Genomic DNA, 61,579 nt, shown 5'->3' with positions numbered 1-61,579 from the left:
AATTTATTTTTCATTACAAAAACCAACAACAAAAATCCTAAATGGCCAGAGACATGCTTAACAGCTCAACCATTTTCTTTTTAAATAATACAAGAAAGAAATGGAAATCACACACTCTGACTTGCTGCTTCCATAATATTTAGAGGTTTAAAGACATTTACATAGGTATCCTTCAAACCTCTTGTATTTTACGTTTGATATTCATCTGCAGATTGTTCTGTGAGCTTTGACATTTTGGGGTCCAGCTTAATTAAAGGGTAAAGTAAAAAAAGTGTTTAAGTTCTGAAATTCAGGATTTGTTCTACTATTCAGAGACTATTCTTATGATTCTGTATTTTCATAGATTTCATGTATAATAACACTGTGGATGCGCACATGTGAAATTTCTTATTTTAAATCCACAACATAAGTATGTATGTAGTCTCCACATACAGGGTCATAATAACTACAGCTACACTGTAAAATCCATGAACTTAGATGAGACATAAAATGAAATATTCAGAAGTCAAATTGGCTTTTGGATGGTTTTGGGCTTTTACAAAGCCCAAACACTACAGAAGAGATAGAAATTGAATCAGTTCTATGACTAACAAAATGCAGTGTATTTCAAACCAAACAAAAAATCATGTATAACATTATTTTATATGATGTTATTCCTTTCACTGAGACACATTGGAAATGAATAAGAGTGCAATAATCATAGTATCTGTGTGGATAGAACCACTCACCCCAAGACAATCTCAAACTGTCTTCAACCTTTATATTCCCATACAAGCAATAACATAATCCCCATTCAGACAGAAGGCTCTGTCGTCCAATTAAGAGGAACTGCACATGTAAAAAATGTTATACCTCTAGAGGCTTTGCAATTCAATGGTTTAAGAAGACACACTCGTTGCATCAGGTTTTTGAATGAACCTCATTGGTTTTAGCACATTCAATTCTCTGTGTCAGGAACAGGCTGAGGGTGAAAAAGACTCGAATAAGCATTTGCAGGACTGACATTTTTCAAAATGCAACGTGTTTCTGGCCATTCCTATTCCCCAAATATCCTTGGTTTTCACCCCTCTAGTCTAGCCTCTAAACATACACACCATCATACTTACGTACAGAAACACTCACACACACATGCATGGTAAAAATATGATGTCCAGGACCCCCCCCCCCCAGTTCCAAGTTAGTCCATTGTCCATATAATACACATTAAATAGTACAGAGGTCACAGTTAATTTACAAAAGGTAGTGTGCCTGAAGCAACAAAAAAAGCACTGTCAGGCATTTCTGCTTATCAAAAAATCACCCCCGGTCTCCCTCCTTCCCTCCCCAACACACACCAACCCCAAAATTCACACATCTTTTTTCATTCCTTGTTTTCACAGATCAATACACAACACCAGCCTCATCCCCTCCCCCCCTCCCACTGATAAGAGAAGAAACAACAACAAAAATTCTGAAAGAAATCCACAATAATCCAGGAAGGGCTTTTGTTAATTCCATTAATTATCCGTTTTGGATTAAAGTTTTCTCTGTCCTTTGCACAAAATTGTACACTCCCGTGTTACAATTTGGCAAGTGTTTTTTCTCTAATACCATCCATGTTAAAGTTTTTGACTGGAGCTTTTACTCTTAGGTTGCGAGGGGGAGAGTTATGCGTTCCCACCGAAAGTCATTAATTACACAGTGTTGTGTTTCCCCATCAGTTGGAATAATCCCTTGATGTTTATTACTTCAACACATAGAGGTATACAGCTGTCAACTCTTTCTTGCATTGGTTATAAACAAACTTTTTTTTTTTTGTACAGAGTAAGGCCATAACCCAGATAATAGAAATAACAATTCAAATTTCTGTTGCTTTTTCATTGTTATTGTTAGATGGGTGTCATTGTTATCGTTTGCAGACAACAGTAGACAATTAGAAAACCCCCCCAAAAACGTACAGTTGTACCCACAAAGGGATAGTATCACGTTCCAAACCTCTCCTTGACATTCACTTAAGATATTACAATCTCTGTGTCCTGGTCTACACTTGGTTAGCATTCTGGTTCAATTCTAAATCATGTTAAGAAAAAACTATTGATTTATCATCCTCCAATGTGCAAAAACATAAATGGGCAAGTTTTTCCCCCCACCCCTCTTCCAAGACCGTCATGTGAAGTGATGATGTCATCAAAGATAAATAACTTTATCCTATCTGAAGATATAAACATTCTGATTTAGCTTTTATGAACATTCCTATCACTGTCTTTTTAAACAATTTGCGAGATTTAAAGAGATTTCCAAGGTGTTCAATCATCTGTAACAATACCACCTGCAGCAACAGGAATTTAGAAAGAGCACTGAGCATTTTCTGTCAATGCATCATTGGTTTTCTGTTATAAAATGGACTCAGATTCTCATAGTTTGTCCTTGATTGGGGCATTGTTTTGTTTAAGTTATCCTCGGGAATCATGGGATAACACAAATATCACCTAAACATGCACTTCATAATTCTGTCTGACTATTAACACTTCACAATTAGTATCTGCTCATTTCTGTTCAACGCTAATGAACACAAGATCAAACTTTTCTCGATGGCAGCTCTTGTTAACACGTGTTTTTCCCATCTCCCATAGTTCACTGATTTGAGGTGTTCGTTAGACCAAATGAGAATGTTACTTGCACATTTTTGTAACGTATGACCATGCCATAATAACTCTTGCTGACATTCCATGATAGCCTCTTGTCAGTTTCTACTTCCGTCGACTTCACTAAATCTTGCATGTTTTCTTTCAAGGGTATTAGTTGTTCAAATCATTAAAATTACGTCAGATCTCAAGATGGACAAATAAATAAACATAATAATTAATCTGAGAAACACTAAATAAACCCGTGAGAGTGCCTGAATATGCTATTTGTACAAAACTCATATTTTGTATGTTTGACTGTGTTGCTGATGCCTTTGATTCAAGCAGTTGAAGGAAGCAGTTTCATATTTGTTCCACATTAAAAGTAAGAATACATACATGCATTTGAGATGGACTCTTTTGTTGTTGGTTCAGTCTCCTATTCTTTCTGTGTGGAGAAGGCCATTTATATTTAAAAAAATAACATAAAAATGGCAGTTAGCAATTTAATGTAACTGATCTAAAAATGTATCCAAATCTATAAGCTTGAGTCAAAGGTGTTTTTGGTTTGATAATAAAATAAGGAAGTCATACATTCTTTCTATAATAATTTTAGACCAACAATTGGTTTCATGGTTTCTACACTGCAGCAACCACATGCCTGTTACTGTGTGTAATACTCCCCCAATAAGACTTTAGAAAAACAATTTAGAACATCCCAAATAAGCTTGAAATACCTATGCTCTCCTCTGACAAGCAGAAACCCAGATACATCACATGGAGGTGAATGGAATTCTGAAATTTTAACCTCTTCAACAGTTCCAGACTGACACCCACCCCTTTTAAATCATCTTGCACTGAATCAAAGGCCACAACAACTCAAATGGTCCCTCAGCCAACCAAACAACTCCCAGACATCCCTGCCACCCCCCCACCCCACCCTCCCCAGGTAACGACCGCCCACCGCCCCCCTCACATGACGCGATAAGGCTCTCGGGGCAGATGAGGTTTAGTCCTACAGCTGGCTGGCAGGTGTGCCAGGAGCCCCTTCTTCAGGTCCTTGTTGAGGAAGAAGCAGACAATGGGGTTTACCCCTGCCTGGGCAAAGCTCATCCATACGGTAGTGGAGAGGTACCGGTGCGGTATGGTGCAGGCCTTGACAAACACCCGCCAGTAGCAGGCCACTATGTAGGGTGACCACAGCACCAGGAACAACAGGGTGATCACGTAGAACATCCTGCCGAGCTGCTTCTCCGCCTTGAACTCCTCCATGCCCAACAGGCGCCGGTTCTGGTTGTGCAAGTTCTGCCGGATGCCCAGCAGGGTGGGCGGCATGGGGCCCCGACCAAAGCCTGCGATCCAGTTGGCTGCCGCCTGGCCGGTGGCGCCAGGCCCATGGAAGGTCCAGTTTTGGCTAATAGCTGGCACCATCTGGACGGGCTTCATCTTGCGGTGCTTGTACTCGAAGAGCAGCAGTTTCATGTAGACCACGTGCGTGGCCAGGATCAGCACGGCCAGCATCAGCATAAAGCCCAGTGTGTCGTTTGCCTTGAAGTAGCGGTGCTCGAAGATGCACTGGTCCTCCTCGCGGATGAACTTGTAGGTGCCCACATCAAAGACAGGTGGGAAGGCCATGGCCACCGACAGTGTCCACACCATGCACACCACCGCCACGCACGTCCAGAAGGTCATGCGCTTGGAGTAGAAGCGGTGGTGGGCGATGGCCATGTAGCGCGTCACGCTGATGCAAAATAACATGAAGGCGGCATGGAAGCAGAAGAGCACGGCCATGAAGGCCACCACCTTGCAGCTGAGCACGCTGTAGGTCCAGGCCGAGCCGTTCTTGATGGACACCAGCACGAAGGGGAAGCAGACGGCCGAGCGGATAGTGTCGGCCAGGCACAGGTCCAGCAGGAAGTAGTAGGGGGCCTTGTGCAGGGCCCGGTCCCTGAGGACCAGCAGAGACACCACCAGGTTCCCCACCAGGCTGATGCAGATGATTAGCCCCAGTAGGACCAGTTTGATGTAGGTGGACACAGCTGACGATGGGCCCCCGACTGCCATCCCTCCCGTCGTGGCCACCACCGCCGCCAGGGGACCGGCGAGCCCCTCACTGGTCTCGTTGCCATTGGCCATCCCTTTGTCTCCCAGGTTATGCCCACTTCTCTCCTGAAATCCACTCCTCCTTCTCCCTCTCCTCCTCCGCCTCCTCCTCCAGCTGCCCTTTCGTTCGTCCTCGTGGTTGCCTCTCCTTTTGATCTCACATGGAACCGGAGCGCTTCAGTCTGCATTGCCCCATTTTTCACTAAGCCCCTTGTTTCCTGTAGCTCTACCTCTCGTGCCTCTTCTTCTCACAGCTTCAGCTCCTGTAAACAGGAAGTAAGAACAGCAAGCATTAAATGTTTGGATGGACTTCCAGGTCTGACATCAGTGTGGAATAATACAGTGTAAGCGTTTGCAGGGAGTATACTGTATAAGGTTAATATGAGAGGTGTGTCTCTCTTGGGTTTTCTAATAGTAAAATACAATGCTTTTATGATTCCAGCATTGGCCTAGCTGGACTGCAGCAGTTGTTTTGTAAAATGTCATAATTTCCAGGAAGTGGTGGTTATGATATGCAATGATTACCTAACTGTCAATATCGTGCTAGGCCAATATGGAGTTAGGTAAGAGTATGAAGTGTTAGACACAGCCATTCTATCAACCGTGTAACTACCTATATGCAGATGATTAGCCCTAGTAGCCCCAGTTTATATACAGCGGGTTCCAGAATGATTGGATTCCTTGATAAGGATGAGCAAAAAATACAGTATCAAATAAATAATACAAATACTGAGCTAAACCTGAAAGATATGTCAAAATTATTATTTGTCAAAATTGTTTTCAATACTCCAGCAGCATTTTTTACATTTGCATTTATGTAATTTAGCACAGTGGTTCCCAAACTCTGGGGCCTGTGGGTCCCCCCTCCCCCCCAAAATAAATAAAACAAACTCACGCCGGCTTTCAACTTACTCTTAAAAGTTGTAATGGTAGAATGCACAAGGTGCAATTTGAAATTGGCTAGTGCATCATCAGTTCCTCTTGTCATGTCAGTCATTGTATACCTTAGAGAGCTGTTTATAATTTGTCAGAAATGTCCAGATCAACTAGCCCATGTCAGCTAACGTTTTTTTAGCCCATATATACTGTTGTCAATTGTTTGTCACTCAAATATCACATGACATGGCAAAATGTATAGAATTGCAAGAATATTTGCTTTAAAACTGACATTTTTTCTTTGCACCCTGACAAAATGTGTAGAATTGCAAGAAATAAGCTTTAAACTGTCACGTTCCTGACCTTATTTACTTTGTTTAGTCTTTGTTTAGTTGGTCAGGATGTGAGCTGGGTGGGCATTCTATGTTTTGTGTTTCTATGTTGGGTTTGTTGTTTGGCCTAATATGGTTCTCAATCAGAGCCAGGTGTTTGTCATTGTCTCTGATTGGTAACCATATTAAGGTATCCTGTTTTCACTGTTTGTTTGTGGGTGATTGTTCCTGTTCGTGTGTTCATCTGTTCTGTGTTCCCATGTTCAGGACTGTCGCGTTTTCGGTTCCTTCTGTCAGTTTGTTGTTTTTGTTCGTCGTTTAAATATCCTAATTAAAATATGGATTATCATCACGCTGCATTTTGGTCCTCCTCTCTTTCACCCGAAGACAGCCGTTACATAAACCTGCAAAATTCTCTGAACAGTGATGAACAGTGATGGTGCCCATAGAAATAGACGTTGCGCGGGATGTTCCCCAATGCTGGAAGGGGGGCCCCGAATGAAAAAGTATGGGAACCCCTGTCTTAAGAGAGCTATTTATAACTATTTTAGAAATCTCCAGATCAACTAGACCATGTCAGCTAACGATCCCTTATTAAAGATGATGTCACGATCGTCGTGGTAATCATACTCGGAACAAGGCGCAGCGTACGTAGATTTCCACGTGTTTATTAATTGAAACTCACAAAAACAATAAAGAGCAACGAAACGTAACGTACTGTAGAGCTCACAGGCATCAACACGAAAACAAGATCCCACAAAAACCAGTGGGGAAATGGCTGCCTAAATATGATCCCCAATCAGAGACAACAATAAACAGCTGCCTCTGATTGGGAACCATACCAGGCCAACATAGAAATCAAAACACCTAGATAGGAACACTCCCCCTAGTCACACCCCGACCTAACCAAAATAGAGAATCACAAGGCTCTCTATGGTCAGGGCGTGACAGTACCCCCACCCTCCCCCCAAAGGTGCGGACTCTGGCCGCAAAACCTGAAACCAACTGGGGATGGTAGGGGGGGGGGGGGGGGGGGGGGTGACTAGTGTCGGTGGCGGCTCCGGTGCGGGTCTTTGCCCCCGCCCAGACCATGGGTCCGGCCATGGAGCCGGGTAGAACGCCATGCCCGGACTGGGCATTGGCGTAGAGGAGGGCCCCGGTCATGGAGCTGGGTTGTACGCCGCATCCGGACTGGGCGGGGGTGACTAGTGTCGGTGGCGGCTCCGGTGCGGGTCTTTGCCCCCGCCCAGACCACGGGTCCGGCCATGGAGCTGGGTAGAACGCCGTGCCTGGACTGGACATCGGCGCAGAGGAAGGCTCCTGCCATGGAGCGGGACCGGACGCCGTGCCAGGACTGGGCACCGGCATAGAGGAAGGCTCCGGCCTTGGGGTGGGACTGGACACCGTGCCTGGACTGGACATCGGGGCAGAGGAAGGCTCCTGCCCTGGAGCTGAGCTGGACGCCGTGCTCGGACTGGGCATCGGCACAGAGGAAGGCTCCTGCCCTGGAGCTGGAGGTTCTGGACCATGGACCATCGCAAGAGGTTCCGGACCATGGACCGTCTCAGGAGGTTCCGGACTGTGAAACGTGGCCGGCAGCTCCGGACTGTGAACCGTCGCCAGAAGCTCTGGACTGGGACTCGTCGCCTGAAGCTCTGGACTGGGGACCGTCGCCTGAAGCTCTGGACTGGGGACCGTCGCCTGAAGCTCTGGACTGGGGACCGTCGCCTGAAGCTCTGGACTGGGGACCGTCGCCTGAAGCTCTGGACTGGGGACCGTTGCCTGAAGTTCTGGACTGGGGACCGTCGCCTGACGCTCTGGACTGGGGACCGTCGCCTGCCGCTCTGGACTGGGGAGGCGCACTGGAGGCCTGATGCGTGGGGCCGGCACAGGTGGCACCAGACTGGTGACATGCACTTCAGGGCGAGTGCGGGGAGCAGGCACAGGACGTACCTGACTGGGAAGGCGTACTTGAGGGAGAGTGCGAGGAGCAGGCACAGGATGTACCGGACTGGGGACACACACTTCAGCGAGAGTGCGAGGAGCAGGCACAGGACGTACCGGACTGGGGACACGCACTTCAGGGAGAGCGCGAGTAGCAGGCACAGGACGTACCGAACAAGGGACACGCACTTCAGGGAGAGTGCGAGGAGCAGGTACAGGACGTACTGGGCTGTGGAGGCGCACTGGAGACCTGGTGCATAGAACCGGCACAAATTGTACCGGAACAATGACACACTTCGCACGGCGAGTGCGGGGAGCTGGCACAGGACATACTGGGCTGTGTATGCGCACTGGAGACCTGGTGTGTAGAACTGGCACAAATCGTACCGGAACGGTGACCCACACTTCAGGGCGAGGGAGTGGAGGAGACACAGGACGTACCGGACTGGGGAGGCGCACTGGAGGCCAGATGCGTGAAACTGATGCAGATGACACCGGACTGGTGTCACGCTCCTCAGCACGCCCGCTCTGCAGCACTCTCATCGCCACCACCTCGCTCCGGAATCTTTCGTCGAGTTCCTCCTTCGACTCCCTGACGGTCCCTGGCTCATTCCTCGGCTCCGCCGACCACCAATTTTTGGGGGGGGCTGTCTTTTGGGCTTACTCTGTGGCCGCGAACCCCGGCGTCGTCGCTGTCCTCCCTTAAAATTAATAATACAAATACTGAGCTATATTGTATGCTACCAAAAAATAGAACAATTACAGTATATTATTTTATACTAATACTATTTCTCAGAGAAAGAGGTTTTGTTCAACAAGTAATAAAAAATATAAAAAAGATATTGATCAAAATGATTGGATCTGTTTTCAATACTCCAGCACCCTCCCCCTGCGAGGATAATGACACTGAGCCTTTTTCTAAAATGTTTTATGAAATTAAAGAACACATTGGGAAGGATCTTGACCATTCCTCCATTCAGAATCTTTCCAGTTCCTAGATTTCCTTCATCTGTGCTTATGGACTGCCTTCTTCAATTCAAACAACACATTTTCAATGGTGTTCAATTCTGGAGACTGAGATGGCCATTGCAAAATGTTGATTTTGTGGTAAATTAACAATTTCTTTGTGGATTTTGGTGTGCGCTTGTGGTTGTTGTCTTGCTAGAAGATCCAACTGCGGCCTCTGGGCAGAGGCAACCAGATTTTTGACTTGGAATGGCCTAAGGTCCCTCCCAATGTGTTCTCCAATCTCATAAACATTTTAGAAAAAGGCTCAGTGACTTTATCCTCGCAGGGGTAGGGTGCTGAGCAGCTAGGCAAAAATGGAGGAAAACTAAACTTCCGGAGAACCTATCATCCTTCCACTCCCTCCTCTTTACCTTCTCTTCTGTATCCTCTGCTAAAGCCACTTTCTATCACTCTTAATTCCAAGCCTCTGCCTCCAACCCTGGGAAACTCTTTTCCACTTTCTCCTTCCTCTTTAATCCTCCACCTCCTCTCTCTCCTTCCTCTCTTGATAAAAAGATTGATGACTACCACTCCTCATTCACTCAGCATACTGAGTCCACTGGTCCCACTCACACAGAACTCCCCTTCGCCTTGACCTCTTTCTTCCCTCTCTCCAGCTGAAATCCCGCTGAAATCCAGCTGCCCAACAACATGCCCACTCGACAGTCATTCCCTCTTCCCTTCTCCAGACCATCTCTGGAGACCTTCTCCCATTCCTCCCTCATCAACTCATCCCTGACCACTGGCTGCGTCCCCTCTGACTTCAAGAGGGCCAGAGTATCTCTCCTCCTCAAGAAACCAGCACTCAACCCCTCTGATCAGTATCCCTTCATTCTTTTCTTTCCTAAACACTTGAGCGTGCTTTCTCTGACCAACTCTCTCGTTATCTCTCTCAGAACGATCTTCTTGACACTAATCAGTCAGACTTCAAGACGGGTCACTCAACTGAGACTGCTCTTCTCTGTGCCAAAGCTGACTCTTTCTCTCTGCTGTTCTCATCCTCCTCGATCTATCTGCTGCCTTCGACACTGTGAATTACCAGACCCTCCTCTCCACCCTCTCAGGATTGTGCGTCTCATGCTCTGCACACTCCTGGATTGCATCCTGCTTGGCATGTGCTCTTACCAGGCGGCGCAGAGAGGATCTGTGTCTGCACCATGTGCTCTCACTACTGGTGCCCCCCAGGGCTCAGTTCTAGGTCCTCTCCTCTTTTCTCCAAACACCAAGTCACTCGGCTCTGTCATATCCTCTCATGGTCTCTTCTATCATTGCTATGCGGATGACACTCAACTGCTTTTCTCATTCCCCCTTCTGACACCCAGGTGGCAACATGCATCTCTGCGTGCCTGGCAGATATCTCAGCGTGTATGTCAGCCCGCCACCTCAAGCTCAACCTCAACAAGACGGAGCTACTCTTCCTCCCAAGACCTCTCCATCACGTTTGAAAACTCTACTGTGTCCCCCTCCCAGAATGCAAAAGACCTTGGCGTGACCCTTGACAACACCCTGTCGTTCTCTGCAAACATCAAAGCAGTGACTCTCTCCTGCAGGTTCATGCTCTACAACATCCGTAGAGTACGACTTTTCCTCACACAGGAAGAGGCGCAGGTCCTAATCCAGTCACTCGTCATATCCCTTCTGGACTACTGCAACTCTCTGCTTGCTGGACTCCCCGCGTGTGCCATCAAACACCTACAACTTATCCAGAACACTGCAGCCCATCTAGTGTTCAACCTCCCAAGTTCTCTCTTCACTTCACTCCTCCATACACTCCACTGGCTTCCAGTCGAAGCGGGCATCCACTACAAGACCATAGTACCTGCCTATGGAGCAGCAAAGGGAACTGCCCTGCTCTAACTTCAGGCTATGCTCAAACCCTACATCCAAACCTGAGCGCTCTGTTCTGCCACCGCTGGTCTCTTGGCTGTCCCACCCCTACGGGAGAAGTGGTCAAAGCTCTCCTCTGGTCTGGCACCCCAATGGTGGAACCAGCTTTCCCCTGATGCTAGGACAGCACTGTCCATGCCCATCTTACGAAAATGTCTGAAAACCTACCTCTTCAAAGAGTATCTTAAATAATACATCTGCCTTATGTCTCAGCTAGTTTGAGATGAATGCACTAACCGTAAGTTGCTCTGGATAAGAGCGTCTGCTAAAAAAAAAGAAAGACTAAAATGCAAATGGTTCTGGAGTATTGAAAACAGGGGATCCAATCATTTTGACCCATATCTTTTTTATTTATTTTTTGCATTACTTGTTTAACAAATGAGCATACAATTTAGCCCAGTATTTGAATTATTTATTTTATACAGTATTTTTTGCTCATCGTTATCAAGGGATCCAATAATTCTGGACCCCACTGTATGTAGTACATCGTAATAATAAGGTATGTCATTCTATTTCAGTTAACTCTTTAAGGGATAGTTCGGGATCTTGCCAATGAACCCCTTTATCTACTTCCCCAGAGTCAGATGGACCCGTGGATACAGTTATTATTATTTTTCACTAACCTAACGCTAGTTAGAATTGGCTCGCAAAACTACCTCTAACTTCCTTCATACTGGACGCAGAGACATACAAATGGTATCCTGAACTATCCCTTTAACTAATTTTCCATCTTTATGTCCAAGTCTGTCCCACCTTCCCCACCCTTTACCCCAAAATAACGTTCTGACTGTAGTTGTTTACAACATTAATACATTGTATTAAAGCCCCTATCTTCAAGCATTATTCAAGGCCTGTAATACAGAATCAAATGTCATAATAGCGGAGGAAGATGTTCAAGTCATCATTCTCGGAATTACACAAATCATTTGTCCCATGGAATCAATCAATTGTTTCTACAAGGGGTGAAACAGGGCTCACATAGGCATCTGCTGTAGCATGCTGTGGAACATCTTCTCTTTCCCCCTCAGCACCAATCATATCAGCTGTTTTCTCCACACGCTACATGGCATGCCAGCAACTAGTCTGTCACGGTAATTACCTCGCTTGTTGCTAGGCTACAACACCTTACAATATTTGTGTGTGTGTGTGTGTGTGTGTGTGTGTGTGTGTGTGTGTGTGTGTGTGTGTGTGTGTGTGTGTGTGTGTGTGTGTGTGTGTGTGTGTGTGTGTGTGTGTGTGTGTGTGTGTGTGTGTCTGTGAAGGAGATCGGGGAAAACAAATCACTTGTGAAGTTGAGATGGCATTTGCTTGATGAAGCCTCATTGGTGCAGTCACTTTGGGGACCACTGACCGGGCATTTCCAAAAGAGGTTGCATTGCACAGTGACACTTGAGATGTACAGTATGTCTGATAGCTCAGTGGTGTGCATGTGTACGTGTCTGTGCATGCTCTCTTGTGGGTGTGTGTGTGATGGGAGTCAATCGGTATTGACCCCTCCACCACCATCATTTGTATTGATGAAACCTTCGGAAGTAATCGGGGGAATGTACAGGTGATGATTATGGAGTATGTGAGTCCTACAGGAGAGAGAAAGGCTTAGAACCATTGTTTCACCGCAGGCATACTAATGTATTTCTGTCACAGTAATTACAGCAGCTTGTTGCTAGGCTACAGGACCATTCTGCCTTGTGCTGTGTTATTCTCTCTCTGTGTGTGTGTGTGTGTGTGTGTGCGTGCGTGCGTGCGTGCGTGCGTGCGTGCGTGCGTGCGTGCGTGCGTGCGTGCGTGCGGTGTCGTGTCGTGTCGTGTCTGTCTGTCTGTCTGTAAGACTATATGAACTATTGTGATGAATGGTGGGGGCATTGATAGTTTCAGATGGAGAATAGCTATTGTTTCGTTTTTTTCTGGGGAGTGCATACCATATGATAAAGCCAATGAAGGTATCACATAATAAACTGTTTTCAGTTATAAGTGCACCCATAGTTAGTTCTCAAAGTCTATGATAACACTTCAGAAAAGTTTTCTTAGTAAACAATTATTTATACGTAGAGTAAAATTATTATATACATTTAGAATAATTTCTAAAACATTTATAAGCATACATGAGTATTTATGATGGCGTTCTAATTAAAGTTATTATAAAGTGCTAACACAGTTACTCATAATAACCCAGTGGTCCCTGATGAGCCCAGTTCTCCTTAATTTAAAAATTAAACCCATATTATTGAATAATAATGCTTATATTAATGAATAAGAGCTGAAATACATAAATGTACACTACTGGTCAAAAGTTTTAGAACACCTCTCATTCAAGGGTTTTTCTTTAATTTTACTATTTTTTTACTATTTACTATTGTAGAATAATAGTGAAGATATCAACACTATTAAATAACACATGGAATCATGTAGTAAACAAAAAAAGTGTTAAACAAATCAAAATATATTTTATATTTGAGATTCTTCAAATAGCCACCCTTTGCCTTGATGACAGCTTTGCACATTCTTGGCATTCTCTCAACCAACTTCATGAGGTAGTCACCTGGAATGCATTTCAATTAACAGGTGTGCCTTCTTAAAAGTTCATTTATGGAATTTCTTTCCTTCTTAATGCATTTGAGCCAATCCAGTTGTGTTGTGACAAGGTAGGAGGAGTATACAGAAGATAGACCTATTTGGTAAAAGACCAAGTCCATATTATGGCAAGAACAGCTCAAATAAGCAAAGAGAAATGACAGTCCATCATTACTTTAAGACATGAAGGTCAGTCAATCTGGAACATTTCAAGAACTTTGAAAGTTTCTTCAAGTGCAGTCGCAAAAACCATCAAGCGCTATGATGAAACTGGCTCTCATGAGGACCGCCAAAGGAATGGAAGACCCAGAGTTACCTCTGCTGCAGAGAATAAGTTAATTTGAGTTACCAGCCTCAGAAATTGCAGCCCAAATAATGCTTCACAGAGTTCAAGTAACAGAGACATCTCAACATCAACTGTTCAGAGGAGACTGAGGGAACCAAGCATTCATGGTTGAATTGCTGCAAAGAAACCACTACTAAAGGACATCAATAAGAAGAGGCTTGCTTGGGCCAAGAAACACGAGCAATGGATATTAGACCAATGGAAATTTGTCCTTTAGTCTGGAGTCCAAATTTGAGATTTTTAGTTCCAACTGGATGGTCTCGGCATTGGTATTTCACACTGTAAAGCATGGAGGAGGAGGTGTTATGGTGTGGGGGTGCTTTGCTGGTGACACTGTCTGTGATTTATTTAGAATTCAAGGCACACTTAACCAGCATGGCTATCACAGCATTCTGCATCGATACACCATCCCATCTGGTTTGTGCTTAGTGGGACTATCATTTGTTTTTCAATAGGAAAATGACCCAACACACCTCCAGGATGTGTAAGGGCTCTTTTACCAAGAAGGAGAGTGATGGAGTGCTGCATCAGATGACCTGGCCTCCACAATCACCAGACCTCAACCCAATTGCTCAGCATATGTGGGAGCTCCTTCAAGACTGTTGGAAAAGCATTCCTGATTGAGAGAAGCTGATTGAGAGAATGCCAAGATTGTGCAAAGCTGTCATCAAGGCAAAGGATGGCTATTTGAAGAATCCCAAATATAAAATATATTTTCATTTGTTTAACACTTTTTTGGTTACTACATGATTCCATATATGTTATTTCATAGTTTTGATGTCTTCACTATTATTCTACAATGTAGAAAATAGTACAAATAAAGAAAACCCCTTGAATGAATAGGTGTTCTAAAACATTTTTTTATTTATTTATTTTTATTTATTTAACCTTTATTTAACCAGGTAGGCAAATTGAGAACACGTTCTCATTTACAATTGCGACCTGGCCAAGATAAAGCAAAGCAGTTCGACACATACAACAACACATAGTTACACATGGAGTAAAAACAAACATATAGTCAATAATACAGTGAAAAAGATAAAAAAATAAGTCTATATACAATGTGAGCAAGTGAGGTGAGATAAGGGAGGTGAAGGCAAACAGATATATGTATAAATAAATAAAAATATAAAAAGGCCATGGAGGCGAAGTGAGTACAACACAGCAAGTAAAATAAAAACTAAAAAAAAAAACACTGGAATGGTTGGTTTGCATTGGAAGAAAGTGCAAAGTAGAGACAGAAATAATGGGGTGCAAAGGAGCAAAATAAATTAATAAATAAATACAGTAGGTAAAGAGGTAGTTGTTTGGGCTAAATTGTAGATGGGTTATGTACAGGTGCAGTAATCTATGAGCTGCTCTGACAGCTGGTGCTTAAAGCTAGTGAGGGAGATAGGTGTTTCCAGTTTCAGAGATTTTTGTAGTTCGTTCCAGTCATTGGCAGCAGAGAACTGGAAGGAGAGGCGTCCAAAGGAAGAATTGGTTTTGGGGGTGACTAGAGAGATATACCTGCTGGAGCGCGTGCTACGGGTAGGTGCTGCTATGGTGACCAGCGAGCTGAGATAAGGGGGGACTTTACCTAGCAGGGTCTTGTAGATGACCTGGAACCAATGGGTTTGGCGACGAGTATGAAGCGAGGGCCAGCCAACGAGAGTGTACAGGTCGCAGTGGTGGGTAGTATATGGGGCTTTGGTGACAAAACGGATGGCACTGTGATAGACTGCATCCAATTTATTGAGTAGGGTTTTGGAGGCTATTTTGTAAATGACATCACCGAAGTCGAGGATTGGTAGGATGGTCAGTTTTACAAGGGTATGTTTGGCAGCATGAGTAAAGGATGCTTTGTTGCGGAATAGGAAGCCAATTCTAGATTTGACTTTGGATTGGAGATGTTTGATGTGGGTCTGGAAGGAGAGTTTACAGTCTAACCAGACACCTAGGTATTTGTAGTTGTCCACATATTCTAAGTCAGAGCCGTCCAAAGTAGTGATGTTGGACAGGCGGGCAGGAGCAGGCAGCGATCGGTTGAAGAGCATGCATTTGGTTTTACTTGTATTTAAGAGCAGTTGGAGGCCACGGAAGGAGAGTTGTATGGCATTGAAGCTCGCCTGGAGGGTTGTTAACACAGTGTCAAAAGAAGGGCCAGAAGTATACAGAATAGTGTCGTCTGCGTAGAGGTGGATCAGAGAATCACCAGCAGCAAGAGCGACATCATTGATGTAAACAGAGAAGAGAGTCGGTCCAAGAATTGAACCCTGTGGCACCCCCGTAGAGACTGCCAGAGGCCCGGACAACAGACCCTCCGATTTGACACACTGAACTCTATCAGAGAAGTAGTTGGTGAACCAGGCGAGGCAATCATTAGAGAAACCAAGGCTGTCGAGTCTGCCAATGAGGATGTGGTGATTGACAGAGTCAAAAGCCTTGGCCAGGTCAATGAATACGGCTGCACAGTATTGTTTCCTATCGATGGCGGTTACGATATCGTTTATGACCTTGAGCGTGGCTGAGGTGCACCCATGACCAGCTCTGAAACCAGATTGCATAGCGGAGAAGGTGTGGTGTGATTCGAAATGGTCGGTAATCTGTTTGTTGACTTGGCTTTCGAAGACCTTAGAAAGGCAGGGTAGGATAGATATAGGTCTGTAGCAGTTAGGGTCAAGGGTGTCCCCCCCTTTGAAGAGGGGGATAACCGCAGCTGCTTTCCAATCTTTGGGGATCTCAGACGACACGAAAGAGAGGTTGAAGAGGCTAGTAATAGGGGTGGCAACAATTTCAGCAGATAGTTTTAGAAAGAAAGGGTCCAGATTATCTAGCCCGGCTGATTTGTAAGGGTCCAGATTTTGCAGCTCATTAAGAACATCAGCTGACTGTATTTGGGAGAAAGAGAAATGGGGAAGGCTTGGGCGAGTAGCAGAGGGGAGGGCAGTGCTGTTGTCCCGGGTAGGGGTAGCCAGGTGGAAAGCATGGCCAGCCGTAGAAAAATGCTTATTGAAATTCTCAATTATAGTGGATTTGTCGGTGGTGACAGTGTTTCCTATCTTCAGGGCGGTTGGAAGCTGGGAGGAGGTGTTCTTATTCTCCATGGACTTTACGGTGTCCCAGAACTTTTTTGAATTTGTGTTGCAGGAAGCAAATTTCTGCTTGAAAAAGCTAGCCTTGGCTGTTCTAACTGCCTGTGTATATTGGTTTCTGGCTTCCCTGAAAAGTTGCATATCACGGGGGCTGTTCGATGCTAATGCAGAACGCCATAGGATGTTTTTCTGTTGGTTAAGGGCAGTCAGGTCAGGAGAGAACCAAGGGCTATATCTGTTCCTGGTTCTAAATTTCTTGAATGGGGCATGCTTATTCAAGATGGTGAGGAAGGCATTTTTTAAAAATGACCAGGCATCCTCTACTGACGGGATGAGATCAATATCCTTCCAGGATACCCCGGCCAGGTCAATTAGGAAGGCCTGCTCGCTGAAGTGTTTCAGGGAGCGTTTGACAGTGATGAGTGGAGGTCGTTTGACCGCTGACCCATTACGGATGCAGGCAATGAGGCAGTGATCGCTGAGATCTTGGTTAAAAACAGCAGAGGTGTATTTGGAGGGCAAGTTTGTTAGGATGATATCTATGAGGGTACCCGTGTTTACGGAATTGGGGTGGTACCTGGTAGGTTCATTAATAATTTGTGTGAGATTGAGGGCATCAAGCTTAGATTGTAGGGTGGCTGGGGTGTTGAGCATGTTCAAATTTAGGTCGCCTAGCAGCACGAGCTCTGAAGATAGATGGGGGGCAATCAGTTCACATATAGTGTCCAGAGCACAGCTGGGGGCAGAGGGTGGTCTATAGCAGGCGGCAACGGTGAGAGACTTGTTTTTAGAGAGGTGGATTTTTAAAAGTAGAAGTTCAAATTGTTTGGGAACAGACCTGGATAGTATAACAGAACTCTGCAGGCAGTCTTTGCAGTAGATTGCAACACCGCCCCCTTTGGCCGTTCTATCTTGTCTGAAAATATTGTAATTGGGGATAAAAATGTCTGAATTTTTGGTGGTCTTTCTAAGCCAGGATTCAGACACGGCTAATACATCCGGGTTGGTAGAGTGTGCTAAAGCAGTGAACAAAACAAACTTAGGGAGGAGGCTCCTAATGTTAACATGCATGAAGCCAAGGCTATTACGGTTACAGAAGTCATCAAAAGAGAGCGCCTGGGGAATAGGAGTGGAGCCAGGTACTGCAGGGCCTGGATTCACCTCTACATCACCAGAGGAACAGAGGAGAAGTAGGATAATAGTACGGCTAAAAGCTATGAGAATTGGTCGCCTAGAGCTACCAGAGCAGAGAGTAAAAGGAAGTTTCTGGGGGCGATAAAATAGTTTAAAGGAATAATGTACAGACAAAGGTATGGTAGGATGTGAATACAGTGGAGGTAAACCTAGGTATTGAGTGATGATGAGAGAGATCTTGTCTCTAGAAACATCATTGAAACCAGGTGATGTCATCGCATATGTGGGTGGTGGAACTGCAGGGTTGGATATGGTATAGAGAGCAGGGCTAGAATCTCTACAGTGAAATAAGCCAATAAACACTAACCAGAACAGCAATGGACAAGGCATATTTACATTAAGGAGAGGCAAGCTTAATCGAGTGATAAATAAGGGTCCAGTGAGTAGAGGTTGGTTGGGGTCGTGGCGATCCAGACAGCTGGCCGGGTATATGGCTATCGGTAGCAGCATAGGATGGAGGTCTGTTTGTAGATACCTCGTGCGTTTCCGTCGGTAGGTTCCGTGTAGTGGGGTTTTGTTCAGATAGCAGCCGATAAGACAGCTAACGATTAGCGGGCCTCAGATGAGCGTTCAGGTAACGCCGGGACGGAGGTGCCGGTTGGATAAATCCCTCGGGCAGATAACGTCGGCAGTCAGTCGTGAAGGCCCGGTGGGGTTCCGTATCTGCAGCAGCAACAAAGAAGCGGGTCCGGATGGTGATGGAACTCCTCAGCTGGCTAGCTCCAGCATGATTTGAGTTAGCTCCGGGGTCGACGGAGCCAATAGTCACACGGTATGCAGCTAGCTAGCTGCGAAATCAAGGTGCAAGTGTCCAGAGGCTGCGGTTGGAATCCGGGGAAACTGAGAGAAAAAAAGTCCCGGAATGCTCCGGTCCGAGTCGCGTTGCACAAAAGTGCCGGTAGATTATCGAGCTAGAGGAATAGCTGATGACCGCAAGACGTGGGCAGCTGAAACACCAACGCTAGCCAGCAAACCGGCTAATTTCGGGGCAGCTACAGATTAGCTTCTGGCTAGCTATCGGAGTAGCTTCTGGATTAGCTTTCAGGCTAGCTTCTGAATTAGCCCCTGGCTATCTTCCACGATGGATTTTCAGATTGAGGTAAATAGTACTTATTGTAATTGGTGAAGCGGGTTGCAGGAAAGCTTTTGCAGGAAAGCTTTTGTAGTTGAGTTCTTGGATAATAAAATAAATAAAAGATATGTGAAGAAAAGGTGTAAATATATATATATACAGGACACGACACGACAACACGGAAAAATACGTCTGAACTGCTAAGCTACCTTGGTTTTGACCAGTAGTGTACCTTTAAACCAATTTCAATATGGCATATTAAAAAAAAAACCTATAGGGGCCTATATTCTTGTTAATTGCCCAATCTCTCATATACAAATATTTTTCAATTTTTTATTTGTTATAGTAAATCCAACATTTCAGATATAAACAGGGCCTTACTTAATTAGGCATGAGACATTTTTAAACCAAAGCAATGTCACAGTTTTGTGTTGCTAGCTATAGAAAGGGACTGTGGTATCATTTGACTCTGTTCACATGATGTAATACTATGGTCATGTAGACATAATATCTTCTATATTACCATTCCCCATGGTTACATTTGTGGAATACTATAGATTCCAACAAGCGACCGGGGGCCCTGTGACTGCTTATGTCGCTTATGCCTGGGGCCGGCCCTGGGTGGCACCTGATATATTGAGTTAGTAGATTAACAATAGCTAGATGAAGTATGTGGTTGAGTGTCACTTGTCTGTGTCAATAGCAGAATCACAGCAGAAACACACCTGTCATAGGCTAATAATTGGTAAATTATTAAAATCATTTTTAAAATTTATTGTAGCACACTATTGGTGTCTCCTATTCAATCACCTCTATCATTACACTGTAGGCCTAAGATATTTAGAATTAATTAGGCTGTTCCAGAGCCTTATATTGAGATAAAGAATCTACAATCCAAATATAAGGCTCTGGTCTATTACATTTCATGTGACTTTATTAGTCTAAGTGGCATGAACCTTGGTGGCTAGAACATGAGAACAGTTTGTAGAAGCCCTATATTCAGGGCCGGCTCTAGCCTTTTGGAGGCCCTAAGCGATATTTGCTTTGGGGGAATGCTAACAAGCAGGCCAAATCTTCACAGCAGAGAGTTTTAAAGTTAATTTCCTGCAATTCTACAAATTTTGCCTCGGGGCAGGGAGACATTTTTGCTGTTTTAAAGCGAATTTTCTGCAGTTCTACCCATTTTGCCATGGGGCGGAGAGAGCATTTAGCAATTTTATAACACATTTCTTGCAATTCTACTCATTTTCCTGCTTATGTTGCTTATGCCTGGAGGCCAAAAAGGTATAAGAGAAATAGGCATATGAAGAATAGATTATTAATATACAGAAAGATGTGAGTGGAAAAGGAATTCAAACGATGGGAAAAAACAAAGATATTGATGAGGTAAGATTAGATCATCATGTGTAGGCCTATATCATTTTGATGCAAAGTTAATATACTGGCTATAGGGATATAAGAGCTTCACAGGAATACCGAAAGGCTATAGATCATGAAGGGAGGGGCCTGGAGAAATTGGAGTGGGTTGGTGGTAGCTGAGCCATTGTCAAGAACTGGATAGCAACAGCAATAGAGTACTGCTGCCATGGTCGCGGTGGGAGGAGGCGACGCGGAATTCACCAACCAAAGGAGCCGGAATCACTCTGACACTGTTCATCACCGACCGAATGCAATTATAAACAACGGTATTAGAATATGAATAAACACATCCGGGGCTAGGGAAAATACAATAGGTTTAGAGGTGGGCTTGACGCGTCATGTTTGAAGTTAAGTAAATGCATGAACAATTGCGAATAGGCCTAGAGCCTATGGTAGACTGGGTCATTTGAAGCATTCAACTTGATCCAATCCTTTCACAATTCATGAACAGATGATGTTGATAATAATTCATCAACGAGGGCTGATGACGAGACCCCAACACCCCAGTTGCATCGCATTCGCAAATGGGTAGACCTGTATCGATGCTGTCATAACGGAAATTTGACCAGTGAATAATATAGCTACCGATTGATATAGCCTCGTGTCCATAATGCGGTTCCCCGTTGTAATTTACCATAGGGCATAGATCACACAAATGGCACTTAAATCTGCAGTGGTGTGTGTCGACTATAATAACCAGAAGATATTAAGGGCCTACATGTACAGTTTGTTTATGGCATGCGTCATGGGGCTGCATGAATCATAACAGAAATAGGCTATGTTGTAGCCCCAAAAATGGGTTTCACACAAGTTAACGAATTAACCAGGTACCTGAGGGAAAAAATAAGGCTACGTGGGGCCTATGAGTAATAACAAAAACACCGAAACAAAAAAATGACATAGGAAGGTGAAAGGAAATCTTACCTTATTTATTATGCTTGTCCTCGAGACAAAGGTTTAGGATTTTATTCTAGGCCGCTTTTTGCAGTCCACATTAAATATAAAATGATTCAAAGATCATGGTAAAGCAACAGTAAATGGCATAGAGGGGTCAACAAAACGAGCATAAATTCCAAATATAATCCACAATGAATGTCGACATCCTTCACAATTAAATGACTGAAAACATCATTTATACAGGGTATTGTCACCTCAGTAGAATCAGATCTTAATGCACATATACTTTTACTTTGGCAAGGCTCCCCCGTCAATTAAGCCTGTTGCAGACTTCTTAAATAAACACAGGTTTTAAAGAACAAAAAGGATCGTTTTCTCTTTTTTCGTGTGCATGTCATGTCTTCGGGTTTTCCATAAAGCTCTCCCAATGTTCAGCAATAAATTCCCATCACACTGACAGAATAGAACAAATGGGTAAATTCCAATTCTGACAATCTTTTCTGTTTTCAAATACTTATTTCTCGGTGAATGTCATCAACTGGATCCTATCACTGGTAAACGCATCTCAATTTTGAAAATAACGGTGGTCATATTACAGAACATCACGCTTTTATTGTGGGGCTTGCTCTGCTTGTTGGATTCTCCATCAAAAAAAGAGACGCCTTTTTTCGACCATTCTAGTCTCTTGTGATTTTATATTTTCAGTGATAACCCATCCTCTTCCATATTCAACTGTAGGCCAATATGCGGACTCCGTTCAGAGTGCAGTCATCCTTTTTGAAAATATGTACACTGTAGGCGCCCTATATATTTAAAAATGCACACGTCTGGTTTGGTCTTTGATGGGATTGAAAAAACGATTCATTGTTTGCGGTGATAAATCCCAAATCCCAGGTCTTTCACGGACATGTCAAGTCGTTCGGAATCCATCCTCAGTCATTGTATAAATAATGAAAACTAGAAATGACCTAAATGAAATGGCTGTTAGCAATGGTGAATTGGAAACAGCGGCTCTCGTCTATGCGCGGATCCTCGGGTTTTCCTCGGCTCCCTTCGGAATTAGCGAGGTAAGATTCGGGATCTTTCGGAATAGGACAGGCGCGTGGTACGGTGTTCTAGGGAAAAAAAGAATCCGTGTGATTCACAATCAGTCACATAACTTCACTACATGGAAAGGATATTGGAAATATTATCTCCCCTCTTCATGATGTGACAATTTGAAGTTACTGTGCCCTTTTTTTTTTAACAAAGCATATATTTCAACTGCTGTAGGCTATTGTTTTTAATGTTGTTGCTTTCCCATCATGGTGGTAGGCCCTGTAACAGTCCTGACCTATTTATGTTAGTTTTTATGTGTTTTTGGTCAGGGCATGTGTTTTGGGTGGGCAGTCTATGTTATTCGTTTCTATGTTGGTTTTGGTTTGCCTGGTATGGCTCTTGATTAGAGGCAGGTGGTTTGCATTTTCCTCTAATCAAGAGTCATATTTAGGTAGGGCATTCACACTGTTTGTTTGTGGGTGGTTGTCTCCTGTGTCTGTGTGATGTTACGCCACATGGGACTGTAGCGTTTTGTTTGTAGTCGTGTACCTGTTCGTGCGTTCTTCAAGTTATATGTAAGTTCGTGTCCAGGTCTGTTTTCATCGTTTATTTGTTTTGTAGTTTATTCAAGTATAGTTCGTTTTTTGTCTACGTCGTGTTTGTTATTTTGTAGTTTGAAAGTGTTTTGTTTAGTTTTCGTGTTGCCATCTGCATCGTTTGTAATTTATAATAAAGATGGCATATTTCCCAGACTCCGCATTTTGGTCAGAAGATCCTTCTCTCCTCACCTCATCTGAGGATGAGGAGAGCGACAGCTCTTACAGAACCACCCACCTCTCCAGAGCCAAGCAGCGGAGTCAAAGGAGAAAGGGACAGGAAAAGAAGGAGCAATGGACATGGGACGATGTTCTGGATGGAAAGGGTGTCTACACATGGGAGGAGATCCTAGCTGGTAGAGATCGCCTCCCATGGGAACAGCTGGAGGCACTGAGGAGAGCGGAGGCTACCGGAGAGAGGAACCGGAGCTATGAGGGAACGCGTCTGGCACGGAAGCCGAAAAAGCCCGTGAGTAACTCCCAAAAATTTCTTGGGGGGGGGCTAAAGGGTAGTGGGCCAAGGGCAGGTAGGAGACCTGCGCCCACTTCCCAGGCTTACCGTGGAGAGCGGGAGTACGGGCAGGCGCCGTGTTACGCAGTAGAGCGCACGGTGTCTCCTGTACGAGTGCATAGCCCAGTGCGGGTTATTCCACCTCCCCGCACTGGGAGGGCTAGATTGGGCATTGAGCCAGGTGTCATGAGGCCGGCTCAACGCGTCTGGTCTCCAGTGCGTCTCCTCGGGCCGGCATACATGGCACCTGCCTTACGCATGGTTTCCCAGGTTCGCCTACATAGGCCGGTGCGGGTTATTCCACCTCCCCGCACTGGTCGGGCAACCGGGAGCATTCAACCAGGTAAGGTTGGGCAGGTTCAATGCTCAAGAGTGCCAGTACGCCTCCACGGTCCGGTATTTCCGGCACCACCTCCCCGCCCCAGCCTAGTACCTACAGTGTCTACACTATGCACTAGGCTACCAGTGCGTATCCTGAGCCCTGTTCCTCCTCCACGCACTCTCCCTGTGGTGCGTGTATTTAGCCCGGTGCCTCCAGTTCCGGCCCCACGCACTAAGCTACCAGTGCGTCTCCAGAGCCCTGTACACACTGTATATTCTCCCCCTACTAATCCTGATGTGCTTGTCCTCAGGCCGGCGTCACCAGTGCCGGTACCACGCATCAGGGATAGAGTAGGCTCTGAGAATACAGTGTGCCCTGTCCCTGCTCCCCGCACTAGTAGGAAGGTGCTTGTCATTAGCACGGTGCCTCCAGTTCCGGCACCACGCACCAGGTCTACAGTGCGCCATATCCGGCCAGAGCCATCCGTCTCCCCAGCGCCATCTGAGCCATCCGTCTCCCCAGCGCCATCTGAGCCATCCGTCTCTCCAGCGCCATCTGAGCCATCCGTCTCCCCAGCGCCGTCTGAGCCATCCGTCTGCCATGAGCCTGCAAAGCCGCCCGTCTGCCATGAGCCTGCAAAGCCGCCCGTCTGCCATGAGCCTACAGAGCCATCCGCCAGACAGGAGCCGCTAGAGCCGTCAGCCAGACAGGAGCCGCTAGAGCCGTCAGCCAGACAGGATCTGCCAGAGCCGCCAACCAGACAGGATCTGCCAGAGCCGCCAACCAGACAGGATCTGCCAGAGCCGCCAACCAGACAGGATCTGCCAGAGCCGCCAACCAGACAGGATCTGCCAGAGCCGTCAAAGAGCCATGAGCAGCCAGAGCCGTCAGTGAGCCATGAGCAGCCAGAGCCGTCAGAGAGCCATGAGCAGCCAGAGCCGTCAGAGCGCCATGAGCGTCGAGAGCCGTCAGCCTGCCATGAGCGTCGAGAGCCGTCAGCCTGCCATGAGCGTCGAGAGCCGTCAGTCTGCCATGAGCGTCGAGAGCCGTCAGCCAGCATGGACCTGCCAGAGCCGTCCAAACAGGACCTGCCAGAGTCCTTCAGCCGGGATCTGCCCCTTGTCCCGGTGTTGCCCCTTGTCCCGGTGCTGCCCCTTGTCCCGGTGCTGCCCCTTGTCCCGGTGCTGCCCCTTGTCCCGGTGCTACCCCTTATTCCAGTGATGGTCCTTATCCTGGTGCTGCCCCTTGTTCTGGTGCTGCCCCTTGTCCCGGTGCTACCCCTTGTCCCGGTGCTACCCCTTGTCCCGGTGCTGCCCTTTGTCCCGGTGCTAGCTGTTTATTTAGGGGAAGCTAATGTTTGGGTGGTCAGTGGAAGGGGTAGAAAGAAGAGGGGAGTGACTATGGTGGTGCGGGGACAGCGTCCTGAACCGGAGCCACCACCGTGGTCAACTGCCCACCCGGACCCTCCCCTGGACTTTGTGCTGGTGCGCCCGGCGTTCGCACCTTGGGGGGGGGGGTACTGTAACAGTCCTGACCTATTTATGTTAGTTTTTATGTGTTTTTGGTCAGGGCATGTGTTTTGGGTGGGCAGTCTATGTTATTCGTTTCTATGTTGGTTTTGGTTTGCCTGGTATGGCTCTTGATTAGAGGCAGGTGGTTTGCATTTTCCTCTAATCAAGAGTCATATTTAGGTAGGGCATTCACACTGTTTGTTTGTGGGTGGTTGTCTCCTGTGTCTGTGTGATGTTACGCCACATGGGACTGTAGCGTTTTGTTTGTAGTCGTGTACCTGTTCGTGCGTTCTTCAAGTTATATGTAAGTTCGTGTCCAGGTCTGTTTTCATCGTTTATTTGTTTTGTAGTTTATTCAAGTATAGTTCGTTTTTTGTCTACGTCGTGTTTGTTATTTTGTAGTTTGAAAGTGTTTTGTTTAGTTTTCGTGTTGCCATCTGCATCGTTTGTAATTTATAATAAAGATGGCATATTTCCCAGACTCCGCATTTTGGTCAGAAGATCCTTCTCTCCTCACCTCATCTGAGGATGAGGAGAGCGACAGCTCTTACAGAACCACCCACCTCTCCAGAGCCAAGCAGCGGAGTCAAAGGAGAAAGGGACAGGAAAAGAAGGAGCAATGGACATGGGACGATGTTCTGGATGGAAAGGGTGTCTACACATGGGAGGAGATCCTAGCTGGTAGAGATCGCCTCCCATGGGAACAGCTGGAGGCACTGAGGAGAGCGGAGGCTACCGGAGAGAGGAACCGGAGCTATGAGGGAACGCGTCTGGCACGGAAGCCGAAAAAGCCCGTGAGTAACTCCCAAAAATTTCTTGGGGGGGGGCTAAAGGGTAGTGGGCCAAGGGCAGGTAGGAGACCTGCGCCCACTTCCCAGGCTTACCGTGGAGAGCGGGAGTACGGGCAGGCGCCGTGTTACGCAGTAGAGCGCACGGTGTCTCCTGTACGAGTGCATAGCCCAGTGCGGGTTATTCCACCTCCCCGCACTGGGAGGGCTAGATTGGGCATTGAGCCAGGTGTCATGAGGCCGGCTCAACGCGTCTGGTCTCCAGTGCGTCTCCTCGGGCCGGCATACATGGCACCTGCCTTACGCATGGTTTCCCAGGTTCGCCTACATAGGCCGGTGCGGGTTATTCCACCTCCCCGCACTGGTCGGGCAACCGGGAGCATTCAACCAGGTAAGGTTGGGCAGGTTCAATGCTCAAGAGTGCCAGTACGCCTCCACGGTCCGGTATTTCCGGCACCACCTCCCCGCCCCAGCCTAGTACCTACAGTGTCTACACTATGCACTAGGCTACCAGTGCGTATCCTGAGCCCTGTTCCTCCTCCACGCACTCTCCCTGTGGTGCGTGTATTTAGCCCGGTGCCTCCAGTTCCGGCCCCACGCACTAAGCTACCAGTGCGTCTCCAGAGCCCTGTACACACTGTATATTCTCCCCCTACTAATCCTGATGTGCTTGTCCTCAGGCCGGCGTCACCAGTGCCGGTACCACGCATCAGGGATAGAGTAGGCTCTGAGAATACAGTGTGCCCTGTCCCTGCTCCCCGCACTAGTAGGAAGGTGCTTGTCATTAGCACGGTGCCTCCAGTTCCGGCACCACGCACCAGGTCTACAGTGCGCCATATCCGGCCAGAGCCATCCGTCTCCCCAGCGCCATCTGAGCCATCCGTCTCCCCAGCGCCATCTGAGCCATCCGTCTCTCCAGCGCCATCTGAGCCATCCGTCTCCCCAGCGCCGTCTGAGCCATCCGTCTGCCATGAGCCTGCAAAGCCGCCCGTCTGCCATGAGCCTGCAAAGCCGCCCGTCTGCCATGAGCCTACAGAGCCATCCGCCAGACAGGAGCCGCTAGAGCCGTCAGCCAGACAGGAGCCGCTAGAGCCGTCAGCCAGACAGGATCTGCCAGAGCCGCCAACCAGACAGGATCTGCCAGAGCCGCCAACCAGACAGGATCTGCCAGAGCCGCCAACCAGACAGGATCTGCCAGAGCCGCCAACCAGACAGGATCTGCCAGAGCCGTCAAAGAGCCATGAGCAGCCAGAGCCGTCAGTGAGCCATGAGCAGCCAGAGCCGTCAGAGAGCCATGAGCAGCCAGAGCCGTCAGAGCGCCATGAGCGTCGAGAGCCGTCAGCCTGCCATGAGCGTCGAGAGCCGTCAGCCTGCCATGAGCGTCGAGAGCCGTCAGTCTGCCATGAGCGTCGAGAGCCGTCAGCCAGCATGGACCTGCCAGAGCCGTCCAAACAGGACCTGCCAGAGTCCTTCAGCCGGGATCTGCCCCTTGTCCCGGTGTTGCCCCTTGTCCCGGTGCTGCCCCTTGTCCCGGTGCTGCCCCTTGTCCCGGTGCTGCCCCTTGTCCCGGTGCTACCCCTTATTCCAGTGATGGTCCTTATCCTGGTGCTGCCCCTTGTTCTGGTGCTGCCCCTTGTCCCGGTGCTACCCCTTGTCCCGGTGCTACCCCTTGTCCCGGTGCTGCCCTTTGTCCCGGTGCTAGCTGTTTATTTAGGGGAAGCTAATGTTTGGGTGGTCAGTGGAAGGGGTAGAAAGAAGAGGGGAGTGACTATGGTGGTGCGGGGACAGCGTCCTGAACCGGAGCCACCACCGTGGTCAACTGCCCACCCGGACCCTCCCCTGGACTTTGTGCTGGTGCGCCCGGCGTTCGCACCTTGGGGGGGGGGTACTGTAACAGTCCTGACCTATTTATGTTAGTTTTTATGTGTTTTTGGTCAGGGCATGTGTTTTGGGTGGGCAGTCTATGTTATTCGTTTCTATGTTGGTTTTGGTTTGCCTGGTATGGCTCTTGATTAGAGGCAGGTGGTTTGCATTTTCCTCTAATCAAGAGTCATATTTAGGTAGGGCATTCACACTGTTTGTTTGTGGGTGGTTGTCTCCTGTGTCTGTGTGATGTTACGCCACATGGGACTGTAGCGTTTTGTTTGTAGTCGTGTACCTGTTCGTGCGTTCTTCAAGTTATATGTAAGTTCGTGTCCAGGTCTGTTTTCATCGTTTATTTGTTTTGTAGTTTATTCAAGTATAGTTCGTTTTTTGTCTACGTCGTGTTTGTTATTTTGTCGTGTCTTCAATAAATCATTATGTCTTCACAATCCGCTGCGCCTTGGTTCCCTCAATACTCCTCCTTCTCCGAAAATGGAGAGGAGGAGGAACATCGTTACAGGCCCTATAATAAAGTATTACTTGACCTGATCATGTGATAGCAAAGTATATTTATATGTAAATATAGATTGTTTATACATTGAGCTCCAAAAGTATTGGGACAGTGACAATTGGATTTGAAATTATATGAGGTTAAATGCAGACTGTCAACTTTAATTTGAGGGTATTTTCATCCATATCGGTGAACCGTTTAGAAATTACAGCACTTTTTGTACATTGGCCCCCCATTTTAAGGAACCAAAAGTATTTGGACAAATTCCCTTATATGTGTTTTAAAGTAGCGAAAAGTTAAGTATTTGGTCCCATATTCATAGCACGCAATGACTACATCAAGCTTGCGACTCTACATATTTGTTGAATGCATTTGCTGTTTGTTTTGTTTATATTTTGTGCCCAAAAGAAATGTATGGTAAATAATGCATTGTGTCATTTTGGAGTCACTTTTATTGTAAATAAGAATAGAATATGTTTCTAAACACTTCTACATTAATCTGGATCCTACCAGGATTACGGATAGTCCTGAATGAATCGTGAATAATGATGAGTAAGAAAGTTACAGACGCCCAAATATCATACCCCCAAGACATGCTAACCTCTCACCATTTCAATAACAGAGAGATTAGCATTTTTGGGGTGGGTATGATATTTGTGCGTCTGTTACTTTCTCACTCATCATTATTCACGATTCATTCAGGCCTATCCGTAATCATGGTAGCCTCCACATTAATATAGAAGTGTTTAGAAACATATTCTATTCTTATTTACAATAAAAGTGACTCCAAAATGACACAATGCATTATTTATCATAGCCATTGTATAATTTCAAAACCAAAGTGTTGGAGTACAAAGCCAAAACAACAACAAATGTGTCACTGTCACAATACTTTTGGAGCTCACTATATATCAAGGGTCAGACTGAAGCAACAGCTGCCACTCTAGAGAGCTAAAGAAAAAGTCAGGTGCACTGTTATTTCTCATTTGGCTTTAGTTTAGATGACGTTCTGTTTAGATTCTTTTTTTTTTTACTTGAATCATCCTCATCATCATAATAATCATCATCATCGTCATTTTAATCATAATCATCATCATCATCCTCAACCCCATCCTCATCCTTATCATCATTATTATCACCATCATCACTATCATCATCTCTACAAATACTTCCATAGTATTAGTGAAGGTCAGACTGCATTGTGGATGCATCAGACCACATGGCTTCACCAGGTGATGTTGATATTGACATAAAAAGCGGTGATGTAAGTCACTTCCCTTGTAAGGCTCTTGGTGCCCAATCATTTAATCCTGCTCTAAATCCCTGGTTAAAAGGTGTTTTGTCTCGGCATGACACAACACTGTGCCGAGTGCTGTCATGCCTGCCTCGACAGCTGTCTAAACCGCTGGAAGCTAGGGGACCAGATGGCATCTCCTGACAAAGGGAAATATTTAGGAAAGAGAGCCGGACACAGAGTAACTCTCCCAAAAATCATAGCAACAATCCATTGGAGGTTTTTCTTCATTCTGTGGGGCCGGGGAAGAATGTAAAACTGTCTTTTTTAAATTTAATTTGGGTCCTAGTATAAGCTTGTTCAGCCAAGGTCAATGTCAACGTAAATGGTGAATATGACATAATAATGGACTTCTAGGAACTTCTTGCCGTTGTGTGTATGGCAAACGAGGCATATAGTGTGCATCCGCCAACCGGGAAGCCTGGTCCCAGGTAAGATCTTGGCTGGGAGGCAAAGTGAACTGTAGCCTGTCCCTACTGGTCATGATTCCTGGACAACTGTTCCTATCTTTCTCGACAGACCATAAAAAAGAGCTGAATATCATATGGAGTAGTCTTTGAACCTGCAGTCTTTGATGTGTAGGCTTATGATCTGGGGAGTCTAGGACTCAATATATCTGGAAGAACAGGGCTTATCACCCCCCATTGTTTTATATTTTATGGTACTAATATTAAGATGAGAATATAGTAGTAAGTATACCAAAACTATGGATTGCAGATTCTGTATGTCTTTAGAATACTTTATTAATACAATTACTTAAATCTGTAATTTGGGTGAACTTTCCCTTTAACAGAGATGGTTCATCTCTCTCAATAGCCTTGTACTCACATGTTTATGGTTCATCTGTTGGCATGACAACAGTGTTATCTGAATGGTCTGTGAAACTGACCATATTTCCCTAGAATGGGGGCCAGACTTAGGTTTATATTGAATGAGAATATAAAATACTGTTGTGTAATGTTTTCCATTGGTTAGTTAGAATTAAATCAAATGACCCCAACGTTGTTATACTGTATACGGTGGTACTGGAACTAAAACATCTCAATTCCATCTGCATTAATCAACGTCAATGTTAGCTCTGTACATGATGAACCACATATGAATATGACCAAGTAAAGTCATTATCTAACTCTATATAACTCTGTACTAAATTACTAATACTGTATGTTGGCCATTGTCATAAAATAGTAATAGAAAAGACGACCTTGAAATTTGATGAGACTATTTTCAATGACAAGTTATTAATACACCAAGGCTAATGAGTTCTGAAATAAGTTTTAAGACAAAACATTTGGTCAATCTGTGTTCAGTCAAAGTCATATGATATCAATGGATATATTTCTGTAATTTTCAGTGTATTTGGTTGCTTCAGTTAGCAGATTAAACTATTGGTTTTTAACAAATAGATTTGTGATGATGAATGAAAATAGGCCTACTATCATACAGTTACTGTTACAGAATTTCCAAATTATATCCAAAAAATTTGAAAAACACACCAGGGCATTAATTAAATAACAGTTATGAAAAACTAGCCCCACATAGGTTTTTGTTAAGGCCTGTATTCAGTTGTTATCTAATAAGGGCAATGTTTAATAAGAATGTATTGAAAATGAAATTGAGATGCTCAAGTAGACAGCTTCCTTGCAACTTCCTGTGGTGTATTTTAGATAGATGACCTTTGAAAACCTGAAAAAGAACTTTTCAGAACAAAGTGTTTACACCTGCTTAGAACGTCGTACTTTACCTCGCGTGGGCTTCCCCGTTGCGTAATGGACTATTTTTCGTTGGTTATGTTAATGTTTCCTCTGTAAAATACCTTGCTAACAATATTCGGTGGTGATGGTGGTATTAATGATAATGATGATCATCATCTTTATTACAGAATAAAAGAAGAAGTAAAGTAGACACAACAACAGCAAGAAATTCAATTTCTCAGAAGAAATACACATTTTGATGTCATCAGTTGTAACATTGATATTTTCATAAACTGTTTAATTCTAAAATGATACTGATCAGTCTACTACCCAATGGTAAACATTGCACAACTTCTTGCAGTAGTTTATATTCTCATTCAATATAAACCTATGTCTGGCCTTCATTCTAGTGAACTTTTCATGCTTTCACTGTTTTGAGCATATACTACTGTACGTCACAATGAAAATGTAACCTTCAGCAAGTCACGATTATGACACACTTGAGGTCAACAACTGCCTACTTTCACCACCACTCCTCTCACGCGAGGAAAGAGGAAAAGTTGAATCAGAGACATATTCATTTCATTATGAATCACTTTCAAATTAATATGTAGGAGGTAAGGATGCAAATTCACAAAAAAGTACTTTTCGAATGCCTTGTAAGCAAGTATCAATACAGTATGTGTGGTCAGGAATGTCAGAATGTGTGGTAAAAGACGGAACAATCTGTGTCCTTTCTCTGTTCCACCGCAGAATGAGGTTAATTTCATTGTTTTCCCTCAGCTGTGTTTTACATTCACACGAGAATACAAGTTTCAGGCGAATGTGTCTTGGTACACATGATAAATCCTACTCCTCATAGCCAGTCCAAGAGTTAAATGGGTAAAAGGAGTTAGGAGAGTCCTCTGGAAAGTTATTTAGGGATGTGGTTTGGAGACAGTGCTGGGTAATTGTAGGCTAGATGCAGGGTTTAGAGCCTGCAGATAGCACTGCAGAGAGTGAGGCCCCTCAGGGTCATGGTGTCCCGTAACGTGGTCTCATAGACTAGACATAACATAGTAAATGTAAATCCGGGACACTCAAATTAGTAAAATATATTACATTTGGTATGGTTACATAAGACAGATGGTTACTTAAGGCAAAAATGAAAGAGGTTGGACAGCGTGGATGGGTGGGTGTATAATGTGAATGTCTAGCAAACCAAAGGTTGAAAGTTCTCATCACGAGTAACTTTAGCATTTAAGCTAATTAGCACATTTTCAACTGCTTACTAATTCTTTGCTACTTTGCAACTACTTAGCATGTTAAGTAACACAAATGTCTAGCAATCCGAAGGTTGTGAGTTTGATTCTCATCACGGACAACTTTAGAATTTTAGCTAATAAGCAACTTTTCAACTGCATACTACTTTTTAGCTACTTTACAACTACTTAGCATTTTAGCTAACCCTCCCCCTAACCCAAACCTTAACCCTTTTAGTTAACCCTTCCCCTAACCCTAACCCTTTAACCTAACTCTAAACTAAACCCTAACCTTAACCCTAACCCCTAGCCTAGCTAACGTTAGTCAGCTAGGTAACATTAGTAACATATCATAAGTTTAGCAAAATTTGTAACATATTGTACATTTAGCAAATTCGTAACATACACTGAGTAAACCAAACATTAGGAACACCTTCCTAATATTGATATGTCGCATGCAGACAACCCAGGTTCATTTAACTTACTTATGCTAACTCAGTGCAATACGGTGGATTACCTAGCTAATCAACAGTATCACAACACAAACTCTTTCTGTACACTGCCATTGTCACGCCCTGATCTGTTTCACCTGTCCTTGTGATTGTCTCCACCCCCTCCAGGTGTCGCTTATTTTCCCCAGTGTATTTATCCCTGTGTTTCCTGTCTCTCTGTGCCAGTTCATCTTGTCTGTTTCAAGTCAACCAGCGTGCTATTCTTTCTTTTACTAGTCTTCCCGGTTTTGACCCTTGCCTGTTTTCTTGACTCTGAACCCGCCTGCCTGCCCTGACCTCGAGCCTGCCTGCCACTCTGTACCTCCTGGACTCTGATCTGGTTTTGACCTTTTGCCTGTCCACGACCATTCTCTTGCCGCCCCTTTTGGAACTAATAAATATCAAACACTCAAGCCATCTGCCTCCCGTGTCTGCATCTGGGTCTGGCCCTGAGCCCTTATAGCCATTGTGGCTTGAAGGATTTGTTTGGAATTAAATAGGTTGTGTTTCAGACTATTGAGGGTAGGGTAAGTCACTTAAATCATGCAAGCCCTATTTGTGTCGAACCTGTCCCAGTTACAGTTACAGTCACATCCCAAATTATTGGCACTCTTGATAAAGATGAGCATAAAAGACAGTTTAAAATAAAAATTCCAAATACTGAGCTATATTGTATGATATATATATATTTTATTATATTATTTTAAAGGAATACAATTGATCAGAGAACTTGTTTAACAAGTCATATTTATTCCCTCCTCAAAAAGATAGGGGTCGAAATTATTGGCACCCCTGTTTTCAGTACCTTTCTATACCTCACCTTGGGAGGATAACGGCACTGAGCATTTTTCTAAAATGTTTTATGAGATTGGAGAACACATTGGGAGGGATTGTAGACCATTCCTCCTAAAAAATATTGATGTCAAATTATTGTGACCTTCCATATCTTCCTGTTTCACTGGGGTATAGCTCTTTGGCCATGCAGTGTTTGGCCTCAAATGAAGGATGCATATGCAGAAAAAAACCTCATACTTATTGTAAAATATTGTGGTGGATCTTTGATGTTATGGGGCCGTTTTGCTTCCACTGGTCTTGGGGCCCTTGTTAAGGTCAATGGCATCATGAACTCTACCTAGTACCAGGATATTTTAGCCAACAACCTGGTTGCCTCTGCCAGGAGGCTGAAACTTGGCCGCAAGTGAATCTTCCAACAAGACAATAACCCCAAGCACACATAAAAATCCACAAAGAAATGCTTAACTGACCCACAAAATGAAAATGTTATTCTATTATTTGTTAAACAAAATATTTTTTTCTGAGCATTGTACTAGTATAAAATAATATATTTTAAAAATGTTTTTTTTATTTTTTGTATATGTATTATTTATTTTATACAGTCTTTTTTGCTCATCTTTATCACGTGTGCCAATAATGTTGGATGTGAATGTATGTAGTACATTTTTATTCTGTTGGCAGGCTCAAACTTTTTTTGAGAAAGCTTTTCTTACCTTCCAGTAACTTCCAGGTATAAATACAGACTGGATTCTGCAAACACACATTTTACACATCTGTTCCCTCTCTCACACATTGCGTGAGGCATCTTTAGGTGAGTGTTGAATGAAGGGGATCATGATTTTGCATTGTTCATGGTCTCTGTAATCTTAATTTGAGCATGTTATTGCTTTTATGCAAATGTATTTCAAGAATGCAACTCGTCATGGCTAACCACTGTGTTAACACACACAGTGTTACTGTGTGTGTTAATACACACTGAATTATACACGGCCACATGATTATGTTTAGTCTGTATCAATAACTTTCAAATATAGCTATTGTAAAAGTTACCTGAATGTGATGTGTTGGAAAAGTAAAAATAAGATACTTTTGAAAGAGATCAGCATCAATGTTAAAATATACTTTAACAAAAGACAAAACATGCAGATAGGTTTTTGTTTACTTGCCTAAAATAGTAATAATTAATGATGAATTAAAATATGAAGTAATTGTAATATCATCTCATCACAGAAATATACTATTGATAAACCTTACATTGTGTATATTTATGAACCTGTTTTAATAAACATTTCAATTTCAAAATGTCTTTGCTCTTACCATAACCTGCTTCACCATTACTGTAGATATTGCTGGTAGTATGTGTTCTTTTAAGCATAATAGACGTCAAACATCATTAGTGGAATACTACCCCCCCTTCCTCTGACACATTTGTTACCTTTTTTCATTTTCTAGCATCTCTTCCTCCTGAGAACAGGAAGACAGAAAGTGAGCAGGAGATACAGAGTGAGGTGAGAAAACTGTCTGTTTTAGTCTGTGGCCTTTGCATTTTAGGAATGTATTTCTTTGCTTTCAGCTAGAGTATTTGTTGGCAAACCATTCTGAGCATCAGAAGGGAGATAATTCAGTGGGCAAGTGTCTCTCAAATTGTGGTGCGTGTCCACCAGAGGTATGCTAGGTACACAAAACTCCAGACCGCGGCGTAATCTGTAATGGTGGATTGTATGTAACTGTGGTGTATGAGCTATTTAATAGTGTAGTCTAATGATCATGGACCTTACTCCTTTAAAAATGTAAAAAGTATCAATATTGTATACCAGTTGGGTAACATAGATGAGAGATTGTAGGCATATAGCAAAAGAGTGAAAAATGCATGTTTTGTGAAAAGCGGCTGATAGATTTTATTAAGTACACACGATTAAGAAAAGTTTGCAATAGCTGATGTAGTGATGAACCTATTAAAAGGTGTTAACAGGTGTAAAAGTACGCATTTAAAGCAACACTAATCATTTAGGCTAAAACAATCCAATCATTCCTCTACACAGTGAAACATTATGTTCAAGAACTTTTTTTTTTCTTCTCAGTGAATGGATTATTCAATGACACCCCAGTCGACACAATTCTGACACAATCATTCACAAAATTGAAACGACTCTGGAATGATATATATTACATTTTGGGTAGATTATTTGAATTCAGTATGTTCAAGAGAATAATTTTTTTATTTTATTTACAATCTCATCCAATATAATTCTTAAATATATTTGGGTTAAGATCCTTGACCTGACATTCATAACACAATGAACTGTTGATGGATTGAACTCTTCACTTGCATGGTAGTCATGATGCAAAAAGTAATTTGTGACTAACATGGGGACTTGTCCTGGATGTGTCTTTTATTATTAACCCATTAATGTCCATAATGGACATTTCTAATTGAATTTGGTTAACTTGTTCTCTAAACTTACTGATGGACAAATCTGAAGATTTTTTTAAATCGACCAAGCGTTTGTCTACTATGTACGTTTTTGATATTGTACAATATTTAGTCCTTGGGGTTACAGTTTTTACACATTTCATGAATCAAGTCATGTGAATGAATACATGTTCAAATCATCAGATCTTAAACATGTTTGGTACATATATTGCCTGGACCAATGTACAGTGCCTTCACTAAGTATTCATAACCCTTGACTTATTTCACCTTTTGTTTTGTTACAGCTTGAATTCAAAATGGATAAAATAGATGTTTTCTCTCTCCTCTAGCTACACACAATACTCCATAATGACAAAGTGAAAACACGTTTTTAGAAATTGTTTTTAGAAAAATACAGTATCTCATTTATATAAGTATTCACACCCCTAGACCCCTACTTTGTAGAAGCACCTTTGGGAGTGATTAAAGCTGTAAGTCTTTCTGGGTAAGTCTCTAAGAGCTTTCCATACCTGAATTCTGCAACATTTGGCCATTATTATGAAAAAAATTGGTTGTTTATCATTGCTTGACAACCCTTTTCCCAGCCCTTAACAATTACAAGCATACCCTTAACATGATGCAGCCACCATTATGCTTGAAAATATGGAGAGTGGTACTCAGTAATGTGTTGTATTGGATTTGCCCCGAACATAATACAAAAAGTTAATTGCTTTGCCACATTTTTTGCATTATTACTTTAGTGCCTTGTTGCAAACAGGATGCATGTTTTGGAATATTTTTATTCTGTACAAGCTTCCTTCTTTTCACTGTGTCATGAGGTTAGTATTGTGGAGTAATTACAATGTTGTTGATCCATCCTCAGTTTTCTCCTACCACAGCCATTAAACTCTGTAGCTGTTTTAAGGTCACTATTGGCCTCATGGTCCCTGATCGGTTTCCTTCCTCTCCGGCAACTGAGTTAGGAAGGACACCTGTATCTTTGTAGTGACTGGGTGTATTGATACACCATCCAAAGTGTAATTACTAACTTCACCATGCTCAAAGGGATATTCAATGTTTACCAATAGGTGCCCTTGTTTGCGAGGCATTGGAAAACCTCCCTGGTCTTTGTGGTTGAATCTGTGTTTCAAATCCACTGCTCGACTGAGAGAATATATAGATAATTGCATGTTTGAGGTACAGAGATGAGGTAGTCATAAAAAAATAGTGTTAAAAACTATTATTGCACACAGAGTGATACCATTCAACTCATCATGTCACTTGTTAAGCACATTTTTACTCCTGAACTTATTTAGGCTTTCCATAACAAAGGGGTTGAATACTTATCGACTCAAGACATTTCAGCTTTTCATTTCTCATTCATTTGTAAAAATATTTGAAAACGTTATTCCACTTATTCCACTGATATTATAGGGTATCTTGTATAACACTGTGCCCCAAGAAATCGCTATTTAATCAATTCTAAGTTCAGGCTGTAACACAACATGTAGAAAAAGTCAAGGGGTGTGAATACTTTCTGGAGGCACTGTAAACATATCTAAAGAAATCCACAAACACTCTTTCTCACACACACCTGTAGCGTATATTAAGCAACATAAGCAAATCCATCGTTTTTACAAAGTTTTCTCTCCTTCTCAGATCTTAAACATGTTCAGATCTTAATACATTTTGGTGTATATATTGCCTGAACCAATATATATATAAAAACAATATCTAAAGAAATACACACATACTCACACTAACACATACTCCTAGAGTATATTGTACAGTATAAGAAAATCCAATGCACATCTATAGAGAATGAGGCATGCTAAATCATTCTCCCTGTTTATCTCCCTCTCTCACAAGCACATGTGTACACACATACCACAGACTTGATCCATGAAATGTGTAAAAAAAACATTAACCACATGCCCATAGACTAAATATAGTATGATACAGAAACGGCTGTATTTCACAATCGACAATAAGTTGAATCATTCATTGAGTGTACAAAACATTAGGAACACCTTCCTAAAATTGAGTTGCACCCCTTTTGCCTTCAGAATAGCCTCAATTCATTCAGCATGGACTCTACAAGGTGTCGAAAGCGTTCCACAGGGATGTTGGCCAATGTTGACTCCAAGGCTTCCCACAGTTGCGTCAAGTTGGCTGGATGTCCTTTGGGTGGTAAACCATTCTTGATACACATAGGAAACTGTTGAGCGTAAAAAAAACAGCAGTTGTAGTTCTTGACACCGGTGCACCTGGCACCTACTACCATACCTTGTTCAAAGGCACTTCCATCTTTTGTCTTGCCCATTCACCCTCTGAATGGCAGATATATACAACCCTTTTTTTTTTTACCTTTATTTAACTAGACAAGTCAGTTACATTTTAATTTTTTTTCAGTGACAGGTTACATTTTGCTCAGGGGTAGAACAACAGATCTTTACATTTTCAGCTCAGGGATTTGATCTCACAACCTTCCGGTTACTAGTCCAACACTCTAACCACTAGGCTACCTGCCGCCCCAACATGCAATCCATGTCTCAATTGTCACAAGGCTTAAAAATCCTTATTTAGCTAACCCTTTACCCTTTAGCTACCCTTTACCCTACACTGATTGAAGTGGATTTAACAAGTGACATCAATAAGGGGTCATAGCTTTCACCTCGATTCACCTGGTCAGTCTGTCATGGAAAGAGCAGGTGTTCCTAATGTTTTGTACACTCAGTTTATATTTGGCATATTTGGGCTTAGAACAGGTCAAATAACAATAGTATTTGTTTATTTTGTATTTTAAAAAAAATATATGCTTTAGTATTTGAGATTTTTTCATATTTTCTCTAAATCCCAACTTTGATTGACACTGGAAGTGTGATCGATAATGACCATCTTAAAATCCAATGTGGCCTGTCTATACACTTTTACTGTTGACGCCAAATTTCATGTATTTACACCAAACAGAATTTGTTCTGTGGCACATGGATATTATACCTAATTATAAACTGGGTGGTTCGAGCCCTGAATGCTGATTGGTTGACAGCCGTGGTATATTAGACCGTATAGGTATGACAAAACATGTATTTTTACTACTGTAATTACATCGGTAACCAGTTTCTAATAGCAATAAGGCACCTCTAGGGGTTGTGGTATATGGCCAATACTAACGGCTATATCCAGGCACTCCGTTTTGCTCCATGCGTAAGAATAGCCCTTAGCCGTGGTATATTGACCATATACCACAACCCCTCATACCTTATTGCTTAAATATAGTACAAGAATGTGTACCGTTATCATTACATGTTGCCGTGTAATCAAAATTACCCTACATTCTGGTTTATCTGACTCTGTCAATAACTGTACTTTTTTTACCACAAAAAAGCAAATGATGGAATATGATAATGTTTTCGGTACATCAATGTCAAAAACTATGAATCACCTTGCAGAATTTTTACTGTTATACTTTGGTCTTTCAATTGTATTACTTTTGATCTGTGAGATATACATTTTTAGGTTAGAAACCAAGAAAGCATTTAGTCTCTATAATTTATTTGCAGTGAGTCTAAAAATAAAGTATTGAGGCTTCACAACATGCATTTAATCAGAAACTCATCAAAACATTCCGGGAAGATTAGGTTGTATTTCTAATGGACATATTGATGCTTAACCTAATTTAAAGATCAGATTAGGATGAACAGATTAATACATAAGGGAATGAGCACAATTCTTTGTATTGTAGTTTATAGAATAATAAATGTAGGTTAAATTCTGGTGAAAGCCAATAGTGATGTACTAGTAATAGTTATAAATGGAAGCTCTGAGTCAGTGTAACATGATTGCAGAGTGTGGGTTTGTAGAATGTGGGAACTACTCATTCCAGCATTTACACCCCTCACTTGTTGTGGCTGGATTTACGCTGCATGCTAATGCCACATGAGTCATCGTGAGTAGTCGTTCATGTTCTATCTCAATTGCTTTTTAAACATTCCTTTACAGCCCAACATCTGGAAATATAGAAGCTGGACATAAATGTTCAAGAAATATCCTTATTTTGTAATTTAAACTGCAAAAATGTTAGCAAATTGCTCATTTGCTCAGTATGATAAAAAAAGGCTGTAGGACTGGTATTACATGAAGATCAGATTCGTAGTTTGGTTTCACACTGATTTTGCTATTTAGATTCATTCAGTAATTTTGGACATGAAAATGTCATCACTCTAGTATACTCTAATCTATTTTTATATATGTTTTGTTCTCATTCAAATAGAACATTTTAATTAGAAGAAAACAAATTATGAGTTAAACGTAATAGAATTTTGAAAAATACAAAGTTAAATAATGTCTTTGTGGATCAAAGATTAACAATAACATTTCCTCTGCTTATAATTTCTCCCTCCCCTAGTGTAGTGTTACAGGCCAAAAAAAGCTCCTCTTCAAATCAATGTCACCCACAGGTTCATACCAAAGCGCCAACACCAGACAGATATCCTAGATATGGGAGCATAGTGAGTAATAAGAAAACTCAAAGAGAAATACTTTAGATATGACACACGATGAATAGCTTTACATACAGTATGTAATTGATTGCAAATATGGTATTTTGATCCTCAAACCCACTCCTAGATTACAGTAAAAGCTGAATGTCATTGCCCTCAGTTGAGAGAAGTGTTGAAAGACGTGTTAATATCTTCTACTTGTAATGTTATTGTAGCACATCCATTCATCAAATCACACTCTATGAATCTGTGTGATATCAACATGTAGCTCTCAATTCCAAATTAAAAAGATTTGCTTATTCATTTAATGCCTGTTATGTGACTTGTTGATTCAGTCTTCTCTTTACTTTGATCTGAGCTCTCTGTACAGGAGATATGTTTGGTTTTGCTCGTGAAGTGGATATAAAAGCGAGAAACCACAAAGAGCTTCAGTACTTTCTGTTTCTACTGAATTCCTGTTTCCTCTTCCTGGGTTGCTGGGTGAGAGCGTGCATTTGCAATTGTATACAGTGGTCTGGTCTTTTTCCACATTTTGTTATGTTACAGGCTTATTCTAAAATTGCCTAAATAGTTTATTTTCATCGTCAATCTACACACAATACTGCATAATGACAAAACAAAAACAGCTTTTAGAATTTTTGCAAATGTAAAAAAAAAAAAAAGAAATATCACATTTACATAAGAATTCAGACCCTTTACTCAGTACTTTGTTGAAACAACTTTGGCAGTGATTACAACCTTAAGTCAAATCAAATCAAATCAAACTTTATTTGCCAAATGCGCCGAATACAACAAGTGTAGACCTTACCGTGAAATGCTTTCTTACAAGCCCTTAACCAACAGTGCAGTTCAAGAAAAGTTAAGAAAAATATTTACAGAATAAATGAAAGTAAATAATTATAAAAAGTAATACAATAACATAACAATAACGAGGCTACATACAGGGGGTACCGCTACCGAGTCAGTGTGCGGGGGTACAGGTTAGAGGTAATTTGTACATGTAGGTAGGGGTGAAGTGACTATGCATAGATAATAAACAGCAAGTAGCAGCAGTGTACAAAACAAATGGAGGGGGGGTCAATGTAATAGTCTGGTGGTCATTTAATTAATTGTTCAGCAGTGTTATGGCTTGGGGGTAGAAGCTGTTAAGGAGCCTTTTGGTCCTAGACTTGACGCTCCGGTACCGCTTGCCGTGCAGTAGCAGAGAAAACAATCTTTGACTTGGGTGACTGGAGTCTTTGACAATTTTATGTGCTTTCCTCTGACACCACCTATTATATAGGTCCTGGATTGCAGGAAGCTTGGCCCCAGTGATGTACTGGGCCGTACGCACTACCCTCTGTAGCGCCTTACGTTACGATGCCGAGCAGTTGCCATACCAGGCGGTGACGCAACCGGTCAGGATGCTCTCGATGGTGCAGCTGCATAACTTTTTGAGGATCTGAAGACCCATGCCAATTTTTTTCAGTCTCCCGAGGGGAAAATGTTTTCTCGTGCCCTGTTCACAACTGTCTTGGAGTGTTTGGACAATGATAGAGCGTTGGTGATGTGGACACCAAGGTACTTGAAACTCTCGACCCGCTCCACTACAGCCTTGTTGATGTTAATGGGGCCCTGTTCGGCCCGCCTTTTCCTGTAGTCCACGATCAGCTCCTTTGTCTTGCTCACATTGAGGGAGAGGTTGTTATCCTGGCACCACACTGACAGTTCTCTGACCTCCCCCTTATAGGCTGTCTCATCGTTGTCGGTGATCAGGCAAACTTGTGTCATCAGCAAACTTAATGATTGGGGTTGGAGTCGTGATTGGCCACGCAGGCGTGGGTGAACAGGGAGTACAGGAGGGGTCTAAATACACACCCCTGAGGGGCCCCAGTGTTGAGGATCAGCGTGACAGACGTGTTGTTGTCCACCCTTACCACCTGGGGGCAGCCCGTCAGGAAGTCCAGGATCCAGTTGCAGAAGGAGGTGTTTAGTCCCAGGGTCCTTAGCTTAGTGATGAGCTTCGTGGTCACTATGGTGTTGAACACTGAGCTGTAGTCAATGAACAGCATTCTCACATACAGTAGGTGTTCCTTTTGTCCAGGTGGAAAAGGGCAGTGTGGAGTGCGATTGAGATTGCATCATCTGTGGATCTGTTGGGGCGGTATGCGAATTGGATTGGGTCTAGGGTATCCGGGAGGATGCTGTTGATGTGAGCCATGACCAGCCTTTCAAAGCACTTCATGGCTACCGATGTGAGTGCTACAGGGCGGTAATCATTTAGGCAGGTTACCTTCGCTTCTTTGGACACTCGGACTATGGTGGTAGGCTTGAAACATGTAGGTATTACAGAATCAGTCAGTGAGAGGTTAAAAATGTCAGTGAAGACACTTGCCAGTTGGAGTACACACCCTGGTAATCCATCTGGACCCGCGGCTTTGTGAATGTTGACCTGTTAAAGGTCTTTCTCACATCGGCTAACGAGAGCGTTATCACACAGTCACCCAGAACAGCTGGTGCTCTCGTGCATGCTTCAACACTGAAGACTTGCCTCGAAGCGAGCATAAAAGGCATTTAGCTCGTCTGGTAGGCTCACGTCACATGGCAGCTCACGTCTGAGTTTCCCTTTGTAGTCCGTAATAGTTTTTAAGCCCTGCCACATCCGACGAGCGTCAGAGCCGGTGTAGTAGGATTCAATCTTTATCATGTGTTGACGCTTTGCTTGTTTGATGGTTCATTTGAGGGCATAGCGGGATTTCTTATAGGCGTCCGGATTAGTGTCCCGATCCTTGCAAGCGGCAGCTCTAGCATTTAGCTCGGTGCGGATGTTGCCTGTAATCCATGGCTTCTGGTTGGGATATGTACATACGGTCACCGTGGGGACGACGTCGTCAATGCACTTATTGAAGCCGATGACTGAGGTGGTATACTCCTCAATGCCATTGGATGAATCTCGGAATGTATTCCAGTCTGTGCTAGCCAAACAGTCCTGTTACGTAGCATCTGCGTCATCTGACCACTTCCGTATTGAGAGAGTCACTGGTACTTCCTGCTTTAGTTTTTGCTTGTAAGCAGGAATCAGGAGGATAGAATTATGGTCAGATTTGCCAAATGAAGGGCGGGGGAGAGCTTTGTATGCATCTCTGTGTGTGGAGTAAAGGTGGTTGATAGTTTTTTTCCCTCTAGTTGCACATGTGACATGCTGGTAAAAATTTGGTAAAACTGATTTAAGTTTGTCTGGATTAAAGTCCCCGGCCACTAGTAGCACCGCTTTTGGGTGAGCATTTTCTTGTTTTCTTACGGCCTTATAGAGTTCGTTGAGTGCGGTCTTAGTGCCAGCATCGGGATGTGGTGGTAAATAGATGGCTATGAATAATATAGATGAGAACTCTCTTGGTATATAGTGTGGTCTACAGCTTATCATAACACAGATAATGCTCTACCTCAGGCGAGCAATACCTCAAGACTTCTTTAATATTAGACATCGCACACCAGCTGTTTCTGACAAAAAGACACACACCCCCACCCTTTGTCTTTCCAGACGTGGCTTCTCTGTTCTGCCGGTGCATTGAAAATCCCTCCAGCTCTAAATTATCTGTGTCGTCGTTCAGCCACGACTCGGTGAAGCATAAGATATTACAGTTCTTAATGTCCCGTTGGTAGGATAATTGTAATCGTAGATCATCAATTTTATTTTCCAAAGATTGCATGTTAGCAAGTAGAATTTATGGCAGTGGAAGTTTACACGCTCGCCTACGGATTCTCAAAATGCAGCCCGATCTGCGTCCTCTTTTCCTCTGTCTTTTCTTCATGTAAATTATGGGGATCTGGGCCTGTTCCCGGGAGAGCACTATATCTTTCTCGTCAGACTCATTAAAGGAAAAGGCTTCTTCCAGTTCGTGGTGAGTAATCCCAGGTCTGACTTCCAGAATTTATTTTCGGTCATAAGAGACGGCAGCAGCAACATTATCTGCACAATAAGTTATAAGAAGTTACAAACAACACAAAAAAATGAACAAATAGTACAATTGGTTACGGGCATGTAAAACGTCATCCATCCTCTTTGGCGTCATCTTGGGTATGACGCTACAAGCTTGGCACACCTGTATTTGGTGAGTTTCTCCCATTCTTCTCTGCAGATCCTCTCAAGCTCTGTCAGGTTGGATGGGGAGCGTCGCTGCACAGCTATTTTCAGGTCTCTCCAGAGATGTTCGATCGGGTTCAAGTCCAGGTTCTGGCCGGGCCATTTAAGAACATTCAGACACTTGTCCCGAAGCCACTCCTGTGTTGTCTTGGCTGTGTGCTTAGGGTCGTTGTCCTGTTGGAAGGTGAACATGACAGCCCGCTTGGAGTTTGCCCCAGTCTGAGGTCCTAAGGGCTCTAGAGCAGGTTTTCATCAAGGATCTCTCTGTACTTTGCTCCGTTAATCTTTCACTCGATACTGACTGGTCTCCCAGTACCTGCCACTGAAAAACATCCCCACAGCATGTTGCTGCCACCACCATGCTTCACCATAGGTATGGTGCCAGGTTCCCTCCAGACGTGACGCTTGGCATTCAGGCCAAAGTTCAATCTTGATTTCATCAGACCAAATAATCTTGTTAATCATGGTCTGAGAGTCCTTTAGGTGCCTTTGGCAAACTCCAAGCGGGCTGTCATGTGCCTTTTACTGAGGAGTGGTTTCCGTCTGGCCACTCTACCATAAAGGCCTGATTGGTGGAGTGCTGCTAAGATGGTTGTCCTTCTGGAAGGTTCTCCCATCTCCACAGAGGAACTCTGGAGCTCTGTCAGAGTGACCATCGGGTTCTTGGTTACCTTCCTGACCAAGGCCCTTTTCCCCCGATTGCTCAGTTTGGCCGCGCGGCCAGCTCTAGGAAGAGTCTTGGTGGTTCCAAACTTTTTTAACTTCTTTAAGAATGATGGAGGCCACTGAGTTCTTGGGTACATTCAATGCTGCAGACATTTTTTGGTACCCTTCCCCAGATCTGTACCTCACCACAATCCTGTCTCAGAGCTCTACAGACAATTCCTTCACCTCATGGCTTGGTTTTTGCTCTGACATGCACTGTCAAATGTGGGACCTTATATAGACAGGTGTGTGCCTTTACAAATTATGTCCAATCAATTGAATTTACCATAGGATACATCTCAAGCATGATCTTTTTTTATTTTTTTTATTTTTTATTTTTTATTTTTTATCCCATTTTCTCCCCAATTTTCGTGGTATCCAATCGCTAGTAATTACTACCTTGTCTCATCGCTACAACTCCCGTACGGGCTCGGGAGAGACGAAGGTCGAAAGCCATGCGTCCTCCGAAGCACAACCCAACCAGCCGTACTGCTTCTTAACACAGCGCGCCTCCAACCCGGAAGCCAGCCGCACCAATGTGTCGGAGGAAACACCGTGTACCTGGCCCCCTTGGCTGGCGCGCACTGCGCCCGGCCCGCCACAGGAGTCGCTGGAGCGCGATGAGACAAGGATATCCCTACCGGCCAAACCCTCCCTACCCCGGACGACGCTATGCCAATTGTGCGTCGCCCCACGGACCTCCCGGTCGCGGCCGGCTGCGACAGAGCCTGGGCGCGAACCCAGAGACTCTGGTGGCGCAGTTAGCACTGCGATGCAGTGCCCTAGACCACTGCGCCACCCGGGAGGCCCCATCTCAAGCATGATCAATGGAAACAAGATGCACCTGAGCTCAATTTTCGAGTCTCATAGCAAAAGGTCTGAATACTTACAGTTGAAGTCGGAAGTTTACATACACTCCACAAGTTTCTTGTTCACAAACTATAGTTTTAGCAAGTCGGTTAGGACATCTACTTTGTGCATGACAAAAGTAATTTTTCCAACAATTGTTTACAGACAGATTATTTAACTTATAATTGTATCTGTATCTGCATCTGTATATAACTGATCACAATTCCTGTGGGTCAGAAGTTTACACACACTAAGTTGACTGTGCCTTTAAACAGTTTGGAAAATTCCAGAAAATAATCTCATGGCTTTAGAAGCTTTTGATAGGCTAATTGACATAATTTGAGTCAATTGGAGGTGTAACTGTGGATGTATCTCAAGGCCTACCTTCAAACTCAGTGCCTCCTTGCTTGACATCAAGGGAAATCAAAAGAAATCAGCCAAGACCTCAGACCTCCACAAGTCTGGTTCATCCTTGAGAGCAATTTCCAAATGCCTGAAGGTACCACATTCATCTGTGCAAACAATAGTACGCTAGTATAAATGCCATGGGACCACGCAGCCGTCATACCGCTCAGGAAGGGGACGCGTTCTGTCTCCTTGAGATGAACGTACTTTGGTACGAAAAGTGCAAATCAATCCCAGAACAACAGCAAAGGACCTTGTGAAGATGCTGGAGGAAACAGGTACAAAAGTATCTATATCCACAGTAAAACGAGTCTTATATCGACATAAGCTGAGAGGCCGCTCAGCAAGGAAGAAGCCACTGCTCCAAAACTGCCATTAAAAAGCCAGACTACGGTTTGCAACTGCACATGGGGACAAAGATTGTACTTTTTGGAGAAATGTCCTCTGGTCTGATGAAACAAAAATATAACTGTTTGGCCATAATGACCATCGTTACAATTGGAGGAAAAAGGGGGAGGCTTGCAAGCCGAAGAACACCATCCCAACCGTGAAGCACGGGGGTGGCAGCATCATGTTGTGGGGGTGCTTTGCTGCAGGAGGGACTAGTGCACTTCACAAAATAGATTGCCTCATGAGGAAGGAAATTATGTGGATATATTGAAGCAACATCTCAAGACATCAGTCAGGAAGTTAAAGCTTGGTCGCAAATGGGTCTTCCAAATGGACAATGACCCCAAGCATATTTCCAAAGTTGTGGCAAAATTGGTTAAGGACAACAAAGTCAAGGTATTGGAGTGGCCATCACAAAGCCCTGACATCAATCCTATAGAGAATTTGTGGGCAGAACTGAAAAAGCTTGTGCGAGCAAGGAGGCCTACAAGCCTGACTCAGTTACACCAGCTCTGTCAGGAGGAATGGGACAAAATTCACCCAACTTATTGTGGGAAGCTTGTGGAAGGCTACCCGAAACGTTTGACCCAAGTTAAAAAATGTAAAGGCAATGCTACCAGAAACTAATTGAGTGTATGTAAACTTCTGACCCACTGGGAATGTGATGAAAGAAATAAAAGCTGAAATAAATCCTTCTCATTACTATTATTCTGACATTTCACATTCTTAAAATAAAGTGGTGATCCTAACTGACCTAAAAGTGAATTGTCACTTGGATTAAATGTCAGGAATTGTGAAAAACTGAGTTTAAATGTATTTGGATAAGGTGTATGTACACTTCTGACAAATTTCTATAAACTTGTTTTCGTTTTGTCATTATGGGGTATTGTGTGTAGATTGATGAGGAACATTTAGGGGAAAAAAAGTTTGAATAAGAAGTAGCGTAACAAAATGTGTAAAAAGTCAAGGGGTCTTGTCACGCCCTGACCTTAGAGAGACTTTTTATTTCTATATTTGTTTAGGTCAGGGTGTGATTAGGGTGGACAGTCTATGTTTTCTATTTATTTGTTTTTGGCCGAGTGTGGTTCCCAATCAGAGGCAGCTGTCTATCGTTGTCTCTGATTGGGAATCATACTTAGGCAGCCTTTTCCCCGCCTGTGTTTTGTGGGTAGTTATTTTCTGTTTAGTATCTGTTGACCTGATAGAACTGTTCACTTTCATTTTGTTACTTTGTTCGAGTGTTTCTTTGATCAATAAAATCATGAACACTTCCCACGCTGCGCTTTGGTCCACTCATTCCGACGAGAACCGTTACAGGTCTGAATACTTTCCGAATGCACTGTACAAGGTGAATACCGCTGAAACAGTACCATGAAATCAACTGTTACCCCGGTTTGATTACTAAGTGGGGAGAAAAGAATTGGAGCATCCTCTTCCCTTCCCTCTTTCCTGTGCTTCAGTGAGTTCCAAAAGTATTGGAACAGTGGCACATTTTCAGGCTCTGTACTCCAGCACTTTGGATTTGAAGTGCAGATTGTCAGCATTAATTTGAGGGTATTTTCAAGCTTGTGACTACAAACTTGTTGGATACATTAGCTATTTGTTTTGGTTGTGTTTCAGATTATGTTGTGCCCAGTAGAAATTCATGGTTAATAATGTATTGTGTCAGTTTGGAGTCACTTTTATTGTAAATAATAATATGTTTCTAAACACTTCTACATCAATGTGATGCTACCATGATTACAGATATTCCTGAATGAATCGTGAATAAGGATGAGTGAGAAAGTTACAGATGCACAAATATCATACCACTAAGACATGCTAACCTCTCACCATTACCAGGGGTGGCAGGTAGCCTAGTGGTTAGAGTGTTGGGCCAGTAACCCAAAAGGTTGCTAGAAAGAATCCCCGAGCTGACAAGGTAAAAATCTGTTGTTCTGCCCCTGAACAAGACAGTTGACCAACTGTTCCTAGGCCGTCATTGTAAATAAGAATTTGTTCTTAACTGACTTGCCTAGTTAAATAAAGGTAAAAAAAATTACAGTTACAGGGGTGTTTAGCATTTTGGGATATGATATTTGTGCGTCTGCAACTTTCTTACTCATCATTACATTTAAAGTGACTCCAAAATGAAATAATACAATATTTACCATTAATTTCTATTGGGCACAAAATGATCTGAAACACAACCAAAACATCAGAAAATGAATCCAAAAAGTTTGTAGAGTCACAAGCTTGATGTAGTCATTGCGTGTTAGGAATATGGGACCAAATACTAAGCTTTTGATTACTTTAAAACACATATAAGTGAATTTGTCCCAATACCTTTGGTCCCCTAAGATAGGGGGACTATGTACAAAAAGGGATGTCATTTCTAAACGGTTCACCCGATATGGATGAAAATACCCTAAAAATAAAACTGACAGTCTGCACTTTAACCTTAAAGTCATTGTATCATTTCAAATCCAAAGTGCTGGAGTACAGAGCCAAAACAACAACTAAATATGTCACTGTTCGAATCACTGTATGTTTTTGAGATACCTGCTGCTATCAGTTCCATCTCTGTACGCTTCAATGTCTGTGTAGTTGCACCTGTGCGCAACCACAATATCTCTCAGCCCAGACTGTGTTTGAACTCCTTTACCTTTCATTATGTCTGATAAGGGAACAAAGACACCATGCCTCCAAACCTGTTGCTGTCTAACATTTATCAAAGAGCACATTTGTATGCCCCCCCCTCTCTCTCTCTTTCTAGCTCACTTTCTCTCTCTCTCCCTCTCTCTCTCTCTTATTGTAGTGATGTGTTGTTTAATGTCATATGTTGAAATTTATGCAAGACCGAATACAACATATCCTTACAAATATGAAAATCTCCACATAATTGGTGCCCTGTGTGGGGACGATCTATTGTGACTTGTGATTATTTGCAATTGTTTATGTTGTCTACACATTCACAACTTTTATCCACCACCACCCATGTATTCCTAGCGGTAGCATGCACTTAGCACTAACCATCCATTTCCTCTCTTCTGCACCAAGCCCAGGGATGCCACAGACTGAGAGTGAGAGGTTGAAGAGTGGGCGGCTGAACAGTGGTAGACAGCAGCAGCAGCGAGATCGGCGGGGTGAACACGGAGAGGAGCCAGACACACGTACCAATCCAAATGATTCTGTCTCACCTCGGCTCTATGCTCGTACCTCTGTTACTCAGGTATTGGTTGAACTGCTACTGTGGGTTCAATCAACAAGTAACATATAATTGGAAGAAGACTAAAATAAATATAATAAATATAGAGCAAAAGTGTAAATCAAGACAGTTCCATACAGTTGGCTTTTTCATGTTTTTTTTTGTTTATTATATTTTGTATAATAATGCCAATTGAAAGACAAGTTCCCAGGAGGCAATATCTATATTTTCATTACATGGAGTTTTTCTTAATAATGAGATAGATGAATGATATAAATAAATGTCCATTATTTATAGATGGGTTTCCCATTGATGATTAGACCTGGAGGTCCACTTATGGCCTCATCTCAGCTCCAAAGCTTACTGTTACAGCAGGTAGGATATTATCCTCTTCTTATACCTGCTATTATAACATGTTTCAAGGCCCTATTCTGACCAGATTCATGTAATGCATACACTGATATTAGCAAAAAAGCTGCTTGTGTTTGCTCAGAGCACTCCCTGCTGGTAAAAGGGGTGTACTGTAAGTGTGAGCATGTTGTTATGCGTCCTTCCCAGTGTTCCAGTGAGGAGGAGGGGAGACCGTTCCTGCAGCGGGTGTCTCGGTGCTCCCAGTTGAGCCAGCACAGACCCTCTGTCCTACGCCAGGGTGTCCTGGCTGCCCACGTAAGACCCCAGGGTAAGCTCTGCTCTGACTGACCCTCTGCAGCAGCACCCTTACAGTACATATACAACTGAACTGTCATGTCGTATGAGACGATAGAATAAAAGAGCTCTTTATGGAGAAACACTGTCCATGACACTGCTGTGTAATAATGTAGAATGGATGTAGAATGGATGTATAGAATCCAAAACCAACTCCATAGTTCATTTCTCTCCGCTCTTCTTTCCTACTGCAGCGTCCTTACAACCAAACCATTATAGCTTTTCATTGTCAAAACATTTTAAAAATGTCCCCCTTCCCAAAATAGGTCATTTTTTATTTAACTAGGCAAGTCAGTTAAGAACAAATTCTTATTTACAATGACAGCCTAGGAACAGTGGGTTAAGTGTCTTGTTCAGGGGAAGAACAACAGATTTTTACCTTGTCAGCTCAGGGATTTGATCTAGCAACCTTTTGGTTACTCGCCCAACATTCTAACCACTAGGCTACCTGATGCCCCAGGTAATGCAGGTGTAGGGTCGCACTTTTGAATGGAAACACTGGTGGCTTAAAGAAATTGTGTCATTACATATGTTGTACACAATTCTATACAGCCATTATGCATAATTCCTATAGAAGGTTCATGGAAAGTGTTTCTACAGTGGCAAGAAAAAGTAGGTGAACCCTTTGGAATTACCTGTATTTCTGCACAAATTTGACATAAATTTGATCTGATCTTCATCTAAGTCACAACAATAGACATACACAGTGTGCTTAAACAAATAACACACAAATGATTGTATTTTTCTTGTCTCTATTGAATACATAATTGAAACATTCACAGTGTAGGATGAAAAAAGTATGTGAACCCCTAGGCTAATGACTTCTCCAACAGCTAATTGGAGTCAGGAGTCAACTAACCTGGAGTCGAAAGAATGAGACGAGATTGGAGATTTTGGTTAGAGCTGCCCTGCTCTATGAAAGACCCTCACAAAATTTGAGTTTGCTATTCACATGAAGCATTGCCTGATGTGAACCACACCTCAAACAAAATAGATCTCAGAAGAACTAAGATTGAGAATTGTTGCCTTGCATGAAGCTGGAAAGGGTTACAAAAGTACCACCAAAAGTCAGTCCACGGTAAGACAAATTCTCTATAAATGGAGAAATTTCAGCACTGTTGCTACTCTCCCTAGGAGTGGCCGTGCTGCAAAGATGACTGTAAGAGCACAGCGCAGAATGCTCAATGAGGTTAAGAAGAATCCTAGAGGGTCAGCTAAAGACTTACAGAAATCTCTTTAAGATGCTAAAATCTCTGTTGACGAGTCTGCAATACATAAAACACTAAACAAGAATGGTGTTCATGGGAAGTCATCATGGAAGAAGCCACTGCTGTCCCAAAAAAACATTGCTGCACATCTGAAGTTTGCAAAAGAGCACCTGGATGTTCCACAGCACTACTGGCAAAATATTCTGTGGACAGATGAAACTAAAGTTGTGTTGTTTGGAATGAACACACAACACTATGTGTGGAGAAAAAAAGGCCCAGCACACCAAAAAAGGTACAGCACACCAGCATCATGGTTTGGGTCTGCTTAGCTGCCTCAGGGCCTGGACAGCTTCCTATCATCGACGGAAAAATGAATTCCCAAGTTTATCAAGACATTTTACAGGAGAATGTAAGGCTGTCTGTCCGCCAATTGAAGCTCAACAGAAGTTAGGTGATGCAACAGGACAACATCCCAAAAGACAGAAGTAAATCAACAACAGAATGGTTTGAACAGAAGAAAAAACACCTTCTGGAGTGGCCCAGTCAGTCCTGACCTCAATCCGATTGGGATGCTGTGGAATGACCTCAAGAGAGTGGTTCACACCAGACATCCCAAGAATATTGTGAAACTGAAAAAATGTGGAAAGAGGACTGGTCCAAAATTCCTCCAGACCGTTGTGCAGGTCTGATCCGCAACTACAGAAAACATTTGGTTGAGGTTATTGCTGCCAAAGGAGGGTCAAGCTGTTATTAAATCCAAGGGTTCACATACATTTTCAACCTGCACTGGGAATGTTTACCCGGTGGGTTCAATAAAGACATGAAAAATGATAATTGTTTGTGTGTTATTATTTTAAGCAGACTGTGGTTTGTCTATTGTTGTGATTTAGATGAAGATCAGATACAATTTTATGACCAATTTATGTAGAAATCCAGGTAATTCCAGGTCATTCTAAAGGGCTTACATACTTTTTCTTCCCACTGTAGGTCTTTTTCAATAATATATTTTCTTTCTTTTCTGACACCGTGCACTATAACAGCGGCCGGTTCAGCTCAACCCATATCGCTGTGCAATGCGGAGGTGTACACAGGGAGCCGTGGACAGTCCTCACCCCCACACTCTGAGCACTCTCCTGGGCCCACTCGTCACCCCTCTCCCCTGAGGAGAGCCAGTCCTAAGCAGAACTCCATCATCACCAGGCATCATGAGTGAGTTGTGTGTTTGTGTCACAGGAGGTTGGTGGCACCTTAATTGGGGAGGATGGGCTTGTTGTAATGGCTGGAGTAAAAAGAGTGGATTGCATAAACTGCATCAAACACATGGGTCCCATGTGTTTGATGCCATTCCATTCGCTCCTTTCCAGCCATTATTAGGAGCCGTCCTCTGTGTGTGTGTGTGCGTGTGTAAACAGACACTGCATAAACAACGCAAGGCTAGTTTGATTGCGTTTAGTCCACCGTTGATAATATTCCTCCCTTCCTTCTGCAGGCCAGGTCACCCAACCCTACGGAGCTCCAGTGCTCTGTTTCTCAACGGACTCTGCTGCTGGCCAGGCTGCGATGCGGTGTTTGAAGAATTTCCCCATTTTTTGAAGTGAGTCATGAGCACCAGTATATTTCATTGGTCATTGTTATGCAGTTGGGGTGCTGTTCTTTATAGTTATGACTTTGATTACATCTCCAGACACCTCCATTCTGACCATGGCCATGGAGACAGAAGCATTGCACAGTGGAGGGTACAACAAGACATGGTGCAATACATGGAGACCCAGGTTTGTTCCTGTAGTTCTACATACAGTATAATAGACTGTTTTACAGAAAAGCTCCAAATAGAACACTGACAACAGAGAAAGGTTGTAGCTCCAAGTCCAACTAAGTGGAAATGTTGCCCCTAATGAACCTTGATTAATCTTCTCTCTTGTTTTAGCTGACTGTGGAAAAACAGAAACTCTTTGCAATGCAACTCCATCTGCACCTGTCTGAACACAAATCAACTGACATGGTAACTCCTCAAGGCTTCCCTATTTTGGCTAATGCCTTCAAATGACTATAGTCACCGCCCATGCCATTGCCCATTATCCTTCCCTTTTTAAGAAATGTTCTATGTACCCCAACCTGACCATATTGAATGTCTGTGTTGTTGGTTGTCTCTCCCTGTCAGAAGGCAGGTTCAGATTGGCCCTACAGCCACAGCCTGGCACTAGTCCTGCCCCAGAACCCATCCCCGGCCTTGGCAGCAGATGGAGTGCCACGCTGCGCCACTAAAGAGCCAGAGGAGCTGGCACAGCATGAGTATTGGCCCGCTGCCACTCCCCACCACCTACTCCCAGGTAACACCATTTCACACTCATCTTCAACACGGAGTAACATTCACATAAAATTCACATAGCATGACTGCTTATTCACTTTTCTTTAAGCTAGAGAAAGTTCCACTCCATTTTGCATTCCTCCAAGTGTTTTGCTTGTTTGTTTTGGTGATGATGCCTTTCACGTTGCCACAAAATCTGATCCAAACTCAAGACCCAGCATGTTTGCTTTCGTTGGGCACCCTATAGATCTTGTCCCGAGTGTTGAGTGTTATAAATACAACAACATCCGCCCTCCGTACACCTACGCCTGCCTGATAAGATGGGTGAGTTGTCTGAATCAGACAGTAGAGTCCCTCTGAACACTCAGGTAAAGGCACACTTGAGTAAAGGAAAAGGTAGACTCGAGAGTCTGGCTGAGCGGCTGAGCAACTAATGCAGTTTGATCTGTGGTTCATGCATCTTTGTTGAACTGAAAGACAGCAACATTCTACCTTTTCGTCTACACAAGTGGGACATTAATATTCAATCCATTGTATTGGACTACATGAGTAGCAAGACTTCTAATTATGTCTAGATTTCATGTGAGATGTTTCAATTGCACAAGTCTACTGTGAATGTCCACCATGTCTGTCTGCAGTCTATACTGGAGTCTCCAGACAAGCAGCACTCTCTGAATGACATCTACAACTGGTTCACCACAATGTTCTTCTACTTCCGACACAACACGGCCACATGGAAGGTTTGGCTTCTCCTTGGATCATTATGTTAACTTACATTTGAGTCTTCAATTTGAGTTTTGAGGAATATTGACTCCCGAGATCCTAACATAAGCTGTATTCCTTTGCCACCACAGAACGCTGTCCGTCATAATCTTAGCTTGCACAAGTGTTTTGTGCGAGTGGAGGGAGGCAAGGGGTCTGTCTGGACAGTGGATGAAATGGAATATCAAAAGAGAAAGGGACAAAAATATCACAGGTAGGCCTCTGCTCTGGATGTGCTTTCTTGATTCACTCTTAGTTTTGCAACTTCATTCCAACTCAACAAGTGAGTGTGCTATTGTTAACTCCACCCATTAACAAAGGCATGTTTTTTATTATATTGTAATAATATGAAAAACTATTTCAGGGATCATCATGTGAAATGGTTGGCACCCTTCTCCTTATTCCGTCCAGAAGAACCTTGAACATAGCCACCCCTTCAGTGAATGAAAAACTATACTATAGGAAAAGGAAGTCACCAGGACCTATAACTGAATCAGGTATATTATAACAGGGCTGGAGCAAAAGCCTCCATATTAGCTCTCCAGGCGGAGGGTTGACCAGTCCTGGTCTACAGTATCTACAGCACCCAGCATCACCTTCTTTGTTCAGCAGCAGATGGTGCTATAATACATAGCATAGCCCCGGACTCTTTTGCCTCTCTAGACTGATCATGAAGAAGTGTGCATGACTGGAATGGCAATATATTTTGCAGCCTTTGAAATAAAAATAAACACTTAAAAATGATTTGTCAATTAAAACACAGTGAAAAGGTGAACAATCATTTTGTTTTGTAGTGTTGGCTACATATGTGTTACAGCAAGCAAGTAAAAATTGGACATTTTGTCAAAAATTCATAAAATAATTAATAAAATTCATATTTGAATGTATCTCTGATTTTGGATCACCTTTTGTGAGAAAATAAAATCAGTTAACCACTTTACCCACAAACCTTTAAATAACAGCTACCCTCCACAATCCCTTTTACATCATTCTCCATAAATCCAGATTAACTCTGCGAAAGAAAAAGGGAGAATGTATCTTCCTGCAATGTGAAAGCCCTGTTTAATAGTGTTTTCACCTGTGAGTAGCAGCCTGCTGCAGTTCTCTCAGCTCCCTGGTGAGTCTCAGTCAGAAGGTGAAGTATAAATAAAACCCATGCTCCTCGCTCCCACATGCATGATTCCTACAGTACATGTACTCCTCAATGCTCTCACAACCTTTAAGAGCCTCCGCCTTGCTTCAGTGCCTTCAGCCTCTTTTGTTGCTCCTGACACTCCTTCATTGCCATTGAACTTTAGCCACTTAATCTTTACCACAAACTGAATAATATCTCATGAACACAATGGGTCTAACATTCCACAGTGTCACTCACATCAAGCAAAATATTGTCTATACATTAGCCCTACGGTTTCTAAATGTCTCCATTGTGTTTTCATATTTCACAGCTATTAGTCAGTTTTTCCACAGACCCAGCAGTTGTCCTTCTGTATGAATCAGTCTTTCCACTAGAAAGGGATATCCAGTTATTTATATCCAGAGCTTTTTTTCTAAAGGACAAAAGTTATTTATTTGGTGTGCATGGGTAAACATGAGACTGTGCGATATGAGGCTAAAATATAACTCATTACTCTAGGCACACCTCAGGCTGGACCAGATCCATTTCCCAGGCCTGTCATTTAAAGCATTTCCTTTAGGAGAATCCTGTACAGTGTTACATCCTCTAAAACCTCTACTCTTATGGTTCATGCTGCCAGGTGCTTATTATTACCCATTCAACTTCCTCTGTAAACGCTAGCCATTAAACCCCTTAGCAGCATTTACAATGACACAAACAGACTGCCAATACAAGATAAAAATCGAAAGCTATTTCCTTTTGGGGGAAACACACCATCTCAAAGTACAAGGTGTAGTCTTGAAATTGAGAACAGTTTGAGCTAATCACAGTGTTTTCATCATCTGCTTAAATAAGCACTTGGACCAGTGTTTTGTTTCTGTGGAGATGTGAAGTATGGAATGTCCAATATATCCAGATGTGCAGTATGAAGTCCAATATATCCAGATGTGCAGTATGAAGTCCAATATATCCAGATGTGCAGTATGCTCATTCATGAGTAGACCTATAGTAGTTGTCACATTGACCTGATCGAATAAAATCACCTTGGAAGTGTTTTCATGTGAGATTACTTTCATAGGAGATTCCATTGCACATCTTGTCGATGTCTGTTTTATGTGCAATCCCAAAATGTAATTAAATTTAATTCAAGACTACAGTATCAAGTGTTTTTACAATGTACTTCTTAACATAAACATGTAGATCTCTTTTCCTTATGACTTGGATAATGTATGCTAAGGATGCTTTCTAAACGCAAAAGTATGCTACAATGTGAAAACCATTTCTGTGTAATTCCAAATGAGGTGGCTCATTTTGCACATTCCCTTTCACTCTCTCTTTCCAGAGATATATGCATATTTCCCCCCATATTTTGTTTCAAGTCTAAAGTGTCTGCCTCTTATCTCTCACTGACAATCTCACATCCACAAACCTGCTAGCTCTCAGAAAAGTGCCTCAGGCAAGGTATTTTTGACAGGACAAGACAGAGGTAGAGTTCTGTGGAGATGACACTTTTCCACTTTTCAGACCTTGAGTCGTAAATATAAAAGTGTTCACCTGTAAAATAACCATCCAAAATATGGAAAAATGTTAACTAGCAGATACCTGCTCAAGGCAACCGCTAAATTATAAAAGTGTTCGCCTGTAAATCAATAACAAACTGATCTCATATCATGATTTACATTTTTACTCCTAACTCAGATACATATACTTCAGATTGTTTGAGGGGGTATGGAAACACAATAAACAAACAAAATAAAAACACAAAATAAAACTAGAAAAGTACATGTAGAAAAATAAAAGAGTTACTGTTGATGAGTTATATTATGCAAATGTATGCACATTTATATAGTTAAAGTTGATAAACATTTATTAAGAATTTGAAGTTAGGATAGCCTGAACATGTGAAAGTTGGTTTGGTGTCTCTTGAAAGATTCAAGATTTACTGTACTGTAGGTGTGTCATTTTATGCATATTTATGCAAATGTATATAGTTATAATTGATCAAAGTAAAACCTCATATTGAAGTTAGGATAGCCTGAACATGTGAAAGTTAGTTTGGTGTCTCTAGCTTGAACGGTTCAAGAGTTACTATAGGTGAGTTATTTGATGGTAATTTTGCTAATACTTTTAAAAAATTGTTTATAAAGAGAATTTGAAGTTAGGATAGCCTGAATGTTTTGAAGTTGGTCTTGTAGCTTAATTAACCAAGGAGCAGGATCATTCTGAATAGCTACCACTTTATTCCAATGTTTCTCATTCAAACCCATGTTCATTTATTACAATTTTAAATGGTTATAGTTCCAAAAGTATACATAGTATCAAATATCCTTTGACAAGCAATCTAAGTTTGGCCAGTCTGAACATCTCAATGTTGGTTTGGTATTAATAGTTTAAACCGTGTAGAAGGAGATAGTTCTAGAACGTTTAGTTTTTTTTAACATTCAAGTCTATGGGACATTTTTTTGCCGTTGAAGTGCATTGGGAGCTCATTTAAATAATGTTATAGTTCAAAAAGTATAAATGCTATGATTTTTTTTTTCTCAACCAATCACAGTTGGGGCAGTCTGGACATTTTGAGTTGGTTTTGTGTTAATTACTTAAATCCTTTAAGCTCTAGAACGAAGTAAAGAAATCAAATAATAATATGAGTATGTAATAAATCTAGAGTTGTGTTTTGCTTTGCAAGCACACCTACCATTTTATTAAATAAAAACACAATAAAATGGCCCAGAAATGCCTTCAGAAAGTGTTACAACCTTCAACTTTTCCACATTTTGTTGTGTTAAAGCCTGAGTTTAAAATGGATTACATTTAGATTTTGTGTCACTGGCCTACACACAATACCCCATCATATCAAAGTGGAATAATGTTTTTAGAATGTTTTACAAATTAAATTAAACATTTAAGCTGAAATTTCTTGAGTCAATATTTATTGAACCCATTTTCTATGGCAAGCTTAAATAAGTTCACGAGTAAATATGAAATAAAAGGTCACATAATAAGTTGCATGGACTCACTCTGTGTGCAATAATAATGTTCAAAAAGATTTTTGAATGACGGCTTCATCTTTGTACCCCACACATAGAGTGCATTCGGAAAGTATTCAGACCCCTGGACTTTTTCCATATTTCGTTACATTTGAGCCTTGAGCCTCTAAAATTAATTAAATATTTTTTCCCTCACTCATCAACCTACACACAATACACCATAATGACAAGGCCAGGACAGTTAAAAAAACAAAAATGTGCAAAAAAAACCGACAAAAAAACAGAAATACCACATTTACATAAGTATTCAGACCCTTTACTCAGTACTTTGTTGAAGCACCTTTGGCAGCAATTACAGCCTCGAGTCTTTTTGGGTAGGACGCTACAAGCGTTGCACACCTGTATTTGGTGAGTTTCTCCAATTATTTTCTGCAGATCTTCTCAAGCTCTGTCAGATTGGATTGGGAGCGTCTCTGGCTATTTTCAGGTCTCTCCAGAGATGTTCGATTGGGTTCAAGTCCGGGCTCTGGCTGGGCCACTCAAGGACATTCAGAGACTTGTCCCCAAGCCACTCCTGCGTTGTCTTTGCTGTGTGCTTAGGGTCGTTGTCCTGTTGGAAGGTGAACCTTCGACTAAGTCTGAGGTCCTGAGTGCTCTGGAGCAGGTTTTCATCGAGGATCTCGCTGTATTTTGCTCCGTTCATCATCTCTGCCGCTGAAAAACATCCCCACAGCATGATGAAGCCACCACCATGCTTCAGGCTTGCCAGGTTTCCTCCAGACGTGATGCTTGGCATTCAGGCCGAAGAATTCCATCTTGGTTTCATCAGACCAGAGAATCTTGCTTATCATGGTCTGAGAGTCCTTTAGGTGCCTTTTGGCAAACTCCAAGAGGGCTATCATGTGCATTTTACTGAGGAGTGGCTTCCGTCTGGCCACTCTACCATAAAGGCCTGATTGGTGGAGTGCTGCAGAGATGGTTGTCCATCTGAAAGGTTCTCCCATCTTCACAGAGGAACTCTGGAGCTCTGTCAGAGTGACCATCGGGTTCTTGGTCACCTCCCTGACCAAGGCACTTCTCCCCCGATTGCTGACTTTGGCCAGGCGGCCAGCTCTAGGAAGAGTCTTGGTGGTTCCAGACTTATTCCATTTAAGAATGATGGAGGCCACTGTGTTCTTGGGGACCTTCAATGCTGCAGACATTTTTTTGGTAGCCTTCCCCTGATCTGTGTCTTGAAACAATCCTGTCTCGGCGCTCTACGGACATTTCCTTCAACCTCATGGCTTGGTTTTTGCTCTGACATCCACTGTCAACTGTGGGACCTTATATAGACAGGTGTGTTCCTTTCCAAATCATGTCCAATCAATTGAATTTACCACAGGTGGACTCCAATCAAGTTGTAGAAACCTCTCAAGGATGATCAATGGAAACAAGGTGCACCTGAGCTCAATTTCGAGTCTCATAACAAAGGGTCTGAATACTTAAGTAAATAAGGTATTTCTGTTTTTTATTTTTAATACATTTGCAAACATTTCTAAAAACCTGTTTTCGCTTTGTCTTTATGGGGTATTGTGTGTAGATTAAGAAGGATAACATTTATTTAATACATTTTAGAATAAGGCTGAAACGTAACAAAATTGGGAAAGAGTCAAGGGGTCTGAATTATTTTTTGAATTCACTATACAATTACCAGCTGCGCAGTAAATTACAAATGCAGATTCAACCACAACGACCAGGGAGGTTTTCTAATGCCTCACAAATTGGTAGATGGGTAGATGGGTAAAACTAACAAAGCAGACATTGGAGTTGCTTACTAAGACAAAATTGAATGTTCCCGTGTGGCCTAGTCACAGTTTTCTTCTTTTTTAATATTTATTTCACCTTTATTTAACCAGGTAGGCTAGTTGAGAACAAGTTCTCATTTACAACTGCGACCTGGC

At 42.9% G+C, this 61,579-nt stretch overlaps 2 protein-coding genes across 2 annotated transcripts in view; one reads left to right on the top strand and one right to left on the bottom strand.

Annotated features, from left to right (window-relative positions):
• The window catches only part of LOC129860935 (probable G-protein coupled receptor 173), a 22,466-nt gene extending 13 nt beyond the window's left edge, over positions 1–22,453 (bottom strand). The window contains exons 1-2 of the mRNA XM_055931867.1: positions 21,354–22,453; positions 1–4,969 (exon numbers count right to left, since the gene is read on the bottom strand). The exon at positions 1–4,969 is cut by the window's left edge and continues 13 nt beyond it. Of these exons, the coding sequence (XP_055787842.1) occupies positions 3,576–4,739 (1,164 nt within the window). The 5' untranslated portion in view covers positions 4,740–4,969; positions 21,354–22,453 and the 3' untranslated portion in view covers positions 1–3,575. The remainder of the gene's footprint in view (positions 4,970–21,353) is intronic.
• Positions 22,454–35,425: 12,972 nt separating this feature from the next.
• On the top strand, positions 35,426–57,769 carry LOC129860933 (forkhead box protein P1-B-like). The gene is made up of 13 exons (XM_055931864.1): positions 35,426–35,489; positions 50,408–50,579; positions 50,853–50,930; positions 51,114–51,234; positions 53,509–53,677; positions 53,958–54,062; positions 54,153–54,240; positions 54,396–54,470; positions 54,630–54,798; positions 55,024–55,100; positions 55,415–55,516; positions 55,631–55,752; positions 55,903–57,769. The coding sequence occupies exons 2-13, from the start codon at positions 50,415–50,417 to the stop codon at positions 55,958–55,960; spliced, it is 1,329 nt and encodes a 442-aa protein (XP_055787839.1). The 5' UTR covers positions 35,426–35,489; positions 50,408–50,414; the 3' UTR covers positions 55,961–57,769.
• The last annotated feature ends 3,810 nt before the right edge of the window (positions 57,770–61,579 follow it).

This window comes from Salvelinus fontinalis, chromosome 8 (assembly GCF_029448725.1).
Source record: "Salvelinus fontinalis isolate EN_2023a chromosome 8, ASM2944872v1, whole genome shotgun sequence".
In the NCBI taxonomy this organism is placed as follows: domain Eukaryota; kingdom Metazoa; phylum Chordata; class Actinopteri; order Salmoniformes; family Salmonidae; genus Salvelinus; species Salvelinus fontinalis.
This window is presented reverse-complemented; position numbering and strand designations above follow the sequence as displayed.

What these genes read in the sequence shown, in the direction of transcription:
- LOC129860933 (XM_055931864.1), top strand. Translation starts at nt 50,415, where the DNA reads ATGCCACAGACTGAGAGTGAGAGGTTGAAGAGTGGGCGGCTGAACAGT. An exon ending in ATCATCACCAGGCATCATGA is followed by an intron (nt 53,678 to 53,957) that starts GTGAGTTGTGTG and finishes TTCCTTCTGCAG; the next exon opens with GCCAGGTCACCCAACCCTAC. An exon ending in TGCAATACATGGAGACCCAG is followed by an intron (nt 54,241 to 54,395) that starts GTTTGTTCCTGT and finishes CTCTTGTTTTAG; the next exon opens with CTGACTGTGGAAAAACAGAA.